This window comes from Hetaerina americana, unplaced genomic scaffold (genome assembly GCF_022747635.1).
Source record: "Hetaerina americana unplaced genomic scaffold, ioHetAmer1.1.p SCAF_51, whole genome shotgun sequence".
In the NCBI taxonomy this organism is placed as follows: domain Eukaryota; kingdom Metazoa; phylum Arthropoda; class Insecta; order Odonata; family Calopterygidae; genus Hetaerina; species Hetaerina americana.
The window spans coordinates 3,548,004-3,620,092 of record NW_027287107.1 but is presented as its reverse complement, the minus strand read 5'-3'; the positions used below and the strand labels follow the sequence as shown (position 1 = coordinate 3,620,092).

The following is a 72,089-nucleotide window of genomic DNA, read 5'->3' as shown; positions in this document are numbered from 1 at the left end:
ATGGTTGTTTGGGAGACAGAGGTATTATGATAAAGGTGCATCACAAGTGCTGATAGTGACACTTTTGAGTCATTTTTGGAATATTTCCGACCACTGATGACTGAACGTGATTTTCAGTAATCTTAGATATATAATACAGATGCAGTTCTTGCAATGCAGCACACTGAAATTAGTTGCTATGAAATTTGATGAATAATATCTTCTTGACAATGAGGTGTACCCCTGATGACTTGGATGTTCTTAGTGAAACTAGACGTCCCTGATGAGAGTTCAAATATGCCATTTGAAAAATATGGTTTTATGATACTAGGCATTTAGGTATATGACTAAGGATGACTTTTTGTAATAGAGCTTAATTCTAATGCGACATATCAAACTCATAATTTGAAAGTGATTTCCTATGATAATTTTTTTAATCTGCTGTATTCAGTATTACAGTATACCTTACTAGATTATTTTTTTAATTCTTCTAGTATAATGACCAGTTTTTGATTCATTAAGACTTCACATGATTGTTAAATTTTTATTGACCACTTATTCATATATACGTGTATCTTTGAATTTTCAATATATAACATAAAAAATATGTGTTCAAATTTAATAAATCAAATCAAATGATATTTGTAATTTGCTATCAAAATTACTCCTTGGGAAACTATAGAACTTTAGAAGAAGATTATCAAACAAATCATTAGATGAATGTCGAGATAAGAGTCTTACCAGCAAAGAAACTACTTGGCATACCTCCAACTACAAAGCAAATAAATTCACCGAAATAGTCTATTAAATGTGAAGAGAGTTTGGTGGGTTATTTTAGGGTGGTTTAGTGTAATTAAATTCATTGTAAAAACCTAATGGTCATGTAGTTCTTCTAGAGTTATGGTTGTTAAATTATCAATTAATGATCACATGCATTATTTATTAATATGACATGATATTATGCTTATATTCAATAAAAAAGGGAAAATGCAGTAAAAGTTCACTAAATGTAATTTTATCATCTTATCTTCTATCACAAAAAATGAAGTACAGCTTTTAATTTATATATACAATTTTACAGGCTCCATAGACCTTCTGTTTAATGCAATTTGTTAATTAATTAACATCAATACTGATAGTTAAATCGTTAATAAAGAATAAATTGCCATTTGGGTGGGTGATATTTGGGGGAATCGATGCTGGATACAATTGGTCTCATGGGAAAATTTTCTTTATCTATTTTGGGAACACAGTATAGTCTTGGTAGGTTGTCTAACACTCAGAGTTTTTGCTCTTCCATCCGGAAAATCGGTTAACTTCTACTTTTCCTGAGAGCAATAACAATTTTAAATGGAAGCGAACTCCAGATTATTCCTTAGTAAACGCAACCTTAAGTACATAAATGTATGGCGGGTCAAAGGTAACTACGGGGCCAAGTCATAAAGCGACCCACAATGATGCTGGGCGTGTTCAAAGCTGCGTGTCTAACGATGATTAGAAATACTCAGAGCTCATGGGTGCATTCCTCTGCCTTTCGAAAGAAACTTTCTAGGGACCTAAAATTTACAATAGATCTATTTTCAGCTACAAACGCTACCGAATATAGAAGAACGGGGTTTCTCAATATTTTAGTAGCGTAAGAGAGATTTTGGAGGCAGAAATTTCCAATGGTGAATTGCTTGCATTTAATTAAAAAAAAATAATTTGGGGAAGTAGCTCAACATATTATTTTTTAGGATAGTTAAATCATATTTCCGTTGCTCAAATACTTGTTCTTGCTGTCCTTAAAACGATTCTTGGCTCTTTGAAGCTGCTTTGAATGATTATAAAAGTTTTAATCTATTGCTATGCATATATTTTCAAACAAAACATTGTGTTAGTTAAATACAGCCTCAAACGTTTACATGGTTCATGTTGTTCAATAGTAGAATGTGTTCGTTAAATGCTCAATTTGACCCTTTTGTTATTAACTTTCCGTAAGTTACGGGTTTAATTTTCTATGATATTTCAGTCATCAGATTGTATAATTTAAAATATCACGTTTCTCACCAATTTTATGTTGTACATTAAGATCTAGGGTAAAGCTGGTGTGTGAAAGTTTTAAGTGTTTCTTTATTGTCCACATATTCAATTTCAACCTTATACAACTTTAAGAAAATTGAAAATTTAAAGCATTACCATGCATCAAATTGCCTAGATACAGAGCTATAGGTCGGCATAACTGGAAATATATATTGCATTTTGTAACAATAGACTACAGCCTTAAAATAAAGCGCATTTCACATGAAACAACAAACGTGACACCTTATAAAAACAGAAATATCACCCACATCCTAATAAACTAAACTGTCATAGTCTAGTCTAACAAGTGCTAATAGAAAGCCCCAACTAGGTTGCTATCAAAAGTTACATGCGTTATACATGACTCCTGGTACAGCGGTGATTATGGGATAGGATGTAACCCACGTTGATCGAAGTATCAAGTTGTCTGCCATTTTTATTTGGTATGTTACATAATCTATTATTGATGAATAGATTGATTGTTAAGAGAGAATCAAAATCCAGGGACAATTTTTAATGCCATTCAAGAAAAAGTACAGTTTGTGACTCTTACTACTTTTATAACAAATCACCATGAGAACAAACTACCCTCGTATCACGAGTAGTACCTGAAATGATAATAGTATAGACGTTTAATATATCATCGTTTTCATTAGACTGATCATTTCAAAAAACATTTCCTGAAGAATGTTGGGCGTCATTATGGAAAAAGCACGGTATTTTGAAAAATTAGGGATCTTTTAAAGAACCGGCCATATCTCAAAGTAAAGCAGAATCCCTTAAATAAGCCTATTTAGCAATTTAAGTCCGCCTTAAACGACTGCCCGGACCTTATTGGTGAGAAAATTAAGTTCACTTTCCAATTTTTAAAAATTACCCAACCGAGACTATTCTGTTTTTCCAAAATATATGAAGAACATTTTCCAATGAGACCAATTGTATCCGGTATCGATTTTCCCACTAATCACCCATCCAAATGGCTCGTTTCTGGGCTCGTATCCTTCGATGTTACTAAACTATTTCCCAGTGTGCCAGTAAATATTACGGTAGAAGTTCTTAAAGATTGGTTGTCATCAATTGCCGTAAATTCTTAACATATCGATGAATATATGAGACTCAGCAATTCAGTGATGAGCCAAATTTCTTTAGTTTTTTAGGTAAATATTATAAAAAAGATTTCGGTATCGCTATGAGTTACTCCCTTTCACCCTTTTTGGCTAACGTATTCATAACCCATTTTGAGAGCACTCAAAAAGAAATTAATTTTTTCCTCTCCATATATTTACAATATGTTGAAAACATCTTGGCCATTTTTGTCGCTAAGAAATTAAAACATTAGTTGAAAAAATCTTATTAGCCTTTTCGATTCAATTAAATTCACACACGGAATAGAGAAAAACAATAATCTTGATTTCTTAGATATTTCCCTGAAAAGTGTTAACAAGAAAATTCACTTTGATATCCAACGCAAACCTACTCTAACAATTACATAGATTCGACCACAACAGCCACAAGCTTGCAGCATTCCACTTTTTCGTCCATAGGTTGATAAACCGTTCTCAGAACGACAAAGTCTGCAACAAAAACTTAGCAAATTCAAAGGTATTGCTAAGAAAGATGGGTTCAAATAATAACAATAGACAACATTATCAAGAAACATAAAAACTAAGAAACTCATCCTTGTCTTCACGACTCGCAAGAAGTCTCTTTCCGGTATATTAAATTGCCTTTCCATCCACGGTAAAATAGAGGACTAAACGAAATATTTAAGACAATGAACGCTAAGATCAGTTTTTTAAATAACCATAAATTGAAGTAATTTTTAGGTAACAATGAAGATAGAGTACCCCAAGCCGAGAAAAAGTGTATTTACCAAGTCAAATATGGCTCATGCGATAAGTTTTATATTGGACAGACTCGTAGAAACATTATAACACGATGCAAAGGACACATCGCCCACTACAATTACAATAGACTCGAGAAATCCAGTATTGCAGAGCACTTAATCAAAACATCACACAAGATAATTTAAAATTACTCAAACACACACCTAATCAACTATTGCACGCGTACGAAAGTGCTCTAATAATTAATCAAAAACACCATCTCATAAATAGCGATTCATCACCTATATCATTCTCCCCTCTCTTTAGCTTCACCTAGATCGTATATTGTAAACGTTATCCTACATTCCATAATGGACATGCAGTTGCCACTCACTTTCGCCCCTCCTACCATCCCCCCTCTCCACCTCCCCTCTCATTACCCCCGAACTACCGTTTGTTTCTTCTCTTCAACGGTCATTTTTTGTGTACCCTTCACTTTTCCTTCCCCTCTCTCCCTTCACCTATATACTCAAATACCCCGGGCTTCCTCTATCCGATTCACTTGATTCCCAGCCGACCAAGTCGTCCAACTAAAAACAGCTCGTCCTTACCGGATCCAACAGGCGGAAAGAAACGCCATCCGTGAACTTAACCCGGAGTGTGAGCTCCCTGCCATTCCTCCAAGAAATTTACCGCTCTTCCAAGTTCGTCTCGAAGACAACACTAGGTTAGACGAATTTCTGAAAACCTTCTCCCTTCTCCACCTGTAAACAAATGTTGAGCCCTTTCGGCAACCAACTAGCCATTTTCAGTGTATGTCCTGCCAGAGGTACGGTCACACCCATAAAACATGTGGACTAAGTTCAAGATGCGTTAAATATGCAGGCGATCACCACTGTAAAGATTTCACGAAATCAAAAGACTTGCCGGCAAAGTGCGTGAACTGTGGATGCCCTCACACAGCCAATTACATAGGTTACGTTGTTCAAGGGGAACTAATGTTCAAAATCCAAGCTAAAAGAGAGGCCATAAATAACGGCGTCCACCCTTCTGCTGCTCCTAATTTCCAACAGTCATCCTTTCCACCCCTCCATAACGCATTATTCCCGACATAACCCTCTCCTATCGAACTATCAGCCTCAAGTCAATCCTACTCCGCTTCCTGCCACTCCTACCACACCCGCTCAGAACAACCCAGATACCAGCTCTCAACCTACTCCTAAATCTTCCGTCCCATCCAACCTTAAAACCTCCCTCTTAAACATCATCTCAAAGCTGCTAACACAAGAGGATGACGCATCACTTATATCGACCCTTAAACCGTATATAATCCCCTACCTTTTACAAATTCTAAATGTCCTGAAACCCTGTTTCCTCCCCTCACCATCTAAGTTTTCTACAGTGGAATTGTAGCAGTATTCACTCAAAAATCCTTGAGCTGCAGCACCTAACGGCTACCTTCTCTCCGGGCATAATACTGCTGCAGGAGGCAAAACACACCCCCAACCACTTACTCTACATCCCAAATTATAAAGTTTTCCGCCAAGACCGACCAAATAACATGGGCAGTGGTGTTGCTATCCTCATAACAAGGCACATTCCTTGCACCCAAATAGGCCCTACTAACACCAACTTGATGAAATTAGTCGGCATAAACATAAAAACCAGAGAAGGCAACCTTAACTTATGGTCTGCCTAATTCCCTCCGAGCCGCTCCAAATATCCAAAAGTTGACCTAGAAGCCCTTTCCATCATTCTTACCCCTCGATTAATTTTTGGAGGTGACCTGAACGCTAGACATATGGCCTAGGGATGCCGCACCAACTCAAGCCGTGGCATCTCATTGCGCCGCCTCCAATTGACTGTAAACTCTCCTGTTTTAGCTCCTGCCTCCCCCACTCATTTCCCTCCCAACCTGATTCCACCTGATATCCTCAACCTAGTACTGACTTCCCTTCCTCCTAACTTTAATATCTTTAATGTCGACGACCCGGCTTCTGACCACTGTCCACTTTCCTTCACCGTTCCCCTCAATCCCTCCATTCCTCCTCTTTCAAATATCAAAATTAACTGGAAAAAAATTCATTTAACATGCTGCGCAACGGTTTTACGTTCACTCGATATTTCCACAACCCACTCAGTCGACTTGGCAATAAGTCAGTTCACGACCAAAATTAACTCAATTGCAAATCACTCCCCCCTCCGTCCAGATCCAGCGAGCCTCACTGGTTCCCCTCTCCCGGCAGATATACTTCGGCTCATGAAGCTCAGGAACCAAGCTAGAAAACTTTGGCAAAGATCTCACCACCCTATGGATCGACGGAAATTCAGAGCACTCCGTAATCTGGCCACCTTCTCCCTATGGAGACACAAGCGACTTCTCTGGGAGAGAAAGATCAGTGGCGTGTCCCATAGGGACAATTCCATATGGAAACTCGCCCGATCCCTTAGGAAAAGGTCCACCCCAGAAGCGCCGCTTTCCTATAGAGGGCAGCTGGCTTATTCTTACATAGAAAAAGCTTAAATATTTGCTGACGTCTTAGAGTCGGTTTTTCATAACCCTAATCCCTTCCAACTCGACTCTCTTGTAAACTCCAACTACGAATCCATCTCATGTACCCCTTTTCCTTTTATCCCTCCGATAACCTTTCAAAATCCTTCTTCCAGCATCTGTTAACCATAATAAACTCATGTCTCTCCCTTTGCTACTTCCCCACAGCATGGAAAATAGCAAAAATTATTTCAATAGCGAAGCCTGGGAAAGACCCCTCCAACAACCGACCCATCAGCCTCCTACCTTGCCTGGGTAAAATTCTTGAGCGGGTAATACATATGAGGGTCATCCGGAAAGTAGTACCCGTTCGTGCCGCATGAAGTGCTGACGACGCGAGTAGCCGCTGGACGAGGTCAGATAGCTTCAGTGGCTTGTCTGCCTTCTCTGAGCCAAGTTGCGTGACGCTAGCATTGCCTGTGTTGTTTCTGTGATTGTTTACAATGTTTAAAAAAATTGAGAACGCCGCCAGTTGTGAAGTGAGGGCAGTGATTAAATTCCTCAATGCAAGAAACGTTCGCCCATGTGATATTCATCGCCAATTAAAGGAGGTGTATGGAGACAATGTAATGGACGAGTCGTCTGTTCGGCGGTGGTGTCGCAACTTCAACATGGGGAGGGGGAACACACACGACGATGAGCGTTCGGAGAGACCGTCTGTCATTACAGACCAACTGGTGAGCTCAGTTGACGAATTCGTCAGGAACGATCGGCGCGTCACAATTGATGACATCTGTGAGCATTTTCCCAATGTTTCTCGAACAATTGTTCATGAAATTGTTAAACACCATCTGCATTATGCAAAAATTTGTGCAAGATGGGTCCCTCGCGTATCTCAATGAGCTGGCGGCGAAGGACTATGCAGCAGGAATACAGAAACTTGTCACACGTTATGACAAATGCCTTAATTTGCTTGGAGATTATGTTGAGAAGTAGTTTAAAGTATCCTCTTTCAAATAAAATTTTTTATGTTTGTTAATATTTACTTTTGTGTCTTTATTTCACGAACGGGTACTACTTTCCGGATGACCCTCGTATTACTTCAATTAAAATTTTTAGTCACAATTACCACACCAACTTTATCCTCATTATATTCTGCGTAAAGTTATGGAAATTTGATTTCAAATATTATCAATTAGGATATCAATATCTATTTGCGTGGTTTTTAGCGTTCCATTATCTAAACATCCAAAGTGTAGATAATATTTTGATAGAACTATCCAAACGTCTAAGCTAACGGTTCAACGAATAAAATAAAGGAAAATCAAATCATACATATTTATATTTTTCTCAGCGTAACTTTTGTCGTTTAGTGTACGCGTAATTATGATATTGAGTAAGAGAATTAAATTTAATTCATTTCAATTTACCAGTGTCAGATGGGAACGTGCGTGCAGTGTGATCGCCTGAAAAATTGACTTCGTGTTTTCAGCGGATATATGTACATGTTTACAGGCACTCTAAACAAAATGTGACCCTCTTTCAGGTGCAATCATGTTTATTCCGTTTCATTTATAGTACTTATTTTCCACAGATTATAAAATAATTGCTACTGCCCGTAATCATTGAGATAAAAATATTTTGTCAAACATCTTTGCACAACCATAAGTCATTTCTGCCACAAAAAGAGTATTCGATGTACGTGGCTATCGGTGGTGAATACGCAAGTGTGGTTTGCATCGAATATCTAAATTATAATCCAAAGTTAAAGCATTCGAGAGTTTACATGCAAAAATTAATGCTTTACATATTTATGGAAAAAATATTTAGCAAGTCGAACAAACAGACAAAAACCTTTCTCTTCATTCAAATTATCGGATATACAAATCGGCATCCATGGTTGCCATGTGTCATTTTCAGTTTTATCAAAAACATCTGGCCATCCAGTATTTTATTCACTTTATTTTATTCACGAGTGTTGTCGTGGCTTTACTGTAATACCTAAGTGCCTTCTTCCAAAGTAATTTGAATTATGGTTTTGAGATATGGGGTCATTCCCCACATGTTAAACAAATTTTGTTACAGTAAATGAGAGCTATTTGCTCTCTTGCTAACATACCACTACGTGATACCCTCAAACCTTTTTTTATTAGGTATGGAATCATGACTGCATTTAGTTTATATATGTTAAAGCTCTGATTCATGTGAAATTTAATATAGAAACTCACCAGTTAAGATCTCACATCCATAACTACACTACAAGAGGTAAAGCGAATCTAAATACTACTTATTGTAGATTGCCATCAACTTACAACACATATCATAATACGAACATACGACTGTATAACTATCTGCCTACTCAGTTGAAATTGGACTGTATTCAGAGTTTCAAGAATAGGGTATGTATACCTGGTTACTTGCTCATCCACTTTACTCATTGGATGAATTTTTTGTGACAATCTTCATCACATTGAATAACTTATGTTTATATATATATATATATATATATACACGAGTATTAAGTAATATTTATTTATATTGACGACATTCAATACGGTTGCACCATTTTTCAAAAAGGAATAAAGTATTATTATTATTGGGTGAATGGGGCAGCGTTGCCACCTTGTGATTTGTGGCCTTGTGCGTCCTTGATCACTAGGAAGGCTATCAGGGACGGCAGGTAGTCGTGGGGCAACCTCTAGTTAGTAAAGATATTCTTGACTCGCTGCACTCTTTTCTGCAGCTTTTCGAGAACTCCCGCGCAAAACGTAAGGTACACTGTTTATCCCTGAGGCACGAACTTGTAGATAACGCCTTTTAGTCGAAAAAGACGACAAAGAAACGGTACTCCTCTTTTTGGGACAGACCCTGTGCAAGTTGATAAGATGTTAGTAAGGATGTAGTAGGGGAAAACTTCATCCGCTATAAGAGATAATACGAATCGAACACGATTAATAGAGTGATGAGATTAGATGAGATAGTTGAGAATTGGGGAAGGTTGGAAGGGGATACATTGGAAAGATTTACGGGGAATATATTAGATCATCTAATTTAAAAAAAGAAAGAGAATGATACATAGATTAGGATAGTTTTAGACCAGGAATACTAGATGGTGAGATGGAAAAATCGTTGCAAGTGATGAAGTGGACCAAGTTAGAAGTAGCATTAGATAATATCCCTGCATGAAAAAACCTGGAAAAGTTTAGGGAAAAATAGAGGGAAATGACTTCTTGCACATATAAGCAACATTTGAAATTGGCCGTAGGATTCCATTTAATCGATTTCGACCATCCCGAAAAAGAGCAAGCGGACAATATGTGACGATTCTACGACTGTAATTTCAATTTCAGATGCAGCAAAGGTAGTTTTGAAAATCATATATAAAAGGTTACAAAATAATGTAAGTAACTCTCAAGAAGAGCATCAGTTTGAGTTTAGAAAGGTGAAACGAACACACGAAGCCATTGCAGCGATGAGAACACTAGTAGAAAGAATTGTCGAATATGATTATGTCTTTGGGTGCTTCGTAGGATTTGAAAAGGCATACGGCTGAGCAGAATCGACAAAGTTAATAGCAATTGAAATTAAATTTAAAATACTTCGCCTTTCCACATAAACCACTTTTATTACGACCTAGGTTTCGTTATGGTATAACATCATCAGGTATAACATCATCATCAGGTCACCTGATGATGTTATACCATAACGAAACCTAGGTCGCAATAAAAGTGGTTTATGTGGAAAAGCGAAGTATTTTAAATTTAATTTCAATATGAAGAATTTCCACCAAGTGACGCCAGAAACTGTTTCGTTAATAGAAATGTTGCCAAGTATACAAATAAACTGTAGAGACGATTTTTTCGAAACCTGTATATTAATCAGACGGCATAGATAATGTTATCAGGAAGAGAATCGGATTTGATGGTGATTGGCGAGTAATGCAGGTGTATCCGTTATTGCTGGTATTATACAATATATATTCTGACGAAATTTAAATAGAGTATGGGAAGGTCTTCTTCTGAAATAAGAATGGGCGTCAAGATGATTACGTCAGGTTTTAAGATGATGAGGCAATGGTTTTCCAGAGTGAGCCAATAGATAGCATTTATCGTTGCGTGTTTTACAGGAGCAAATCGGAAAAATAATGAAAGACGCATTTACAAGACGAAGAGAATGGATGACAGGGACATTAAGCAAAGATGTGAAGAAAGGATTAGTAATGACCTTAATATGGATGGTAGTGCGAATGATCAAAAATTTTATTTTTGAGGCAAGGAGTTAAATATAGATTGGAGGCCTTTGAAATGTGGATGTGACGAATAATAGAGAGAATATGTTGGGTAGAGAGATGGATTTGGAATAAAGGTTGAGCAGACAGGCGTTGAAGTTGGTGGGCGAAGGGAGGAAATTATTAAGTGAAATTCGAAGAAGGCAGCAAAAGTGGATGAAGATATTTCTGCAAGGTGAGGCTTTACAGGTCGTGAAAGAAGGAAGATTTTTATGTAAAGAAAGGAAAATATTCGATAGATGTGGTACAGAAAGGAAAAGAATAGACTTTTTGAATACCATGAAGGCAGGCAGAAGACCCCAAGAAATGGAGAGGGAAATAATATGCGGATAACAAAAGGAAGCTCTTTTGGAGAAAATTCATAGTTCTCACAATTAAGAAGCAGTTATTACATTGATTGATTAATGGCTCTAGCGTTTCATTTCTGCCAAGTAGTTTGAATACCGTATTTTTGTGGGGGTTTTTATTTTTTAATATTAATTTTTTTACATTAGCATTACAAAGAACGGATATTTGTAAATCGCCTAGTTAGTGCCATGTTAAATATAAAAATCTGTAATAGCGGTAACATTCATCGTAATAGCAAAAATAGTTACATTCATAAGACAGCTGAATCATTTCAAAATTGGGCCTCACAAATCTATACATGTTTTTACAGGATCTTTTAATTGAAAGACATCTCATTTTTTGTAGGTAGCTCAAATTTTCCAAAGATACTGCCATATCTTCTAGGCACTGGGTCTTCAAGAAAGGAAGGAAATCATATTTGAATTTTAACGATGCACTTTCAAGTAATGCTACCTGTATAATGATAAATGGATATAATTTCACCTGGTGTAAATGCAGTCAATTCACAAACTTCCCCATCATGCTTTTAATAACAAATAAATGATTATTCCTGCTGCAATCGCAGTGAAAATGGCTAAATGCAACTCTCTGACAAAGATATTTTTAAAAATTTTGTTCTGGTAATATGTAACTTTGTGGGCCAACTAATCCTCTACCACCTATTAGGTTATCAGCTTAGTAACGTTTCTCTTATTTCATTCAAAAAACCCGCGAATAAAGAAATATCTAGTAGGTATACGAAAATGAATAAAAATTAGCCTTTAAATTGTGCATAGCTTGTTTGTAGTAAAGTGTATTTCAAAATCTAAATAAAAACTCAACGCTGTAGGAAAATATTGGCCTGTTATCTCATCCTGATCAGTCTTTAGAATTTTATAAGTTAACTTTTAGTGTATGTTGATATGGACATCATCGAATAAAGTTGGGGATCGGGATGGTACTATGGGTTCTCACCCAGAATGTTTTCGAAACCTGGAGGTGGCAGATATTTTTCAGGGGTATCTCGATCCCTACTTGAGGTGCTTTATGGAGAGCACTTAGAGTGAGTACGCCGTCCTTCGGACGGGACGTTAAGCTGGGGACCCCTTGGCGTCTTTCATTAAAAATAGGCTAATGCCGACGCCGGGTTTCTCTCCACTCTTCATCCTTTCCTCTCCATCCCTCAGCTGTCGGTCGCCTCCCCCATAAAACTACAAAAATAACCGAATAAAGTTATCTTGATAGGACAGGAAAATTAAACAAATATCAGAAAAAATAAGAATGTGAATGGAAAAATAATGTCAATAAAACAATGCCACCACTAAGTTAAAATACACTAAGGTAACACAAAAATGAATTAAAAGAGCATAGCTTAAATCAGTGTCTGCAGTATTATGAGTGTAAAATTATGTAAAAAATCAAAAGGGAAACTGAATAAATAAAGCTAATTGGGTGATAATGGTACTCCATAAATTACATATAAAATGAATAAATGATTGCCCATTTTAAATTAATGTCGACAGAGTATATGAAAAAACTAAAATTCAAGTCATAGCATACTTATGCACGTAGAACAACTTATACAATACGAAATTAGCATTAGAGCCAATCTCAAAGCTTGAGTAAAAAAATAATACAGTGACTGCAGGGTTTATGTGAAATTCAACAACTTGAACAGGATCTTAAGTATAAAGAAAATATTTCAGGAAACTATTTTGATGATATGTGCCTGACATACTGACATTCGATTGCACTCTTAACTATTGAGTTTATTAAATGGGATACGTTTATCTTTTTTTGTCTTAGCCCGGAAAAATAGCTGCTGCGATTCCTTGGTCCATGGTAGAAAAATATGTAATTGATTCAGAATGAGAGGTTACATTTTATGCCACATCATCTAAAAGATAATATAAAAAGCCATCCTGTAGTAAAATTGGTTCAGTTGTGTTGCTCTAAATGGCCACAAGGATGAGCCTGGAGGAATATCCGCACCAAACCAACTACCACAGAAACAAATTATCCAATTTTCTTGTTACTTAGAGTCAATAGTTTTGGTTTTACTCATCAGATTTTTCTCTGCTGGATTCAATATCCTGATCTTAAATAAGAGAGGATAAGGCAGCCGAAAGATTGCAAAACTCTTCCATAGTATTTCTTTGAGCGTAATAATTACTCAGTTTTTAATCTTTAGGATCACAGTTTTCCTTAAAATCATTGACAAATTTTAAATTTGATACGGTCTTGATTAAACTCTCTCGTGTTTGAGAGCCAGAACTGCGTAGCTTTTAGTTCATCCCGCAGCAGCATTCCCGATTTTATGGAAGTTGCAACTAGCTGGCATAGAATGCGATTTCTCTGATAACAGTTTCAAATAAATATTATTTCTTGTTTATCATAGTTTAAATTTAAGATTTTTATTGTTTTTATATAAGGAGAGTTTAAAGAAAATATTTCCGCACCAACGATTTGCGAGCTGCAGTCCAAATTAAGTAAAGGAGAGAAATCATTATGGTTATTCGAACTCGGGAAGTATACGATTATTCCCATAGTTTATAATCTAAGAATTAACATTTCTACCCAAATTCCAAATTTCTTGATACCTTAAATTTTATAAAACCTAATTTTGACTTTTTTCAAGAAATGTCCCATATTCGTGCAAGAAAAAATATTTAGTTAGGTATGAGAACATTATTACATATTTCATTTTTTGATGTCATGCACCATTGAGAGCATGGATTGGCAGACGATCATGTGAAGAATAGCGCAAATATTAATCCTTTAATTTCATTCCAATCCTTTGGTTGATATATTGGCTTCGAGGAATATATTCATTGGTAAATAAACTTTTCTTAATATATTGTTCTATAAAAATGAAAATGGTTTACTCATTTAAAATATATATTGTATGTTAGGTAGATTGCAGGTAGATATTTGCTAGTAAAGCAATAGTACATCCTACCCGGAAAAATCATTAGAGCATTGGAGCAGCATACCATAAACCCAAAAGATAATTTGATCTGACAATATTTATTCAAAAACGTATGAAAAACAAAACTCTTAAAATCTAAAGACTGTCTCTATTCACAGTGGAAATTGTTTAACAAATTGAGTAGTTATCATGAACAGAAATTAGATGATTTACTTGGGATAAACCTTGCTTATCTTTGTTCTGCCGGTTTGGTAGGCCGTATAGAATTAATTTTCATTCGGAATACTCATGTCTTAAATGCAAATCTAGCCTATCTACGACATTATTCTCTACATTATTCACACCAGAGGCTGAGAGATACATAAAACATTTAATTTCAACTGCGTTGGCTCGATAACTTTCGTCTTTTGAATATTCCAGTTCTAATTCTATCAATTAATGGGTTTAGACAAACCAGGGTTTCGTTTACGTTTAGCGTCATTTGGATTTAAAAGAATGGACCGAAGGAACTTACAATTTGAAAAGTGGGAAATTCATTAAAAAACCCGAGTAGAAATAAAAAATAAATTCAACAAACGGCGAAACAGTAAAAATGAGTGCAAGATACATCATATTGATGCTGAGTCACCTTGAATATAAACCGTGCTAAAACTAAAGAAGTAAAATGACCTGCAGACGATTTTTTCGCCAGTAGAAAATGTTGTAAGCTTCTACAATAGTTCTGTAGCCAAAGAGAAGCAAGGAGAGATCCAGGCTCGACCCCCACTGCGTGAAAGTTGACCCCCACTGCGATTTACCGAGAAACACTAGCTGGGAGCAGAAAGGACTGGATTTGAGTGTCCTCTCATCATATCTGAAAGATTGGGCCAAATCCTTAAGAGCAAGTTATTGAGCCGATTTAGAATATCTTATCTAAAATTCTTATCTAAATATCTTATCTAGAAAATCTTATCTAAAATCTTCACTTTCCACCTCATTTTGTGGGAAGATCAACGTGGTGTGGTGGCTAATGTACTGGTCCTCACTCACTATGGCCCGGATTCGGATTCCAGGAGTTACAGAATATGTCAGTGGTATCTCGATTCCTGTTGGGAATGCTATATCGAGAGCATTTCCATTGGAATAGGCCGTCAGACAAACGGGACGTGAAATTATGGGCCCATATGCACCTTTCATTAAGAGTAGGCTAATGCGACGCCGAGTTTTCCTCCATGCATTTACCATTACCTGTACATCTTGCCTTTACTAAATCACCCACCAATCTCTAAAGATATAAATGATATTAGCTGTCGGTCGGCCTTCTTTGATAACTATCATTTCTCAGTTTATAGATCAGTTGAAGCTCCGAGTGGGCGGGCACGGTTGTCGGATCTTGCAAATAAAAGGACGTTGGAATAATGGGGGTTTGGACATGTACTGATTATGCAGTAGACCTGACAACACTGTTGGGAAGATACCGCAGTAAATATCACGGCAGTCATATAAAGACTGACTATCCTCGCTCAATGCAACACTTGACAAATTTATTGATTGCCTGGAGGATGAAAACTAGACTCGTCAGTTGAGATCAGCCCCCATAAATAGGGAAAAATGGCACGAACTTGGTGGTGAGTACTCTCTTGGTGTACCACTTGATCACTAAATTTCACTTCGACCATCCTCGTAGTTAAACTTCAATTTCATGTGCCTCTTTCGCTTCGATTCTTTCCACCTCTTTTTCCGGTCACTAATGTGTCTGACATGTTAAAAACGCTGGGCTGGGAACCTCTACATAGTAGAAGAAAAGCAGACTTTGTGGAATGTTCCGCATTCTGAAGGGGGAGAAAGCTTGGGCAGACCTTAGGAAAGAGGCGGGGAACCTAGGGAGTTTATAGGAGTTTAAAGGGAGAAATTACCACAAATTCCGGGTAAAATGCCGGGCACAAAGAACGAATAAAAACAATTTTCTTTTTTAAATTAAACAATTGTTGATTGGAATACCTTACCTGCAATACTATTCGAGCCCTTTCCTAACAGAATGCTTACTTTTAAGAAAAAGGAATATTAATAATTTGATTGATGTGTGGTGTAAAAATATATGTGACAGCTTAATTTTTTTAAATTTATCTTTTTTTTTCTTGCTGATTGATTGATGTTAATGAGATGGGGATTTTCTTGTTTGTGAAAGAGATTTGTGTTTTGAAGTTTCCTTTTGGTGTAGTTTTGTTTTACTGACTGATTTTACCTATTATCTTGTGATTACTTGGGACTTGTGTGCCACCTGAAACTGTCTATCAGCACATGTGGATTTTAATAAATAAATAAATAATTGTTACTCCCTTCCATCTGTCCACTTTATGAACCGATTGCCTGAAAAAATTCATAAATTATCAGAATGAAAATCGTTGTTTCCTCAATTGTCACAATGAAAACTGCAAGTAGACTGCTACGTGCTCGTGCGAAGGCATTCATGGAGCTGAGTCGGCTCCGGCCGATCATTCGTCCACCTGTATGGATGCGGATCGTCAACTGTACCGTACGTGCGTGTTGCCCGTCATCACGTTAGCAGCGCAGGTATGGTCGGGAGTGATGAATCCCACTAAAATTTAAGTGGTGCATAACTCTACTCTTCGCTGCAGCTTGGGACGCGGTCGTTACGACCGCGTCTCAAAAATGCACGAAGATGGGAAGCTGGAACCCCTGGGCATCCTTCTGCCGATGATCTCGGGTAAATTCTTCGAGAAATAGGCGGAATCGGACGCGCCCCTCATACTAAAGATCGCTGATATCCAAGTCTGGCCGTAGGACCGTCATAAGCGCCCCATTGCATAAACACAGCAGAAGCTCAAACATGCGAAAAAGAGACCAAGGCTCCTCTGAGTAGGGAGGAATTAGATCGCAACGTAGAAGAATCCACCCCGCCTTAGTAGCTTTGGCGGCTTGAAAGGGGAAAGTCCGCGGTCACGCAATGAACCTTGGCTAAACACTACGGCAAATAACAAGCAATATTATATCACACTCGATCAATAGAACACGTACTCCAGCTCAAGCATGAAAAATCCTTGAAATAACAAGTAATACTCTTTAACTCCTTCCTCCCATCGTACCTCTGACCGCATGCAACCATTCACCACAAGTCGTCTTGAAGATGTGTTTCAAACCAGCAAACTGTATATTTAAGTGCATTTTTTGTCTCAGTGTTCCCGCTGCCAAAAGAATTTGCATACGAAAAACACCACAGCAAACAGAAACACATAAAAAAGAAAACTCAAAAAATTATTTCTTTAATATTTCGAAGGTCATGTCGTCATTGGAAGATTAAGAATATTTTTATTGGAAATCGGATATTGAAACATTGATGAAGAGGAGAAACTTAGAAAGTCGAGGAAGGGGTAAAAAAGGATAATCATGTTGAGGGAAATGATGAGAGGAAGGAAATATGCGACATTAAAGAGAACCAATGACCAAGGCTATGCCAATTATTATGTGTTGTACAAATTTTTAGGACCTTCTAGAATGACCAGGGGGCAGTTTTTGTCAAAAGATAATTTGTGGATCCATATTTTTTTACAATGGTGAACAGTTCTTTAAGAATCTTTCAAATTTTGTGAGTGCCGGGAAAATAGATGATTATGTGACTAAGTCTATCCGAGTGGTGTGCCCAGCAGGAACTTGCCTGGCGTAAAAATTAAGAGAAGCATGAGAAAAAGTTCAGTTTATTGCATCAAGTGTGTGATACCCGTATTTTATGCCTACCAGTATGGGTAATACTGTCTTCTATATCAGTTTGGTCGTTTCACTCCCAATCACTACCGCTTTCAGTAAAGGAATTACACGTTAATTTTGAGATGCAATAAACAGAAATAATTAAAAAATTTTTTTTTCATGATTTCCATTATATTATAAATTCATATATGGCCCACATAGAGCTACGGGAATTTACACAGATATTTTCCATGTAACCTATCCTTACCTGCCATATTCAATAGCCTTAGTACAAGGTCTGGAAAAAAAGACAAGACTTCGAATAAATTCTTGATTTTATCAGTTACCATTTTATCATGCTTTTCGCCCTTAAACTACAGCCTTTGGCTGCCAATAGAACATTTCTATCGTTTTTTCCAACTTTCGAATGTCACCTGGAACGCTTCTTTCGGAATAGCCTTTAAGTCTGCGGTACAAATATCTTCAAGATTTTTAAATCGGCATCTTTTCAAGGTGGATTTCTGCTTATGAAATAGGAAAAAAATCTGCTATGTTAAGATCCGGGAAGGAGAGTGGCTGGGGGATCACCGGTGTGCTTTTTTGGTCAAAAACTCGGTAACAATAAATGATGTGTTCACCGATTTGTTTTTGAGATGAAAGCACCAAGACTTGTTTTTCCACAATGTGGCCTCTTCCACAACATTGAGTTTCTAAGCCTTCTCATAATCTGTATGCAGTGCTGTCAATTCAATGTTTGTTCTTTGGAGGCATATTCATTATGAATAATCGCTTCCCAATAGAAGCAAGCGATCAACATCACCCTCACGCTCGATCGCGACATCCGGTTTCTTTTCGCAGTAAAAATGGCCCAATTCACTGTGAAGACTGGGCTTTGGTTTCTGTATTATATCCATAAACCCAGTTTTCGTCGTCTGTGGCGATTGTTTCAATGAGTTTTCGGTCATTTGAACAATCAAGTAGTTCTTCGTTGATTTCAAGACGCTTTTGCCTCTGCTCATCCATTGACACTTGCGGGACAGATTTGGATGTGACGCACTGCATGCCCAAAATGTCCCTGACAGTTAATCTACATACACGTATGTATGTAGATGCATGCACTCAAGCATCCTCACTGCTAACGTGGGCGTCGTTTGTTGACATTAATTGTCTTCCACTTCTTACTTTTTCACCGGTCGATGTTTATCCAGATTGGAAGCGGTTGTACAAACGAAAAAACTGTGCCAAACTCATACATTCAATTCCGAACGCCCCTTGAATCATTGCGTAAGTTTCAGTTGCACTTTTTTCGAGGTTAAAACAAAATTCAACGTATACACGCTGCTTCTCTAACACCTTCATTCTCACCGACACAATATATTGCACAGCAAGTGTGTGCAAGCTCAGACAACAATCGATGTTGTGCGGAGACATGTTGAGATAGGGCCACGAGAAAAGCGGTGTATTACTTCTCACAGACACCTCTAGAAGACGGCAACTCACTTATTCCGATTTGTCAAGTAGTTGGCGCGTAGAAAGACCATTGTTATCTTTTATTCTACAGATTTTGTGCATTGTATTAGAAGATAAAATATAATTTCACCACATTGCCCATCAATTACTTTTAACACTTCTTTAATTTTATCCCTAAATTACATTTAAATGGCTATAATTATTTGTTTACGTCAAACTACTTTCGTAAACCAATTAAAGGCATCATTGATGAGTTACCATGCATAGTAGAAAAATCTATATCATTAGGTATCACTTCATTGTATTGTGCATCAATAATCTTCATGAGGGAATGAGTAGTTACTGAATGTGAGGTATTACTGAATGAGTCAGAGGTAAGTGCCCAGAAGGGCGTTGATGTGCTTTCAAATAAAGGAGTTTTAGGAGAAGGATGGGAGAGGTGGTAGGATTAAAATTTGAAATTTCCATAAGAAGAGGGCAGGATAAGAGTATAAATGGTCGCCTTTAATCAATTTGAGCCCCGTCATTTTGGATATTTTGGTAAGTGGCACCAGAGAAGATAAGATTTCAGGGTTTTTCTGGTTTTGTAGGAATATTTGGCTTTCAAATTCCATCATTGCAAAAGAAATGATTATATATTTAATGTATCTTGGTTCAACATCGCGTAATATGTGATCACTTTTTATGAAAGAAATGTGCACATCAATCTTAAAAAAAACGCAAAAGTATGGTTGAAGCTGAAGTTGGCGTAGGGATTTTGTATATTTTCATCTTTCCATTAACAGAAGCTAGGGCGAAATTGATATATGTATAAGTATTAGCTACCAACAATTACATTTTTCTAACGTACATAATATTATTGATTAGTGCATGGAAAATCTATGCGAACCAATTTTAACGCATAATTTGAACTGATGGGATCATTATATATTTTTTAAATGGGGTACTGTTTTTCATCCTAATTTCCTCGGTAATTACTAGATGTTCATCCGCGTCTCGTTCCTGGATCCACCACGCAGCTTCATTCTCAGATATGTACCAAATATCGGCATTTCTTCCACTTTGCCTAAAATTTCGGTGTCAAATTGTATATTTCTTTACTTGTAAGCTGTCACAGGACAAATATAACTCTAGGAAGATATTTGATTTTATTTGAAGACAATTTCCTCCAGAATCCTGTCCTTTTCGACCTATGCCCTGCGAAATTTAGACGCGCTGCTTTTTGAGCGTTAGTAATTATATGAAAACACACCAAATGTTGCATTAATGCCGTAAGGCTGGGTACAGCCATGATGCTACCGTCGGCTATGGGAATTCATAAACGTGCAGTTCACCCGAAAATACCTGGGATTGACGGACAAATTAACAATTTAATGGTTAAATATTGTGAAATAAAAACTTAACGTGATTTTTGTAGCTCTATGCCAAATATTTCCGTGACAACGTGTCTCAGGCACATCCATCTGCTCTTTTTCCTGAGAAAGCGTTTGAATGCATTCGATCAGCTCTCGTCTTAAGCATGGCATGTTTATTCGAAAAGTACAATAAATATACTGTAACTCTGCTAACTGCCCGTCATGGGGCAGAGAATTTTGCGAGAACAGTCACCCAAAATTCCTCGATGTGTAGTTTAAATCTTAAATGTATATGACCTGCATTTTCATGAGATCAATTTTATCTAAAAGTAGCTTCATCATTTCCATTTCCCCGTTGTATATTACCCGTGATACATTTTCGCGCTTGGCTGTGTGGTCGCGTCACCCACGCATTCATTTGAACAATGCCGATGCACGCAAATGAAATTATTAATAGGGAATCAATACGTTAAGTTAATGTATCTCGGGTCCATATAATTTCCGTAAACCCTCGATAGTACGGAGATATCACAAACACGGAAGTGGTGGCAAATACGTCCAACCCTAAAGCGGAGAGAGCGGGAAGCCGGGTCTCGTGGAGGGTCGGCATCGTGCGCGTGTGCTCTCGCGTTCAGCGAGACAGATCGATAAATACCACCGACAGAAGGTAACTGGTGTGAGTGGTGTGAGTTCTTTCGCAAGGCTCATAGCGGTGGGGCCCAGGGATGAGGGTTTATTTCGTATTTTTGTGTTCAACATAGAAGTCTTTCAACCAAATTGCTGGGATTTTATTGAGTGCCTCGTTCCTCCATATTCAGCATGAAGGGATGCGGACAGCCTGCTAGCGTGTTATTTCTATCTCTCTTGACTTCTTATGTCACCACCTCTGGTAGTAGCAGTTATGACGACTTGGAGCCTTGCAAGGAGGTGGGTGTCAACTGATAATTCCGCAGCTTATCCCACTGACCTTGATATATGAGGCTTATTCTTTTGCTTCTCGTAAATCACAGTAGTTACGCGATTTTTCATATTTTTCGTATTAAGCAGTTTCACAGCTGTTTTTTGTTTATCATTACCATTATCAGCCGTTAACTTGCATTACATGCGATATGTTGTGCAGAGTACACCACGCAGTGGTTAGTTTTTTAGTCACGAGAAGAGCCATAATAAAGATTTAGAATTTTTCCTTTTATTAGGTCATGCAGGAGAAAAGTGCATTTATTTAAACTCTGTGAGGATAATTTTAAGTTAGCACAAACATTGAGGGTTAAAGCATATGATTTCAGCGAACCATATGGTAGTCTGGGAATACGTCTGTTCACTATCTCAGGTCGAATAGTAAAACTGTTTTGGCAGTTTTTTCCCCCGGGGCTCCTCCTTTTGTTGTAACTCTTTCCTCTAATAGTGATATGTTAACAAAGTATTGATTCTTTTTCAAGTAGCCTGAAACGAATTATTTTCCATTTTTCTCCTAATCATTGAATTATTCTTTTACAAAGAAAATAAACACAGGAGTATGAACTCCACTCGGTCAGTGTGGTAGCCAATAAGAAGGCCAGCTAACCTAAGGTTAGGATTTCGATTCCCGCCTCAGGCAGTGTTTGTGTGGTGAAGTAGGGGAATTTCCAAATCAAATTTTTGACGAGATATGATCCCAAGCTATTAAGAGCTAGATAAATGCAGATAAGACATAGATATGATATACATGTCAAGAAATCACTCCACATACGTTTATGCACAGATATTCCGAGTTAACCATGCATCGAAATGTTTGCCTATTGTAAAATTTCGAAATGCTATTCAATCACTTGTGCAAAATATCATCGCCAGTAGACGTTTATTACTTCTATTAATCCATCTAAATTTAAATATTCAGTATTTCAGGGCATCATTTTTTTCCATATATCCCTATTCAAAATGGACGTGAATAATAAACATATAACGCTAGAGATGTCTGGATCTTTCTACTCGTTGATTTTGGATATACTTTCAGCATTGAAGACCGAATATTAGTGGTTTACAATTGAGATGTATTTCCGTTGATGTTTCTCTTATGTTCTGCCTTCTGATGCTAAGCGTATCGGACGCAATGTGCCCTTTATAGTCCCTCATACTAACCATCGGTTTTTTCTTAATGTTATTTAGCGATATCTTTAGTTATCTTTAGTTATTTAGTGATATCAGTTTTCCCTGCTATGGCAGATGGCAGAGGATTAAGGATTCAAGTTCCAATGCCAAGGATTGCTGCCTTTCGTTTGCCACGAGTGCAATAAATCACAACCTGAGTACCTAGATTTTTACGTATATCCCCTCGGAAATGAACGTTTCTTGCAATGTGGCAGATCTTCTTGGAGTGTATAAATGGCTCCGAATAGCATTAGGAATCAGTGTATCCCAATTTTACTGACCAGTCATAATGGGTGTATTTCCAAATATCAATTCAATGTACGTGAGAAAAAGCCAGTGCATTTTGACAAGCGTAGCAGCTGGCAGCGTGACAACGCCGGGGCTTTCAGTCGAGGATATCTAATCAGGTTTCTCCAAAACTAATCTCATTTCCGGCAGAATAAAGATTATTTTCTTCATTTGTATAATTTAGTTGGGTCGGCGCTTTTATCTGCAGCCGTTGGTTGCCCATTTACATTTAAAAATGCCATGTTATGGCCTAAAAGTCGAATTTCATGGAAGTTATGCCGCGTGTTCTGCAGAGGTGGGCAAATATCCACAACTTAGCACGTTTCCACTAAATTCACTTCTTTAAAGGGAACAAGAAAGATGAGAAACATAATTTTTGTAATCCTGTTCAGTGTACTTAACCTACTCCTCCAAGTGCCACCCAAGCGAATATTTCGTGTTTTTTTGCGAATGAGACTATTTTCCCATTGGGTATCAAGTGACATTCGTAATTAATAAAAATCTACTCCGGTGTCATTGACGGAGAGAATAATGAGTGAACAAGTATCTATAAAGGAGGAGAAATGACAAGGTAAATGGGCAGTTCAACTGGTACTTTCTGCTCGTTGCTTTGAGAATATCACTCAAGCCTTTCTAAAAGTAATTTAAAAATTCCCACTCCAATGCCTGTCTTATAATTGCCAAAAATATTTGGAACACATTCACGCTGTATTAATTTCTCGGTCCTGATGTTTGAATCAAGACAGATAGTGAATGCACTTGCACACATTAATTTTGTGGTATTACCTTGGAATTTAAGTCGGATTGGTAATATAACAAGGCGATAGAGAATTTTTGTGTATGACAATGAGAATAATTGGATTATAAGAAAAGAAAAGAGTAACATAGAGGGCAAAGGTTAGAGAAGAGCTCTGAACCAACTTCAATGAATTATGTATTTAGTTAACATCCATATTTTACTTCACCCTCAAAGGTTGAGTTCAGAAGTTCTTGACGTGGAGCGAAGGATGACGCCAAAGGGAGTTACAGCGAGTATGACGTCTGTATGGTAGCATTAGGAGGAAGTTGAAAATGAATGGCAAAATATTGCATGGGGGATAAAGGCTCAAGCGAATATACAAGGAAATATGACGTGACGCATAGAGAGATTCTAAAAAGATTGTAGTGGTTCATAGTTGAGCTTCACACCCTACGGATGGCATATTGTACGGAAACGGTTATACGTACGCGACACGGCCACTGGCATGCCACAGTAAAATCCGCCTTCGCTAAAGATATAAGCCTGACCCTGGGCGAAAGAAGTCGTTACCTTAGGCACCTCATTAATTCAATTCATCTCAATATCTCGCATTCAACGCCGACTATTGCACATCAGTTACCACTACATTTCATTATGGCGGCACTAACAAATAGGATCTCGTTAACTGAGCCTATGGTGCTGGCTTCAAATACTATTCGTATACATGATTGTGATGGTGCGGTGATTTGACCTTAATAATTGGGCCAGCCTTTAAATTGACTTAATTTAAGCAGATGAAAAATTGCGACCCTGGTTATGTCTGCATTTTAATGTATGGGTCTGCGATGAATTAAACGGAAATCATATTGTTTGCCCTCTTTTCAACTGATTGAGAATATAATGTGAAAATTAGCATGAGTGAATACATTATCTCTACTACTGTCATAGTTAATCTGCATATAGCAAAACAACAGGAAATGATTTGCACAAAGAAACTAAAAATATGGTTCATTATTTCTTGAAAGACTTTCTTAAAAGTATAACGGCTTATCTTATCTCAATAGGTTGGGTGCGAAGCGAAATTTTAAAACCATGGAGGCTCAAACTGCCTCAAATATCTTGGTCTCTGTTTGAAAATTTCTGACTACACTTTTTTTCTTGCTCCTGTATTTTACAAACGATATCAAATAAAATTTGAAGTACTTTAGAGTTTAACTATTGTACCTGCACTAATATTTGTCATTTCCTCGTTACGTTTTCACCGCAGTGCAAACATAAATGCCTACATTTATCATGAGCCCTATAATTCATATTCAGCCGAGAAATTTGATTGCCATGCTCAACATTATGTATAAGTCATTTTCTTTGGCAAGAATGTCCACGCAAATTGGGACTCATTGAAATTGACAACTAAACGGTCAAATGTTCATCCGATTTCTGCCACGGTCATTCTTCAATAAAGCAGCTTACTGGACGTCGGAGGACGGATAAGCTGAAGGTCATTAACATTTTCTTAAAGAGGCTAAATTTAGCTCCCTTAATTGTTTATTCAACGTGTCCTATCACGCTTTTCTCCGTTATTTCAAATTAAACTGGCTATGTCTATCGACTGATTGTTTGAAATGGTAATGTTTAAGCTCATTCATCATAAAGAAATGTTAATTTTCTTTTCCTGATATGAGTCTGGGTATTGTGGAAGGTCGCTCGTATCTCAATAATTTTCTTTACCTAAAGGTTACTATCTGGTTGTAGATTTGCGATGGCATCCTAAGGTCATCCGTCGTTCTCAGGTTGCCTATTTGCCCCAACTGCCAATCAACCCCGAGAAAAATTAATGGTGCTCACCTTATGTTCACTTAAAAGCCATATTAATTGCCAGGCGTATGCATTTCCGATCCACAACATTTTTGTGGAGAAAAGTGTTATATTGGACGGTTGCCTACCCACAAGGAACTTGTATTCTGATATACCTATCGTATAAACCATGAACCCAATAGTCAACCCGAAGGTCGGTTTGGTAGGTAAGGGTAGAGTTCACCCAGTACCAAGCCCGATGCCGTGTGAAATTCACACATCAGGGTAAGGGGGCCAGTTCCTTTTCCTGTGTAGGCTATGGTTTTCCAGGAAGATCTGGTAGCCAAAAAATCACAGCTTGGCTGGAGCTGAGCATGCCCAGAAAGGACCTCTCTTATATAAAAGCATTTATTTCTAATTTCCTAAGTATTATAACATGCTCTTTAATCTAATAGTTTAAAAAATTAAGAAATAGTTTTTCATATAAATTATGGTTCCCAGCGTAAGCTGTTGACATTCCAAGGAGCCAGCCCCCTTAAACAGTGTCATTAATTTCAAGAAAGATTTTTAAGTTTGATTGAGGAATTTTTAAAAGAGTATAATTCTAGCATATTATTGATGAGGGGGTTTTTGTCTTTAAAGGGTTGCATCACATTGCTTTGATTAACCCCCAAACCCTACTATCACCCTCCGCCACTGCTTTACCCCATTGGATATATTGAAGAGGGTTTCAGTTCATGTTAATCACAGTGGAATGTTACAAATGAAAATGAAGAAAAATTCTATAGCACAAAATAAACTGATGCTTGGTTTAAAACTTTTGAAACACTGCACCTATCTCAATAACTTAATGACTGGATGCTAATTTAGTTAAAGGTGATCATTTTGTTTAGCAATACAATGGGGTCAACTAAAAACGCATTATTTGTTAATCCCTTGTTACAGGTAAATTTAAAGCTTGCTTAACACGATGAAAGAAGACACTTTGGTTTTCCACTTGGAATTTTTTTGTTATGACCTAGGTTTCATAACAATGTAAAATCATCAGTGGAGACGTTATGCGGTAATGAAACCTAGGTTGTAATAAAAAAAAATTCTAAGGGGAAAAGCAAAGGGTCTTCTTTCATCATGAAGGATTTTCACCATGTTATGCCTGAAACTGTATCATTTATTACCTGCTTAACATAGCATAAGAAAATTATCTCTAATGATCTGTACATTCAAAAATAAGATACATCAAGATAATAAGTACATATTATCATAGAAAAATAGAGAAGTATACATGACGATATCAAATATATAAAATTAGTACGCAAAGTATATTTATCATTGTATCATGCATACTTTTACTTAGCATTACAATTTTTCTATGAAATAGGTCTGGAGTTTTACTTTAATTAAACTCTTGCATTTCCTTTTAAAAACCAGGTAACTCACTGATAAAAAATCTGATGCTAGTGGCCATTGAGCTGTTTAGTGCCAGTGCAGTTAAGATGGCGTTAAATGTCAATATCATTTGGACTGCTAGTGAGATGATTTTGAATATATTCAACCATCAATATGTCCATTTGGTTCAACTAAATGCATAATCTGTGGTACAAATAGTTTCACACATTAAATTTAGGTACAAAGGATTTTTCAAATTTATGAATTAGATGGCATTATAAATGTTCTTTATGTTCGGTTTCCATTTTAGGCCATTATCATCCCGCACAGTCAGGATCTCAAAGCTACTATCAGTAACACCTGAAACAACATTGTAAACTGCAGACATCTTGATGTGTATTCTTTGCAGAAAATTTTGTGTCAACATCGTCAAATGCTTTGATAAGTTTTGTTCTAATGTTGATAGCTGTGGACAGAAGTGTTTCTCATTATATCCTAGACAATTAATATTATCTAGGAAAACCAAACCATTTTCATAACTGAGACTGCCTTAAATTAAAATTTGCCTTATTAAATTAAAATTTGCCTTATTATCAACAATATCCAGATATTGGGCAAGAAACAAACTTGTCATGGTTCCTTAATTACTGCCCTAAACTGAGCTCAAAAAATGTTGATAGCAATTTTCGACAGTGTTGCAATTATCAATTGCATAATTTTCAATAGAGGGTAATGGCAATGGAGACTGCCATTACCCTGCTATGCCTTTTAAAATAAATTTTTTAATATCCAAAACAAATGCATTTTTAAAATCCCAGTATGCACGTAAAATACAAAATATCCAGAAAACCATATTTTTAATACAACATTATTATAGTTACATTATTTATGATATGAAGCAATAGCTTTCAGGTTCAGGGGAACCACAAGTGGCAAAAGAAATGAACTGACCTTCCCACCCTGATGTGTGACTTTCGCATTCCATTAGGTATTGTGTTAGATAAGCTCTCCCCTCACCCATTAAAGCAACTGTCAAGTTGATTGCTCTGTTTGGATATGTGCATACTTTTTATCTCTCGGTGGGAAAAATTATAATCACATACATGTCTGCACGCCAGTGGAAATGCTTATATAAGGTGTGACAATTGGCTATGCATCTTGCGTAGGCAGCTAAATAGGCTGTGTATATGACGTAAGCAGTGTTGTCCCTTCCTTTTGAGTAAACATAATATTTCTGCCATTCTCTTTTGGCATAACCATACTCAAGAAAGTCTTATTCACTGTTACTTCAGGAAACTTACTCTTTTTCACTAATATCTTCCATTATATTCTATCATCGAGTACTTATTTCGTCTCTTTCAGATCCATGCAATATTTAAAATATGATTAATGGTTTTTGAGACTATTGACATTCTTCATCTTAATATCTTCTTCAGTCATATTCAATTATGACTTAATCAGTCTACCCCTTCCTCTCATATCATTTACTCTTCTCTCATATATCTGCATCATAAATTATTTCTTGTCTATGTTCTCAGCATGACCAAAACTATGTACCATAATTCTACCATAGCTCTTTTCTCTCATTGTGCATTCAATCCACATTCTTTCATGGCTTTATCCTGACATACACTAGTTACAATTTCATATAAAACAGTGGGATTTAATACCCTTCCATGCACTATAATTTTTTCTCACAAACTTTGACAAACAACCATTTTTGTATACACTCCACATTATACCAATTACTTTTCTGCTGGTATTCATGTCTTTTGATCTCATCTTGTGGTCAAGCTGTGCAAAGTCATCCACTTATTCGTTTAGTTAGTGGTTTACACTCAAGATGCAATAATTCTTCTTATACTCCATTTCAGACACAACCATGCTCATTTTGGATTTTTTCCTCCACTTTGATAACCTCTATGACTGCATTAAAGCTATCAAAGGCTCCTTGTAAATTTATTTGGTTCTCAGTCAATAATGCTTCAAGTGAGCAAAAAGTGGATGCCTCTATTCCACTTACTATTATCCATGTAGCCAACTCTCAAAAAGGTATCTATAAACACCCTGAATTTATTCAGTAACAAATACAAATTTCACACTTTTCTTTGCTTATGGCCAGCCAATGAATATCCTAATCACAAATTGGTAGGTAAGTACACCTGCATACTCCTTTATACTCTTTTCACAAGTGAAAACTCATGCTTTATACTTTACTCTAAAAATTGTACACCTGGCCCATATAAACCTATCCTTCACCTGTTAGGTGAGGGTTATGTGATATATTTCGTATTTACTCTTTTGTTTCAGTCTGACTGCCACTATGAGCTTACAGAGTGTGATGCAGATAAGGGTAGATGGAGAGTAAAAGTTCCTCTTGTACCTGGGTCTTGTGCTGGTCAATGTTCAGGACAAGTGACTAGAGTTGACAGTTGTCGTGAGTATGCAGTAATGCAAGTTACTTTATGAAATGTATACCAAACTAGGTACTTAATTTTAGAAATAAATTAATTGAAAAATTTTAACTACATTAGATTTAATTGTATTTAAACTTAAGAAGGATTCATGTAGATAGTGAGAGTAAGCAGTTTTTTTCTAGTTTATTTACAATATACTCAAAGATTCAGTATTCCTGAAACTTTGTTTTTTATGCTCCACCTAACTTTTTTTCTCTTTTCATGTTTTTTCTAATTTACCTTTCCATTACTTTAACAGGGATATCATGTGAGCCTGGCAGCTATTTTAATTTAGCAGGTTTAACATGCCGAAAATGTCGGCCTGGTACATATTCATTGGGTGGTGGAGCATTATTTGATACATGGGACACACTACCTGAAGGATTTTATTCTCAAGTGGAGTCATTCAGATCTTCATTTAGTTCCATGGGAAGGTTAGGGGGTGATGTCAATTGTAGTAGGTAAGGCTTTTTCATAAGGCTACATCACTGATAATTTAAATGACCAGCTGAAGTGTTATGTACTCCATTAAGCAAAATTATGGGATATTATTCCCCATTTATTCATGTGAGATACTTTTCATCAATATTTATATTATATATGAAATATCATAGCTAAGATAATATTTAGTTATATCTCTTGCATGCACCATTAAAAATAATCAATTCTTAACATTTAGGATCTATTTCATGGATGTATTTGAAAAAAGAAACCTATTCTAGGTATGGATGGGAGCCAAGAGGGGATTTTATTGCTTCTCTTGGAGGACCATGTGCTGCAACATTAACCTACACAGTTCATTTAGTGAAGCCTGGCAATCTAACATATATCTATCAATACTCTGATAAGGATGTAATAGTGTTTGATTTTGAGGTATGTATGGCAGTGCTCTCATTTTTTCATTTCTATTCCAATATTAAAAAAATATAAATTCTTGTCATTTGAGTAAATAATTGAGTACACCATTGTGAAGGATTAGAGTAATAATTACCAATAGGATAAATCTTGGCAGCTATCTTTTAATACTGTGGGAAATTCTATACCGATGCATACAAAAGACTTGTTCAGAGGCAGGAGAGAGACTGCCACCAAGATGTTGGGGGTCAAATTTATTCTCATAAACAAATGAAAATCATGGACACAAGTCCATCCACTGCAATGGCATATGCATTTAGTATGTGAAGTAATGCACACCTTATCATCCACCTGAAAGGTCCTCAGTTGAGTGGACCTACCCTGTGACTCCTCCTTCATCACAATGCCACACATTGGCCAACACTCAGTTTAACAAGAGAGGTGCAACCTCAGAATTCAACCAAATTGGAGCTTACTTAGTGATTCTCATGTGGTGGCATGGGTACTTATGCTATAATCAAACAAACACCATTGTAAGGCATAATGTAATGAAACTGGAAGTTAGGTGTAACATAGTTTTAATTTTGTTTTCGAAACATTTTACAGGGTTTTTTGCAGCTCTTTTAGTGGCAGAACAATATGAAAGAGAAAATATGTACATAATTCCATTTCAATCGTAGAATCTTTTAAATTCAGCTGAGGTAAAAGGTGTTCCATCATCACTCACTATTAATTTGTTTGAGTAGCCCAAGAAGGGAGGATAAAGCCCTTAAATGATCCATTATTTCCTTAGCTCCAGTATTATTTAGGTGTTTTATTTGAGTCCATTATATTGAATTATCAACTATTACTCAAAATACCTTATTTTATAATGAACCAGCCAAATCATTATGTAAATGTGCCCACAACCATGCTTGCCAATCCCGGAATTTTATAAGGGCCCTATATAGTAGGAGTTTTGTCAATGAGCCTGGTGTTCAAAACCCTCCTAAAGCTCTCAAGTCTCCCTGCAATATGGACCATCAGGCATATTATCAAGGGAATTCAATTTAACAATACCATTGTGACTAGCATGTCCTTCCCTCAGAATCTTCAGCCTATTTTTCTGGTTTTACAATCATATTTCCCCTCTTAAAACAGCCCTGCTCCATGCTCAATTAATTTTTTCTTATTCAGATATGATTTTAACTCATATTCAACTGGCAATTTGAACATGTAAAAATCTAAAACTTTAGCCAACATGGCATCTCTCCTATACTTCTGAAAATGCACTATACAGTTACAGGAAAGCACTTCCTTTACTTTGTTAATATTCCAAGAGTACATAGAAAGAGCCAATGCAGGGAGATCTGTTTGTTAAATCTTTAATACTCTCATATTTCATGTGCATTATTATTCGTATGAATTTGTATATATGTTGAGGAACCTATAAATGTAATTGAATCTTAACAAAGCCCATACAATTATGTATTCTTCTATGGCAAATAAATCTATCTATCTATCATATATGAAAAATCTTGTACCGCTTCCTTTGCTAAAAATAACCTTTAAAGACCATCAGCAGCTTTAATGTGAACAACTTTGATGCATTTCATTTGTACATCATAGTCTTGTAGTATTACAGGGTCCATACAATAAGTATCGGGACTGGTTCCAGATATCAAAATTTACTGTAGTGATTTGTATATGTATTTCCTCTGGCTGAATTATGCTGGATAACATTAGAGAAATGCCACCTTTCTCTTCAACCAAAATCTGCCAAAGGTCCGTTCTCCAAATGGATTTTCTCCCAAAAATATTTTGCATAAACTTTTTAACACCAGTTATGATTTCCTGGTATTCACAATCAATCTGTTAGTAATTCCCTCCTATATTTTTGGTGACGTCGATTCAAGGGCAATTGGTCCCTCTGGCTCATTCTCAAATTTATTAATTCATATTGTCCCAAGAACATAGCAGAAAGCATTGCTATCGAAAATCACAGACAAATAGGGATTGATAGTAATGAATTAAAAATCTTGCTGAAACAATAGATGCTTCTAAATGTCTCCTTGCAGTCTTGAGGCCACAAACATTTGGACTTCTTATTAGGCTTTGACTTCTTATTCTTATTCTAGTACAGAAAGAACAATATGGATAATAAACTAGGAAAAAACTTAGTAGTAATCAATCCTCAAGAAATTCTGTAAACTGAGACATATTTTTGGGATTGTGGACTTGGAGATGATTAAAGCTTTAAAATTTTAAATGGATGCCATGAATAAGAATATCTAGTTATCTCAAATCATTAGGTGTGAATTAAGTGGAAAATATTACTGAAATTTTCAATATAATATTACATGTGTTCTTTAATCTCTGATAAACACAATAACATTGGTACTATTTCCTCCTAAAGAAATACACTGTGCCATCCCCTTGATCCTCCATTTGTTTCAGGCAAATTAAAGTTTTACTTATGACATTATTGTTTAGGCCCAAAATGAGCAATGCCAGTCCGTTGGTGATACTAAGATAGACAGATGGCCATCTGCAACAAAGGAAGGTGAATGGAAGAAACAGGTGATTCACCTAAAAGCTGGCCAAAATGTTCTCCAATGGAAGACAATAGGGATGGACTGCCATAAAGGAAAACCAGTTTTAATTAAGTCTGTAGAAATAACTGGTAGGTGGTTACTTCATTGATGTTAATTTTAATGATCATTTTCTAATTGACAAATTGTAAGTAATCATATGGTGCTAAATAGTTTAAAAATACAATGCCATAATTCTTCAATAATGAAAGCAAGGCATATGCATCATAAAAAAGATATTGATATCATGAAATAAATGCCCTTACAAGAAATATATTAGGGTAGGTTAAATTGATTTTTACAATAATTAGAATATATACTTTTCATAGATGATGGAAGGCTTTTGTAAATTATAATAATTAGTATTGATTCCTGTCATTTAATTCAATCTTCTATGTAAGGGAAGAATATCCTTTTACTTTTCAAATCTTGTCATTGTCTCGCCAGTCCGATGCTCTAAGTCGAAGATCCATGGCTCGAGTCCCGGTCAAGGAAGCTTTTTTGCACTTGTAATCTGCTTGATTCCCCTTACCCAACCATTCCTGTATTTGTCTTTTATATGTGTTCCTATCCCTTTTCCTTATATCTGTATCCATGGAAATGAATATATACACACACATATGTGTCTGTGTGTGTGTATATATATATATATATACATATATGTGTGTTGTGGGTGTGTATGTGTGTGTATGTGTGTGTATATATATATATATATATATATATATATATATATATATATATATATATATATATATGTGTGTGTGTGTGTGTGTGTGTGTGTGTGTGTGTGTGTGTGTGGGTGTGTGTGTATGTGTGTGTGTGTGTATACACACACACACACACACACACACACACACACACACACACACACACACACATATATATATATATATATATATATATATATATATATATATATATATATATATATATATATATATATATATATATATATATATATATATATATATATATATATATATATACACATACATACACACACACAGTGTATGTATGAATGTATATATAGATGTATACATTCATACATATATATATATATATATATAAACCATAAACACAGTAATCAACCCGAAGGTTGGTTTAATAAGTGATGGTAGAGTTCACCTAGCATTAAGCCCGACGGCGTGTGAAATTCAAACATCAGGGTTGGTGGGCCAGTTCCTTTCCCTGTGCTGGTTATGGTTTCCCAGGAAGACCGGGTACCTGAAAAATCACATAGCTTGGGTGGAGCTGCAGGTGCCCAGAGTGCCTTGCCCGGGAATCAAACCCGGGACCCTCCGGTCAATAGTCCAACGCTCTACCCCCTGGACTACCGCGACCCATATATATACATATATATATATATATATATATATATATATATATATATATATATATATATATATATATATATATATATATGTTTTTTAAAGACATTTTTAAATTGCATCCTCCGCATCAACTACAACCTTGGCTGGTGTGGATTGGGTGATTTGATGGCCCCTTAAGCTCTGCTGGTGGGAGGTAGTCGTGGGGATAATTGATCCTTAAATGGTCAACTGTGCTAGATAGATGGAAAGGTAGGGACCAGATGATAGGTAATCCATTCATCTCTTCGTCAGTAAGGCATCTGGCCCAATGGGGTGACTATACATTTGCCAACAAATGAAAAATAATTAAATACTCGAAAGTATGCCCTAATGAGTAAGGTTAATCTGTGATGATCTAACCTTTTCTCAAAAATATGAACTGTCAGCAGACAGAACCCTAAATTATTATAAAGAAGTTTCATTATTTTCATAGCGGCTTTAAAAGATAGTTTAAAATGCACCATCTCACCACCACATATTCTTGGAATGCATCCCAAATGAATTGATAAGGCAAAAATGTATGGTGGTGGAAAATATTTTTCAATATTGAAAGTACCATAGTATCTGTTACCCTTTGTTAAATGAGTACAAATTTAATTACAGGTGTTGCATTTGCATCCTCCTGTGCTCCTTGTAGACCAGGAACTTACAGTTTCAGTGGGTCACGAACATGTACAGAGTGTCCAAAGAATCATTATTCATCCAAAGAAGCTAGCTCATGCTCACCATGTGATAGCCAGACAGAATATTCACCAAAGGGATCCTCCAAATGTTTAACAAGACCTCTATGCACTGTTAAAGACTACTATGAGACTCGCACACCATGTGATACCAATAATCAGGTAAATAGAATTTTTATGACTTTAGTACAACTTATGATAGTGAAAATAGTGTCCACTTTTTCAGACTAATTGCAAATATTTGCATGTTTTTAATCAATATGACTAGACCCAGAAGCTATATGAATGGATTCAACCAAAGATATGTCGGGATGATGATCCAGAATCAGCACACCTTCCTCCACCAAGTGAAAGGCATGCATGCCCACCTTGTAATCCAGGGATGGAGTACAAAAATGGATCAACTTGCAAATTTTGCCCACTGGACCACTTTTCAGATGGAAAATCTGGTTGTTTGAAATGTCCTCCAAACACAACTCCAAATTATGGCTATCAGTTTGAAAGGTGGTCAGAAATGCCCAATATAATGAGCACAGCATGCATTGAGCCTGATGGTAATTTTTGATTTTTGTGTGACAATTAGCTTATTGATATAATTTACTATAGGTTAGGTACAGCCTAGTGTTAGCAATGTCTGAATGATTATTAATCATAATAAAATATTGCTATTGTTTTTTTAAGTTCAAAATATTCTGAAGTTCCAATACTTTTGAATGTAACTTATTGGTTATGCAACAAAATAACATGTTAATTTACTGATTAACGAACACTTGAGTGTCTGCTACCTAGGGTCAGCTTGTAGCACTGCAGTTGGTTGGCAGCCTGCTGGTTCTTACATTCATTCAGGCCACAGACATACAGATGGAGCATATCTTTTACTTTCCTTGACTGTTCCTGGATTTCGAAATAAAGGAGGCATAAGTGCTGGACATCGACTGGAGGCTGGTAGAATATCCTTCACATTTCAGCTGGACTGTAAAGGAAAATGTGAATTTGTTTTCATGCAGGTAATTTATTAATGATATTAAATTTTACAGCAGTCTCTCTCAAATCATATTTGTTCTTAACATAACTTAAAATGCATTAAAATGGAGCATAATATCTTTAGCACCTATGTTTATAATCCCTTAAAGTTAACTATTTTCAGACTATTGGCATATATTTTACCTTTTATTTTTCACTGAAATTTTATAAGTATTCTAATTTTTTTCTAGATAAATATAATGCTAGTTTCGACAAGTAATAATGTATATATAACTTTAAAAATAGTTGTACATTTTATACAATTTAGCAAGGTACTCCCAATTTCAATGCATAGACATTTTCTTGAGTTAAATTTATACACCTTTATGTCCATTTAAATAAAAGGAGGAAGGGGTTGTAGATGGGCAAAAGGCTATTTTTAGTTGGGCAGGGTTCACCTTGTTTTGGAGATGGTAATAAGTGGGGGGATTTTGACTTACTGTGGAGTGTGGAGATTTATTGGCTTAAGCCCTATAACTTGAAATTGAATTTGAAATAAGCACTCTAGTTAACATGGAGACAGACTTATTATCAAGTTGGTCTAGCGTTTGGTTATTTACTGGAAGATCTCATGTTCAAATCCAGTCGAAGACCTTGGTAGATTAGCTAAATCCAGGGTATTTGATTTTCTGGGAACCTGGGCTATCTTGAAAACTATTGTCAGCATCTGGAAAGGAACTGTATTTACAACCTAAAGTTGTGATGTTCATATGAATGCTACCTTCATATTTAAAAGTACATGTCATGTTTATAATTTGATGCAAGTGGAAGTTCTATCAAAGATTTTGGCTTACCATTCAAATCAAAATATAATATTACATATGATGTGAAAATGTAAAATATATACTTGACGGTCAAATGTGCCTCTGGGCATTTTTTGATAGTAAATTGATGTTTACTTACAATTATTTTTACTCGTTAAGAATTTTATTTATACTTCCCTCACTTGTTGAGTAAGGATATGCTACAGTTGTTTCATATTCTGAATTGTGAAATAATTTGTTTCCTCTTCAGAATCACCAAAATGAAGGCAAGCCTACCAAGTATTTTACCTACTCCGTGAGATTTAAATTAGGTGGCACCTTTTTTTTTATGAAGTGGAAAAATGGCTGACCTCACGATAAGTCTGTCATGATACTTGAGGCCCTTGGGAATGATTAAGAAATAGCCCATTAAATGAAATTGCCAAGGAGAATAAACATATAAATTAAGAAAGAAGGATGAAAACAGTAGGATGTCAAGGATAGTGAAATTGAAAAGCATGCTAGGCAGAAAATGAGTTTCAGTCATGGTGAAGGGCTACCACCAAAATTTGGGCTTGATTCTCTGATTGATTTTATATCTTCCCTTCTAAAGTAAAGTGCAGAGCTTCTTTTTTTTAAGTATATGCCCCCTTCTTAACTCTCAAGGAAGATCCTGTTCACAGGCCTTGGAATTTGAACCAGTATATTAAAACTTTGTTGAGTATATAGAGCTTTAAGGAACTGTAAAGATGATTAAGAACATTGTTGAGTTGGACATGACTGAGTGGAGAAAACATCTAAGGATCATTTAACCAATGCTATTACTTTGTAACACAGTGTCATTAAATATGTATGATCTGACAGCAAGGAAGAATAATAACTGTGCAGTGCGATCACAAAGACTAAATTGGAAATTTTACCATGAGTGGGTGAAAAAATACAAGTATGCACAAATTAAATATGTAAAATATAGCATATAATAGTAGAAAAAATTGATTATTAATCATAATTTTCAGTACAGTGATGCAGTCAATTGTGGTAGTGGTAGTAGTAGATTCAGGGGAGGTGACTGACTGAGGTCATTTGTACCATTTGGGATGGAAGGGAAAGAAGGACGGGTGGAGAGAAACCCAACATAGGAATTGGCCCACTTTTAATGAAAGGCACCAAGGGGTCTGCAGTTTAAGGCCCCATCTGACGGATGGCATAGTCACTTAAAGTCCTCTCCACAAAGCACCTCAAGTAGGGATCAGGATACCTACCACTAAAAAAGATTTTCCATCTCCAAAATTTGAACCCGGGCCCTCAAGGTGGGAAGCCAATACGTTAGCCTCTCCACCAACCTTCTACTCTTCCTCTCCATAAATCCTTTAACAGTGAAATACAGATGATGATTCAGTATTCAAATATCTTCTACAATGCATGCCATAAAAATTTTTGTTTTTATGCCAAAACTATTTTCATCTATTAAATTTAAGATATCAGACTTCATCCTATATGTTAAGATTCTATAGGTCATTTAAAAAAAATTATAATAATATTGAGGGACTGCTGATATATTAATTGATCCAATGAATTATATTGTTTGAACGGCTTACATGTATGTATATACCATTATCTTTTTATAAAGGGCTCAGAAACCAAGGGAGTAACTTCAGTTCAAAGCTGGATGGATTCACAACCTAGGCAGGAGTTCAGTCATGCTATACTCCAAAATGACTCCTATACTTTTAGTTGGGTCTTTCAAAATTTGCAATATGATCAAGGCTATTATGATAGGAATACAATGGATTCAACAAGTACCACTAAGTTTGAAGATGATATTGCCAAAATATTTACAGTAAATATTACAAATACTATAGATGGAGGAGCTGCTTCTTGTCTACCATGTCACCAGGTAAATAACTAACTATATGAATCTCATTATTCCCCTGAAAATGATTGCAAATGAAAAAATGGCATCCAGCTATTGCTAAAATAATTTATGAAATGCAGATCACTTCAAGTTTTTCTTCCCAGACAAAGTTTAAAAGACACTAATGTACCTATAGATATTTTATTAGCTGGAGTCATGCTTTTTTCCACAAGATTTATGTAAGAAGATGCTTGGAATAATATTTGAATGCTCACTAATTGTGATGAAAGTTTTATTTTTTCATGAAATAAGTATCCAAATTAATTTATATTGATGACTCCTGAGTTATCCAAAATGTCCATTTCAGTTGAGTTTACAAAATAGCAAGGTTAAGGATGGCATCTGTTATAAATAGATTCAAATCAGACCTGATTGTTTTAGATTAATCACTATCCAAACTTGAAAAGAGATGAGTGTTCTTCTCAGGTTTATTCTTAAGATGGAATACTCCATTTCACTACACCTGAGCAAGCATATTTCACCACACTATGGTGCTCTGTACTTTGTGAGAAGGTGTGGGTGTCAAGAGGGAAGTGAGAGCTATTTTGGGAAATTGGTGGGAGGTGGTGATGGTGACGTAAAGTGTCATGGTGCCTGAAATGGTAATGCAATTGTATGATCCCCTCCAGCTCCAGAGTGCCATATGGACCGGGTAAAGGTATACACATATAACTTTGACCTATGAGTGCAAGTTGATTTGCCAGAAAAATACTTACTCTTAAGTATTTCTCACCACATCTGGCATCTAATATACTTGGCTTGTGACTTGATTACAAATTTTGGTTATATCACTGTTTTGAGTCAGCAGTAAGCAATGGAGTTTTCATATTTCATAGAAATTACTTCCCAAAAAATTCCCAAACAAATCATTAATATATTCAATGTAGCGCATTTAGTTTCATCTCACATGAGCTGCTGCTGCAAAATTTAATATATATTGACTAATGGCTATATATCTTCTGCTAATATATACATGCATTGTATCTTTCCTGATAAACTCAAAGTCTACAGGCTTTCAACCTTAAATAGTATGAGCATGTTGTAGAGGCATAAAAATAGTTGCTCTTTATACACATTTCAATAATATCAAAACAATAACAGAAACTAAGCGTCACAAAAGAGGGAAGATAATGTAAGAATAGAGGGAGCAGGATTAATTAATAAATGCAGATAAATAAAAAAAACTTGGTTCGTGTGCATTTAATGGTGATAACTGAAACTGCCTCTTGAATAGGAAAGAAAGGTTATAAGGTACCTACTTATGAGGGAACACTAATGAGACGACTAAAATGGCTGTCAATTGCTACTCTTTTTGATTGCAAAAGTCCTGGCGGAAATTTAAAAGCGAGACTATCATATTGTCTTTTTAAAATTTGAAATTAGGAATGGGCTACATGGAAGTAAATATGACATTTTGTAAGAAAAAATTGTAACTCCCGCAAAAATAACCTAGAAGTGATTTAGCAGCAGTGATGACACTATTTTTTAAATAGAGCTTTGCTATTTCCGTTGCATAAAGTGTTAACATTAAAATAATTAGCTCCTTTTCTGCATGATCCAACTATAAATTCTAACCTGAAAAATCGGGGTGCGTCATATGGACAAGGAACTTTATTGAAATAATACATTATATATATAATTAAACCCAAAAGTGCAACAAAAATAAAAATTATTGCTCATAATTAATAATCAATTACTTGATTTATCATTATCAGTTTTGTACATCATTAGGGTTAATTAATCTAGAGTAAAGCAGAAACTTGATTATTCATTTGACCTATATGCATTACATATTTCTTCTATAAGTCGATTCTAAAGACTGATTTTGAAAAAAAATAATTTTCTTTATTTCATGACATATGAAGGATATCAATGAAAGAGGTTGTATTCCATGCCCACTTGGCGAGTATATTGACCCCAATACAACAGAGTGCGTACCGTGTCCACCTGATACCACAGTATCAGATCCACTGGCATATGGAATTGAATCCTGCCAACCGTGTGGCCCTGGATTAAGAAGTATTGATGGAGTGACTTGCACAACAAAATGTATTTTCAATGTGAACAACATGGTATATGACTTAAGATCCCTGGCAAGGTAACAATTTTAATAAAATTTGCATGTGTATTAGAATTTTTATATTCATGGACATCAGAAGTTATAATGTACAAAAGATACATGAACATATTTATTGTATATAATGACTAAATCTTTAGCTATGACTTTTATTAAAATACATCTCAACATATTTTAATTTTGTGCCATGATAATTCTTATAATTAAAATTTATGCAACTGCTATTTGTGCTTAATTTACTTCTGAATATCCAATAAAGTAAATCATAATTTGCATATTTACTCTCACCTTTTCTTTATTTCCAGCCCATATCTTGTGAAAGGCAGCCGTCTATTTACAGCTTCTGGAGCTCAATATTTTCACTTATTTAATGTAAGCTTATGTGGACTTTCAGCTGCTCAGTGTAGTAACAATGTGTCTTACCAAGCTGAAGGGCAAATTTCACAGGTAGGCTTGTATGACACAAAATTTAAGATAAATATATGGTTTAACTTTAAGAATCTGTTGTTAATTTACATGAATTTATTCATTAATGGTATTTTAATTATTTTATTTAAACCCTAAATGCTAAATACAAAGCACAGAATTGCGTATGCTGTTGAACTTAGGCTTAAATTAACTATTACATGACTCTTTGATGTGTATGTACAGAGGTTTTTCAAGAATAGAATATTCTCTCACAGAATTTAGAAAAAGTTGAAAGGAAATATCCTGGTGTCTGCCTCTCAATCATTTTCAACAATCTAACTGAACGGATATTTAACTCTTTTGCTCATTTCTATCAAGTGGGAAAGTGTGAGAAAAGTAAAATGTGAGAAAACTAAACTACTTCCACAACAAAGCCTCATCCCATTTAGCATAATTATTTTCTTTAATCAGCTCTGATGACAAACATATCTTTGCAGTCTATGACTGTAGTAAGAGTCTTGTTGTCTAATGCATCAATTAATAATGTTTTAGATTACATAAATAGCATTTATATGTTTGGTTTTTCATTTGGTAGGTTGATTTATAACAAATAGTAGAAGTTGAGGGGGCAGAGAAAGTATTTTTGCTGGGGTTCATGGTTATAATTTCTTTTAAAGCTAATACTGTATTTGCAATAAAATATATACCATCGGTATATGAAATTTATTTTAAAAATTTTATGCGGCATGGCCTGCCCTTATTAAGGTAATGTTATTATTTAGCAATGAATCGCTTTGATATTTTTGGTTCCTGTGCCAGTTTGGTTCTTTGCTTCAGTAAGCTGCTTTCATTTTGATTCCAAGATTTTTACTAAATGGACAGGTAATGAGCTATCCTAGAGTAACCGAAAGATCGAACAACTTCAAAAATATTTTCAACTGCTGAGAAGTTATATGGATAGTTAATGAGGAGTTTCACACTATTGTAAAATTCTGAATGCAATATTCATGATTTTTTGAGCTTCAAGACTAAAAGATGATTCTACCAAAATAATAGATATGCATATACTGCTTAAAACATGTTTTCAAAATGTTTTTCCAAAATATGCTTATGTAATTGCCAGTTTCGAAGTCAATGTGTGACATGTTGTTCCAGATTCCTTTTAGATGCATAACAAATTGTTTAGAGGGATAATATGTGTGAAATTTTTATGGGAGAGAAACCATTAACATCACTAATTTCTACATTGATAAACTGAAACGTATGAATTTTACAGGTTGTTAATTCCAGCTAATTTCATGTTTGAATTTAAATATTTTGTTCAAAAGTTATGGAGTTTGAAGTATGTAAATCTTCATTCATTAAAACTCTAAGGCAAAGAATATGCCTAATTATTTTTAAGTAGCATTACTTCATGTTGTAAGAAGCCAGTATCCCTACTATGACACAGAGAGGTTATTATATCTCTGCTTAGTTATTGAATATGGATTTCGGCATAACAGACTGTGACACAATCTGATATAGATGACGTGAAATCTCAATTATCTGGGATGAAAGGCAAATAATTATCTTTGATAATGAAAATATCAGTTATTCTACTCTCTAGACAGAAAAATGTGCGTATTGTGGCAATTACTTTTTTACTGCCCGTAGAATGTATTGTTTTTCATTGTAATTCTAAGCAATGCACTCTGACATAACAATATAGAGGTTTTGAATTATAATAAAAAATAAACCAAACAAACTTTGGGAGATGGACATATTTATCAGACATTACTGATGTAATAAATTAAGAAAAGCCATAATCTCAGGTTACCCAAAATGCAAAGAAATGTTTTTCCCTATAACTATCCATCTATTTGGAATAGGGTTGCATTGAATTTGCAGTTAACTTTTTAACTTACAATCAGACTTCAATCCCTATTAAATGTAAGTGTAAGATAACATGTATACCTACATTTGTTGTGATGAATAACTTGATGAACCAGAAGATACAGCACCATTAGCTCTTGCACATTGTTTTTCAGTGGCTACCTTATTTGATAAAAATTTTGGTTCCATGCAGTAAATGAGATGCTTTTATACATGAAGGACATGCAAATTGGAGCAGTAGTGTATAATTTACCTAGCACAGGATAAACAAAATTTATGTATGCATGACTAGGTTTTGTGAATTGTTGCCTAGTGACTACATTCTTTCACTTAAAATCATTATGCTGTTTGCAAATTAAGCTCTTTTGGGGCATCCCAGGTAGTAGAAAGTCTACTGTACATATCATGAATAATGCATTATAACAATAATTTAATCTAAAAATAGTTTAGTTGAGACACTGCTGAAGATATTACAATCTCAATCAAGATTTCATTTTGTGAAAACATCCTAACTCACAAGCACGTGTAAATGTTGGTTCCACAACCAATGCTTTTTTTCAGTTCTGGTTTCAGTATAGCCTTAAGAACTGTTGGAACTAAGAATTAAAGACCTGAATGATCCATAAATAGTTTTAATTAATAAAATCTATACACCTTCCTGCTGCTCTAAGGGCATAAGTTGGTTAAGATATGGCATAAGTTTCTATCCACCTATTTTCTGTGCTTTAAGAATGTACCATTCTTGGAAATTCAATCTTTATATAAATATCATTTTTCAATATTGTTTCTAAATTGCCTTAATCAATGGATAAAATTGATTCCTAAAGTTTTGATGTATTCACTGCTTGTAAGTTTTTTATTGATAGAAATATTACACCTAAGTATTGTTCGAGTTTTGAAATTTTGCTAAAATATAAATGTTTGTTAATAGGTCAAATCCTTCATTTGCCGCACAACAATTGTTCCTAGTCCTTGGGCTGAAGAGGGACTTATTCTTTCAACACAGTCAGTTACACTAGGTGATGAGTTAATTAGCATATCAAGAGACCATACTTTTATGAATATGGAAGTGATTGAGGAGTTCATAAACCCTGATTTTCCTAATGACCTACATTTTTACTACTCAACACCTTTGTAAGTTACAAATATGTCATTCTATGGGATTTAGCATGATTTAATTCCACATTTTCACCAATTATAAGGAATAATAATCGCCTAATTTTAGATGAATAAATTAATGCATGATATTTATTGTTCTTAGCACTATTTTTTGCTAAAAAATTAATTTAAAAATTTTTATTTTATGTTATTATTTTCACAATTTATAACAACATTTTATAAAAATGGATTTCATACCAAGTAGTGCCATAATGCATCCAATGTGGATGTGCATCAACTATGTGTTCAGAATATTTATTTAATGGAATGTGCCAATGTGCATTATAACTGCATTTTTGTCTCACATTTTATGCACACTTTATGTACATCATAATCCACTTTTTTCTACATTTCAGTTGCACTGTAGATTAAACCACTTTCAGTAGCTCAAACAGCACCGTTTTGCATGCAATGTGCATTAAATGCCCATTCAGAAGTGTTTTAAATATGCTTTGTCAATATGCATTATAAATGTATTTTTCTCTCACATTTTAGTTATGCTTCAAATATATTTAAGTACATTTTATTCATATTATCAATTCATTTTATCCTGCATTTCATGTGTGCTTTCCCCACATTGAATAGAAAGAAGTATTTAGTGAGGGAGGAAGAAATTTCCACTTGAACCTTTGGTCATAATCAGTTTTTGTCATTTTGGGATTAATATTTAATAAACAGGACATCATTTATATTCCACAATCCGTCAGTTTTCAGTCATATAGTCACCCTGCCAACTGATTTTCAGCCTCACCTTGGGTTACCTTGCTGCCAAGTTTATGTCAATCTGAGTAAAGGTTCCCAAGGTGGTATGGTTCCCAATCTTAAAAAAGTAACATGTGCATTTATTACACATATTAATGGGTAACTACTAATCAGCCAAATCAGTCAATGTATTTGAAGAATTTTGTGATGTCCTTGAATACAGAACAGTCGCTCAAAGTCAGGTGATTCTTGGGGCATGAATATTAACTTATCATTGATAATGGTTAATGGAGCTAAGGAAATGACAAAATCTAAAAAAATTAGTCCTCAAAACTTCAAAAGTGTTCTAGCATTAGGCGGAAGACCAGAAATGACAGTATTTGAATTATGCTTCTGGCAAAAATGCTTCATTTGATTTAGTGACTGACACAACAAGTATAGCACCTCGGGGACATAAAGAGACTTGGGATTTTTATCTTCCAGTCCAGCATTAAAGCTTAAACAAAAGAAGAGACATGGTTTTTTTTCTCCCTCCTATTAGGCCTATGTGTAAGCCCTGAAAGGTTCATTTGGATAACTATGTAAGTTAGTTTCAGAGATATATGCGAAATCATTTCCATAGATATAAATTAGACTTCATAAAATTTTTAATGTCAAAGCTATGACACATTCTTTTCCACCACAGAAGAGCCTGAAATTTCTAAATCTATTTAATTTTTTTTCAAACCAGCCTATTTATTATTTTGATGCAGCATTACCTGCCTACATGTTTATCATTATGAGTATCTTACAAGGTAGATGTGTTATTTAGATAAATACTCTTAGATAAAATATTTTCTTTATACATTTTTAGTTTACTGAATATAGTTTTAGTTAAAACTGAAAACAGTTGAATTTGAATGTGATGACCATCTTTCAGCAAAATAATAGGAGCTCAAAACAAAGGTTTTGACTTTGAGCATATCAATCCAATGAAATAAGGAGTATTTGTTAAATCAAGCAAAATAATGATGCATTTTACTATCTACCCTTCCTAGTTGTAGGAAAGTATAAACTATAGTTATCAACCCGAAGAGCAGTTTGATAGGTGAAGCAGAGCTTCACCCAGTACTAAACCTTATACAGCATATGAAATGCACACCCGAGGGTAAGGGGATCAGTTCCTTTTTCTGAACTACCTTTAGTTTCCCAGGAAGACCTGGATCCCCCAAAAATTACAAAGCTTGGATGAAGCTGAGAAAACCCAGATGCATCCCTAGGAATCAAACCCGGGCCCTCCAATCAATATTCCAATGCCCTACCCACTGAACTACTAGGATATAGGCCATGCAAAAAATTATCTTTTCAAATGCATCATTATGTGGATTTTGAGGACCTTTATGGTGAGTCATAATCGTAAGTCACCACCACATCACTATGATGCCCGAATCATAGGTGTCTTAGGCGTCTCTTAGTGATATATCTATGATTACTTTACCACACTGGTCCCCAATATCTGCAACGGTAATTTTTTTGCAGGGAGTGTACCACTTGGGGAGAAAGAATTATGCTGGAGATGATATTGATAAATTTAAATATCAGCTTACTACCGTGAGAAAAAATTTGGTTGATACTAGTGGTTACCTCCTTGTTAAAGTAATTTAGATTAGTGAAGCAGATTTCAAAAGTTATCCTGGCGTATAGGCAACAACATTGGGAGATCTCCTAAAATGTAGGCAATGGAGCAAGACTTTAGAGAGCCTCTTGTACAGGACCTGTCCAATAATTAGTAATAATCGGTTTTTATTTGCATAATTCAGAGTGAACATTTTGATTTCAAACGTTATTGTTTGCCTAATGAGTAATATATATGCGGCACACGTTTTAATGAGCTGCCTCGTGTATGTTATCAGCAGCAAACACTGTAAGTTGAAACACATCCAGTTGGCCTATGCATGCTTCTGGAGATGAAAAAAGTTTTCCGCGCAGTGTTTACCTCAATTGGGACACAGGAAACCTATTGGGGTTAGGTCTACACTATAGAGAGGATGAGGAATGCACTTTACATTGGTATTTGATGATATTCAGCAACAACTATTGAAGTGTGTAGCCGTGAATTAGAGGGGTGCAGTTTGTTGCCTTGAAATGTAACCTTTTGTTTTCCATAAAGCCCTGGAAAATTTTCAATATATTCCTATATAATGCTTCATTTACAGTTGTGCATGCTGGAGTACCATTCTGATACACTATTCTCTGAATATCTAAAAATGAAATAACCATAATTTTCCTGATAGAAGCCACTGAATGGGATGTTTTTTTTACATTTCTTACATTGGAGATTTACACGTTGAGCTTTACTGTTTGCTCTCAGGATCAAAATGATGTAGTCAAATTTCATCTTCATGTCCACCTTCAAAAGAAACTATATCTTCCCAAAATATCAACTTAAACTGCTAATAGGCCTTCACATGAATGCCCCATTTTTTTAAGTATGAGTAGTCTTGGAGTTCACTGTGAACAATCAAGTCTCATGGGCAATTTTTCTTTCCAACATCTGAGGAGCACCCATTTTCAATAAAACACTTTGTTATGTGTCACTCACATTTTATTTCTTCCTTTCAGTTCCAATATTACAGAATTGTTCAATCTAAATACAAATTAATTCATTTTGAAAATAATTATGTGACCCTAATATTGACTGGAAAAAGGCAAATTTGTGTATCAATACTAAGAATATTTTACTACTCAAAATCGTACTATTAGACCATGAAGTAATGTCTGAATAAATCAGTCATCCCTTCAAATCATTAAGGTGTGTTATTAAATTCAAACCTGCAGATAAGAACTAAGAAAGTAAATAAAGAAAGTTAATCTTTTTAAAATGATTACGGTGGACCTAGAGACATTTATTACATCTAGCAAAGGAGAAAACTATGTATCTCTGGAGCTCAATCCAAACTTTCAGTGGATAATACATGACCAATGTTTTCATTTTTATGTAAAAATTAGATGAAATTGAAGAAATAGTTAGGCATATTTATAGAAGGCCCTGGTGGCGATGGGTACACGTCCCTGTCTCTCAACCCAAGGGTTGCGGGCTCGATTTCCGCCTGGGTGGGTATTCCTCTGCCGAGGGCTTTGGTGTTCGTAATTGTGTCTGTTGCTATTCGATTAATAGTCTGATGTAAAAGGCCAAAAAGTGCTGTTTTCGGACTAAAATATAAGAATAAATAAATAAAGAAAAATAGTCAAACAGCTTGTATGACTTACCATGTTTAATGGCATGTCTCTCTATAGGAGAGATTTTGAAAAAGCATGCGTGAATTTGCATGTCTATGAGTGAGAGCAAATATTTTTAATTCCATTTGATGTATCAGGTTATGGAAGTTAAGAAATAGGCAAAGGTGTTTCCATATTTACTGCCCTTTTTATTAAGGTTAAATTTGTGATGAACCCAACTACTGAACCATTGAGAATTTTAATCGACCCATATAGATACATGTGGCTTTTATTCTGATGAATTTCCAGAGCTACAAGATCATGCCCACAAGGGAGAACAACAATCATTACCTTACACTGTAATCCAACTCAGGTTGGAAATGGAACCATTTCATTACCCACAAAATGTCCTGATGGCACTTGTGATGGATGCAACTTCAATTTTAAATGGGAAAGCGACTCAGCATGCCCTCTTTGTGCCGAAGAAGACTATAAGTGAGTAAAAGTCTGCTTTTATGTTTTGTTAACACATATGCTTAGGTATTTACTTTCATTGGAATACATTAGGTGGTGGAAATATGGGGATTTCTGGGGTAATCAGTTCAAATCAGCAGAGATAACTTCTGGCAAAAAATTACTAACAGAAAAAATGATACCTCTCCCCAGACAAAATATCATCATGTGCCAATTGCCTCATTGCATTTTTACTTTAGAATGCTATGATAAGTCTCCTAATATATACAGTGGGGAAAAAGAATAATTAAAATCTGGTTGAGAGATATTATCTGAATCTGAGAGGAGTGTGTCAGTCCAAACAAAGTGTACTGGATGATTTTTTAATTGCATGGTATAAGAATGGCACCCAGGAATCAGCAGTTAAATACTCTTCCACATGTTGCGACTTCAATACTGTCTGCAGGTAAATGTTTGTCCTGTTGGAATGCTGTACCTTAAACTACAATGTTATAATGAAAATGAAACCTAGAATCTATCACATTAGGCTTCAAAGAAAAAAATAATCTAACATAAGAAAATTATATATGAGCATTTATCTTCATTGTGGCAACTTAGCTCATTATTTTGATGTTTTACAATTCCTTATTGGCTTATAAAATGCAACCAAAGATTTAAATGAAAACTAGAGCTGCATTGAAGTTCAGCGTAAGGATCTCCATCTAGCTCAACAGCTCTAAACATATGTATCAGGTGCATTTGAAAAACTATCCAGATCTTTGGAATAGTTTTATTAATACTCTAAGATGAGTCATTGATTAACTGATTTATATTATAGTTTTGTTGAAGAAAAAATCCTTTTTATTTTAGACTGGTTAAAGGAGAATGCATCGATGGAGTTCAGTCTGTTCATTATCTCACCCCTAGCCACTGCATAATGCCACCTTCGATGCCATCCTCGGAAAAGGTTTCATGTACTGCCCATATTCCAATGGAACTACAGGTAACTAAAAAATTTATAAATCTTCTTTTGGATAGTAGTTTGATATTGAGGGTTAAGGAAATCACAAGTTCCTTCCAACGTTCAGTTTATTTTACAGAGTGGTTCTTTGAAAAATATTTTCCATCAAACCAATACAATGGAAATTCTCAGAGGCAAATGTTAACTTTTGCCATACAACAAGTTACCTTTGTTGTGGAAGCCAAAATGATCTAATGGATCTCATGGAAGTTTTTAGTTTATTTTTGAGAAAATACAAACATTTTAATGCTTTTGTTCCTGAAGTAATGTTGTCATAAGTTGTGGGGTTGTTTGCTCGATACAATGGAACAGTGAAGTTGTAGAAAGTGGGTGGTGCAAAGTTATATGGCAATGTGCGTGGAAAATTTGGCACCTGGAATATAATGTGTAGGAAGGAATTTGGGGAAAAAATAGGGATTTCTTTGCAATAATTTCCATTAAATAATGTGATTTATGCTTCTTTAGACCAATTACATGATAACCATACCATTTTCTTAAGGCAATATGTACTTACATTTTTACATGGTTTTTTATTATTTGCAATATCAGCATCAATGATGTAAAGAATGAAATTTGTTACGTGCATAAATTACACTTGGTGTAAATTTGATCCTTTTTACTGATTTTGGCCTAAATTTTCACTTTTCTCTCAACACAATCATACTATCACATTACTGAATGACAGCTTAGTATCTCAGGTGTGGATTTGTGGAAATTCATAGTAAAAAGAAAACAAAGGAGTTGGATGGGATTCACACCTTGGTGGTTCCTTAATAGTGTAATGGCTATGAAATTAACCATTTTGTGTAGATTATATCAAGTCCATTTCTTTCTTTGTAAAATAATATACTGATCAAACCCATGCATCATGTGTCCCAATATCAGAGAATCACCACATTTAAAAAAAAACCTAAAAATGCTAAAATTTGACAGCATTGTTAACATATTATAAAAGTAAAAGCATTTATTTTAAATTTTGTGGAGAAAAATCAGGTTTACTGAGAAAGTTTGAATTAGTCGCCTCATCATCATTAAAAAAGCTACTATATAGTGAAATTTTTGCTTTTACCAATGTTTCAAGTCATAGCCATTTCTGTCTATACCAACTGCCTATCCAAAATTTCATTGAATCCATCACACTTAGCTATCCAGTGTTTATCAATGAGATGACCAGCAGATTTTCCTCTTGAAGGGGTTTTTGCTCTTATTGGTACCATCAAAAAATGACTCAGACTTCGGTACCAAGAAGTGCAAGCAAGTCTATTACTCCAATTCCTTAGGCACATACCTCTGTCCTGCAGAATGATATCCTACTTTTTTGGTATCTTAAACTACATTTAATTTTTCAAATGTTGTATAAGTCTACTATTTTTGCACCAATTCATTTTTGAAAAAAATGTTGAACAATATGCAATGATTGCATTGTGTATTCAAACTTTGTTAGTTAAGGAATTTAAATGCATGAAGCTAACCTGGTAAATTTACTAAAGAATGTTAGAAAGACCTGTTCCTTGCCTTTTAAGGCCATCAAACAAATAAACACCTACCTCTTTGATCTCATGCTGCATGTAAGGGTCCATGATGCAAGGGAGGTATTAACTCCTCTACACCAGGGAGTTTTGAGAAAGGGCAAAGAGATGAGCAAAAAACTTGAACTTATGTAATATACCCACCCACTTCTGGTGCCTATATCTGGAAAAGTTTTGTGACTGGTACATGGGTCTTATTCAATTTCATTGAATTAGTAAAATGGCTAAATATAAATTAGCATGATGACAGATATGCTCCCTAATATTTGTCATACCATCACCAAAGTTGAATAGTGCACCAGGTAGGAGATTCAGCATTTCAGGGTCCATTTTGATTCAATATAGGCCATAAAGAAATCTAATTTATAAAAAAAATAGATTGAAATACCACATTGGAGAAATTAGAGCGGAGAGCATTCCACCATCTCACCATTCCACCATCTTATCATCATTCCACCAAGCACCACACAAATCTTAACACATGGGCATCAGCAGATGACTGGGATAAATGTAGAAGTTTATAGTTGGACGATATGGACTAAAACCTTTGGTTGATCTCAAGCATTATGGAGTTAGTGTTGCCTAAAATTGCTTTCTCATGGAAATGGACTGAAGAATTATGATAGATTCTGAAAATCTTGTACCTTATTTTATTTTTTCTCTTTACTTATGTAATTGCTTTTTTTACAGATTTTGATTTCTGTGATCGTAGCATTAGCCATATTTTTGTGTGCATTAATGGTCTATTTCTGGAAGAAAACACAAAGTTTGGAATATAAATACATGAAATTAGTGCAGTCTTCAAGCAACCGTGATGGAGGTGAAACTGAGAATAACTTGGCACCAGCTGAGAGTTGTGCTTTGGATGATGGGGAAGAGGAAGAAATTCAGTTCACTCAACCAAGATCTCAAGGGATACTGAACCGAATCAAAGCAATGACAGGAAAGGTGGGTAAAATAAAAGCTAACCAAATGTAGATAATTTAATGAATTCTATCAATTTTATAGAGTGATTTAGCAACTTACAAATCATCCTTCCTCTTCAAGTACTCATACTTACAATCAATCAACAACTTGCAAATGGAATAGCAAACATGGGAGTACCTACTGTTTGTGTACAATTTCATTTTGGCGAACTAATTCTTGCATTGTCTTGCTGGCTTGAGTTCACTAATAAACAAAACTGTTTCTTCTAAATGTTTATAAAATGGTTTATATACGGTATCATATGACAGTGGCTATTGTATACAGGTAACCTGTATTTGAATGGTTTTTAGAAGAGTGATAACATTTTATAACCTTGACCCCATATTTGCAAGCTATGCAGCATATCTGTTCAGGCTGGCCTTAGTAATTGACTCCTGTGGACTGCTCTCTCTTAAGAAAGCTTAGACACACACAGTTTAGTGATGGTAATTATTGAAAATAATAGTAATAAATATATAAATAAATCATTAACTGAGTAGTTAAACGAATAATGAAGCAACAGTATTACCTTAGGCTGCTGGTTGACTGGATGATGAGTTTACTCATAAAATAGGGCTTCGGAAATGCCATCGGGAGAATATTAATTGAAACTTCACCAGTACCACTATGAGCTTTATGAAAACTATTGACAATAATACTGGAAAATAAAAAAATTATAGGAAGGGAATGTTATTCCATTCCTGCTCTCTCACCACTTTCTTACCACCACTGAGACCCATTGGGGAAGTTAAATACATTTTAGACGTCATACTGTGTAATACTTGCGTGGAATTCCAATTACCTGTGTGCAAGGAATGAGATGTCCTCGTTTGTGTGCGACCTCATTGAGTTTGTGCTGGCAGTCCTGGGCAGTAGTAGCAATAATTATATGGGAGGCGACCGTCAGTTGAGGTTATTTGCACTATTAAGGATTGGTGGAAAATATGGTAGGGTTGGATTTTGCGGGAATGGGAGGAGGGTGGACAGGATCCAACTTCGGCTTTAGTCTACGCCTAACAAAACACGCTAAAGGGTCCGCAAATAAACGCCACATCCAATAGATGGTGTAAAAACACGCACGTGGATTCGAAGTTCTCACCAAGGAGCATTGAGTAAGGGTGGGACATCTCGAAAAAATGCCTTCATCAGCGGGATTCGAACATAGACCCCCGTCGTAGAGAAGTAAGTCTATTATCCTCGATCGCCTTAATCCCTTGATTAAGATACGATTTCATGCATTCAGTTTTGAGTTGTGTTTTCACATTAGCGTATATCTCCGAGGAACCCCGTTTTAATTTCTGCGGTAGTGGCAGAAGGAAACAGAAGACGATGACACAGGCGCTGCGTTGTGATGGGAAATTAACAAATTACAGGCGGAAAGTCTCAGATTTCGGTCATTGCTGCAACTGCACCTAGCTGCAAAGAAACTAGAGAAATGTAAAACTCCCGCGGTGTCACAGCCTGCGACGATGATCTGAGGCAACCGTGCGTGTCCGTGAAGTCTGAGGCAACGCACAATCTGGTATACGAAAGTGGAGCTTTACAGACTTACGGGGTTAATTACTTTAAAAAAGACTCTCAAGACTCCTCACGAAGGCCAATTATAAATAAATAATTTAATTAAAAATTCAGGAAGTAATATCTTTCGAGTACATCGATAAAGTAGTAAGGGATGAGGTCCATGGACGCCGTATATCTACTCTCCTACTGATCTCAGATTGTATGTAGTCGCTTAAGTACAGCATCGCTTGTATCTTAAATTATGAATTTCGTTTTGTGGGCCTTTTATGATGATGCATTGATTAGCCCATATGTTCAATTAGAGTACAATGGATTCTCGCTTAAAATGAGGTCATATAACGATAAGCTCGCTTGTATATTATTTACAAGGAAGTTCTTAGCTGACTTCATGATTGAATATATGTACAAAAAATAATAGTGTGCGCTCCTCTGCGCATCCAAAAATTTATCTCATTACGGGATGCGAGTGTCCCCATAACTGTTTTTCTTGAAGTTCATCCAGGCAAAAAATATCTCTAAAATGATGTGACTCCCTTATTTTTTGATTTTCTGCGATTTGCGAACCCTGGCTAAAATACTTAGCATTACCTTATAGCGGATTTGAGCTTGGGGTGCATAACTATCTCTTCGTTCTCTGAGTGATAATTATTCTGCCGAACAGAGTTTAAAAAAAATAACATGAGACTCCGGGTACACCAGTAAGTAATTACGCCCTTTCCTACTCTGCTGGTAGATTTAGATAGAATGAAATGTGGCAAACTTACCGAATAAAGCAACTCCTGGAGACTACTGAGATGGCTCTGAGTGCCCAAAGTCAGAAAATGCCTCGAATCTTTTCGTTCAAAATCCTTCGCATGGTAATATTCCACCAGATGATTACATAAAAAAGCAGTAGGATTTGCCCACTGCTAATACAACTGCTATTTCACAAAGTCAGCTATTCTTGACTTGGATAAGAGTATGGGAAGAGCCTAATGAGGTAAAAGGTTCTCGTAAATTGGGCAGGTAGTCCCATGTCGCATTTGTGGCAGTATTATATCGCATATGTCAAGTTATATTCACGAAAAAAATGCATTCCTCCATTCCCTATTTTGGCATTTTTTTCCTTATTACCTTTGGGTACTTCTCTCTCTTCCGATAAACAAAAATTCTATTTTGCTAGTATTGATGATCTCGAGTTCCCGGTTAGCCGGTTCTCATTTTAAGTGTCCTCTAGCCGGTGTTAATTTCACAAGGTAATACTTTCTCTGGATTGCGGAAGATAGCAGATGGCCTAATACGGAAGGACAATCATTAGCGTTTTGACTCTTACAAATAAACAATTAGAAATTTACAGCCTATATTTGTTAAAATCTGTTTTTATTTTAGCAGATATTTTAAATGAGTAACAAGATGGATGCCACTATAACGTCCTTGTAAGTAATTGTTTCTGTTGCCGCCTAAGATTTCGTTTCTTGGCATTTTAGCAACATTGATATTTTAATTCAGTGGAGTTAAAGGTAGATGTCGGTCACTGCCATCCGGACAATCGCCAGAACCGCGATAACAATGGCGGTTATTCTTCGCTACGCTGGGGAGGCAGTTTTCCGGTAGCCTAAGGGCGATACGAAATTACGCGCAACCCGTTATAAAAAGTCGAAATATATTCAGCAGAGGTGAGAATGGGGATATGTATTGCTCGGGGAATGAATTCCTGAATATTAAAACTGATAAATAACTTTTATTCATTTAATATCCATCACTGGTTACCATTCACTCTTGAATATTAATGGCACATACATTTAAACTTATTTGTTATTTTAGTTTTTCCTCTCTAATGTGTATAACAAATGCATTAAATTTAAGTCTGCATGACGCAGTAGATTTTCCTAAGCTAGTTATCACAAAGGCTTCATTATTTGGTTCATGTACCATTGTTTTCAAAATACGATGTTCTCTTTGGAACTGATTCAAATCGTAAAGCGGGGACCCAATGAATCATTTATAATAATATATTTATTACTGCCGGATACACATGCGATATTTCTCAGGGGATCAAGTAACATGCAAATTCGACACTATGAATTTCTCAGGAAAGCAATTTGTTCGTAATCCAAGGATTTAGTTGTATTTAGCTGTTCGCTCCATCCTATTAGAAAAATCATGTCTTTATTATTTAAGATAGGTATTCTTTTCTAATTTTCTCTCCATGATAACAGGATGTCACATTTGAACTAAGTACTTTCCTAACTCTAATATTTTCTCTTCCAGAATGAAAAGGGAAATCCATTTGAAACAATTCACTTGACAAAATGAAATTTAACAGTTCATATTGAAGGGACCATGGATATTTGTTAACAGATGTGTGAAAGCTGATTCGCATAAGCAGCTCAGCAAACGAGGAATGGCAGTGAGGCCTACGTCCCAGAAAAAGTATTAATTGTGTATATTGTTGTTTGCCCACATATTTTAATGGGTTTGTGTGAGTTGTGTTGTCCCAGACTTTGATGTAAGTATTATAAGTAAAAAAAGTCAATTTGTTTTGACGCTTTATGATACATATATATATTTCCATTACATAAATATTTCAAAAGTTTCATTTATTCGGCTGAAACTTTTGTCGCCTTTTTTGTTTAAAGAATCCGTTTAATGAAAATTTATTAGCATCATAGACATATCATATTGAAATATGTAATTTATTATACTTCTGGAATTTTATTTCATCCATTTAAGTTACAAAATATTTCCTTTGGTTTAGCTTAATTGAATCGCTTCCTGCTTCACATTTTTGATTCTTTCCAACAGAGGGAAAGAATTGATGTCTGAGTAAACAATCAAATTTTCTAATTGAGAGCCAAATCGAAAAGGACAAAAAAATGAAATTACATAAAGTGATATTTTATGTGGTAATTTCTCTTCCTCATGTTGCTAAATCAGATTTATTGTAAATATCAGAACACGAAAATATACATATAAAAACAAATGTAACAACATTTTATTCAGCATGAATTTGCTTATTTATTTTATTGTTTGGTAGAATACCCTTTTAGGCAGGCTGTGGATGGGAAGGGAAGAAAAAATAGATGCGCTATTGAGGGAGATGAAAACACTCTAAGGGAGTAAAGAGTGTAAATCCGTAGGAACTATCAAAATATGCAGGGAAAATAATTAATTTGGACCTGAAAAGATTCAAGAGTTGCATCAAGAATTCATAGAAGATGTATATGTTTTAGTTATTAAGCCATCAACCTTATAGATTTGATGAGAATATGACGGAGATGGGCATATGATAGCTCCAGACATATATAAAGCAGGTGGAACAGTTTACCTATCCCGGAAGTGTTCTGGACCGAAATGGTCAAAGTAATGGGGACGTTAAAAGAAGAATTTCGTTTGGCAAAGAAGTAATCACAAGGAGAAGGGAGTCAATGACAGAGACTTTGAGCAAAGATGTTGAGAAAAAAATACTGAAAACTCTGATACAGTGCGTGCTTTCTTACGGTCCGGAAACAAGATGGTATACGTCGATTGGAGACTTTTGAGGTGTGTCGGCCCCGGCCGACGCGCCCCGGCACACTCCAAGCACGCTCGACAATGGCTGATAAATTAAATTGTTTCTTTTCCATCACCGTGCGATATTCTTTAATTCATGTTGTGAGTGATCCACAGGTTTCCCCGATGTAAGATATGCCATAGGAGCATGGAACTGCGTATACGCCTTCTGATAACTCTTTAGGGATGCTGTATTTTGGTCCATGCAAGAGGCTGTTTATTTTGGTCACGGTGTTGAACCTTGTTAGCACATCGTGTTTGTTGAGGATTCTGGCTATCCTTTCGGAAGTCCCCGCGACTTATGGAATTATTGTTCGGGCCCTTGGTTGTTCTGCTTCTTCCTCTCCAGTGTCATGGGTGGTCAGCAGACATAATTTATATTCCACTTTCGTGGTCCTTTTTAGGATCATATCGGTCATGTATCCATTCCTGCATAGTGCAGTCGTCAGGTGTTTTGATTCCGTCTCTATGGAGTTAGTTTCGGATAAGGTGTACGCCCGCCTTTTGAGATGGATGGATGGATGGTAATGAGAGTTGGCATTGAGGTACCGGTCCGTGTGGGTGAAATTCCAAAAGACGGCATGTCCCAAGTTCCCGTTGCTTTTTCTCTTTTCGATTACGTCAAGAAATAGCAATTGTCCTCCTTTTTCCCTCACCATCGTAACTGGATGTTTCTGTGCTATGCCTTTAGATGCTCCAGGAACCTGTGTAATGCATCTTCACCGTGAGGCCAGATGACGAAGATGTCGTCTACTTATCGAAGCCAAATCATTGGTTTCATGTGATAGGTGTTCATCCCGTTCATCTGAAATCGCTCCATGTACAAGTTGTCTACCACTGGTGACAGTGGCAATCCCATTGCTGCTCCTCCTGTCTGTTTGTAGTAATCAACATTCCACAGGGAGAAAGTATTCCTTAGAAAATGTTCCGCCAATTCTGGTATGTCTCCAGGTTTGCCCGATGTGGTGAGTCCTTTGACGATCTCCAAGGAGTCTTGGATAGGCACGTTGGTGAATACACCAACACGCCACCACGGTTGGACACCACGTCGAAACTGACGATGATCTCTTCCTTTTGTACTGAGATGTCCTTTAATTTCGACGAAGTGGGCTGAGTTCTTTACGCATGAGGAATTTTTTTCCGACGTAGAATTGTAGTAACGGGGCCAGACCAGGTAATAGGTCAGCGAGTCGATCTGGCTTACTATGGGCCTCAACGGTATACCCTCCTTATGTACTTTGGGTAGACTGTAGAATCTCGGAGGTTTGGGTGCCGAGGATAGTAGCTCTTTGTTCTTCCCGAGGAATTACCGAGTTCTTGATGATGGATCTGGTGTCTCGGTCAGCTTTCGTCATCGGGTTCTTGACCAATTTCTTGTCGTAGGTCTTGTTGCTGAGGATGTCCGAAATATTCTCACCGTATTCCCTTAAGGCGTTGAGAACCGTTGAGTTTCCTTTGTTCGCGGGAAGGATTGCGATACCGTCGTTGTCCCGAAAGTTCCGCAGGGCTTCGACCTGAAGACACAAACAGGATGGCCAGCGAAACTGCCGTCACCCGAAGACAGCTAACGTGGATTGAGAACCCGGAAATGCAGAGACAAGCAATTCAATGCCGCGGAAACCTTCGTACGAATCTTATTCTGTTTTATTGAAAGAAACATATTTGTGGTGCAAACCTTTGCTCCCCTTGATCTCTCAACGTTTAGGATGCTCAAGGTAAGATTACGAAGTTAATATTCCGAGGTGGTGCGATTGCTATAACACGTACACTTTCTTTAACTTCAAATAAATGGACCATGCTTCTATTTATTTGGAGTTAAAAAAATTGAGAAATTTGGTTTTGTCTCACAAGGTATAATTTCATCAATTTCTATGAATTTTATCTTGCCGAAGAAATGAAAACGCTCCACGGAGAAAAACCAACTGTTTTAAAACTTACGGAAATTTATATCCCGATTAAATGAAACATTCTACTTAAAATTAATGGCAGAAAATGATACTTTTTTGTAGAAGCTAAATACCTTGGGCGTCCATATCGGAATTTCTCCAGCAAAGGTTTTAGAGCGATAAACGATCATACAGGGTGGCACCCAAAAGTGGTAGGACTGATTTTTTTTAGAAGAATTTTATTGACGATATAGTTACATCGACTTAATAATCTTCAAAGTATGCTCCTTGAGCTGTTGCACACTTAGTATAACGTTGCTCTCATTCCCCGTACGCCCGCTGGAAATTTTCTTTGGGGATGCCGTTAATGACCCTCGTCGAAGCCTCTTGAACGGCCTTTATCGAGTCAAAACGTCGTCCCTTGAGCTGTCTTTTCATCAGGGGGAAGAAGAAGAAGTCCGGTGGCGTCAGATCGGGAGAATAGGGCGGGTGCGGCAATGTGGCAACGCCGTATTTGGCCAAGAGCTGTCGGTCGACACTCAGAATTTTCGGCACTATCTTGGCGCACACCTTGCGCATGGCCAAATCCTGTGAAATAATGCGTTGGACGTTGGATGCAGACAGACCCAACTGGTCTACAATTTCTTCACTGGTTAAGCGTCGGTCTGTGTTCAGCAGTGTCCTCACTCTGTCCACATTCGTGTCGGTTCTTGCCGTCGACGGCCGTCCGGAGCGATGGTCGTCTTCAACCAGCTCCCTACCCTCTTTAAACAACTTGTGCCACTCAAATACTGCGAAACGGCTTAATGCAGTGTCCCCATAAGCCTGCTTGATCATATCGAGGGTCTCAGTGGCCGTCTTCCCGAGTTTCGCACAAAACTTCACGGAATAACGTTGCTCTAAATTCAGATTCATTTTGTTTTTCGACGCGGACTTCACTACAAACGGTGTCCTCACTCAACGACAGCCTGCAGGCGACTGAGGTTGGTGTCGGTCTGTTGCTAAGAGCCTCCTCCACCTTACCCTGCCAGGCAGACCCCCCTCCACCGCTCCGTTCGCGCCAGAGAAAATCAGTCCTACCACTTTTGGGTGCGACCCTGTATAATTCGGTAACTCATGGCGTTTGGGTGGAGTGACCTAGTGGACTTAGCAACTGAGGACGTGATTTCACTAAATACATACATACCTGATTGGAAATCTTATAGTGGTGCGTTTTTCTGCAGTTTATTCTGGCAATTATCTAAAGAGATTTTTTCGGACCACTCCGATTATTTCAATTCTTTTTAGATAATATTGCAAATTTTTTAAATCGATAATTTTCGGTAAAAACTTCATGAAATACTTTTTGACTTGAATAAGACCTAAAAATGTATATGGAGTTATAATGTAAAAACTAAGCAGACTATGCCTTTGAATTTCTACTTAAGTAAAGCAAATAAAAGGTGTGAAAGGAGTCAAGCCTAAGATGTCCGTTCAAGGCAAGTCATGATAAACCCCCAGAGGGCACTGTGATTCCACCATTGGTTTCTTAGGTACCTGCTGTTATCACTGCAGAAACATTACCATTGAACTGAAAATGAGGAAAGGATTTGTTCGCAGTAATCTTGAACTACGCAATCTGCCGACTTTTTTACTGTGTGAAGGGGTAGCATTATTTATTCGAAAATGTAAAAAGCTTGTTGGGGTCTCACATCCACCTTCAACTTAGCTATAGTTTAGCATCGATTCCTGTTGCCGGGAATTGTCATTAGAAAATAGCTGCAAGGGTTTAGTACTGTATGAGTAATAATAGTTAGTAAATAGTAGAGCTGTACTCGTATTAATTTCGTGTCTAGCGTTTCTAATTCTTAATTAAATATTTAAAATTCCTTAAAAATCAAATATGTACCAAACCCACGATTGATGGAACATTTCTTTTCTCCAATCAAATTAGTGCATTACCTGCTCTCTGATATCCTCGCTTGTGTAACCGTCTAGGGTTTTGGACGTCCACCTTGCCCTTAAAGTTGTGAGAGGTCTGGAATTAAGAATATGCTGAATGCCGAAGGTGAACGCTCAGGAATCCTCATAGGCATAAGCTCACTTCAATTCTGGCCAATATTACGGTGTGCCGGTGACTTATTCCTTAAGACGCAGAGATATGCCCTCTTTGTGAAAGTAGGAATTTTTTAATTAAATCCAGCCATGCTCCCGTCCTGAACGAGGTAAGACGTGGTAAGTAGAAGGATGGAATGCGAGAGTCATTTACGTCACTCACTAGAGGAATGGTTGCCAATTTGAAGTTATTTTAATACACCTGTTATTAAAAACTATTTTAAATTATGTCGAAATGAAATCAGTCTCCAGTAATACCAAAGACTGGTAAGATTTATACGGATAGCATTTCATTATCTTTTAAAATGTTAGCTTTAACTTAGGAGCCTATGGCTCCGTGATTCGAGCTCTATATTGTGTGACCTCGTAGAGAATAGGAAGATGGCTTTTTCTTACCACCCTTATTCAAATTGGAATTATGGCATCGAATGTGTAAATTGCTTTGAGGAGAAAAGTTATTTTCAGAAAGGATTTCCAATGGCAACAGGACAGTATATGACCACTTTTAATAACAACATTGAAGTTTGAAAGGATTTCATTGGATACGGGGAACTTAAAAAATTGTTATTGTTCAATGTTTCGTCCTCTAGTGGCTGAAGTGTACAAATGCTGAACTGCCGGGATTAGTAATAGATACAAACATTTTCCTTTTTTTACTCTTCAAATCAATTCCGTCCCTTTACGCAGAGGGGATGAACATATTTTGTTCAATATTGACCCGACAGAAATCGCCTGATTTGAATTTTTAAATGAGGCAATAAATATGAACGGATGAATGAATAGTAATGAAAAAAATTGGAGATCAATTCATCGTATTTTATATTTTTCTCACATTGAGAACACTCCATGAGACGAAGCCAGAAATCACTTGTCCGGATTTCAGTCCCTGATTGCTGTATCGTCAAATTGTAGCAACACTTTCAGGAGTTTGTGACACCGGGATTTTCATCCCACCATCCAATTCCGACTGCGCGAACATACATTAGGGCACTCTGGCCTGCGAGTAATAATTTTGCGGGTTTGTATCCTCCTCTCCGTTTAACCTAAATCATCAAAATGATGTCCTACTCTTGAAATGTTTGAAGGAACATTGTCCAAAGAAAAACCCAAAAAATCAGATTAAGTGCTGTAATTTTCCATCAACGTTGTATTTTAAACGTTGCCAGAAACATTAGTTTACCGGAAGTCAGTGGTAGACAACAGGAGGGTAGGGCATTACGTTCGACCACACCCTGAATCTCACACCCGATATCAGATGAACGGCGCGAAATTAACCGAAACATTTCATAAAATGGCCAATCATAAATATTTATCACAAGCCGTGCGTTTCGGTGTTTTCCCGTCGAATTATATCTGCGGCGAGCCCAAAAAATCTCTTGATCATAATCCCTGCGTCTGTAGAATTATCAAATCACCAGTCCCCGCGTCTGTATCACTGACCATCCTTGAATACCACGAAGCATGAATAGAATGTAGTTCCGCCTATGGAATTGTGTGATTACATAAGGTTACAACGGATGACTATCCGCTCAGAAGATATCACAGCTATGTTTTTTACAGTTCCATGTGAAATGCAGAATGGTCTGTGTTTCTGGGACTGCATATTGGTTGTCCGATGTGGGACAGAAATCGAAATCCTAACCTTGTGAATAATTGTAGCCTCATGAACAAGTGAAACAGTTTTATGAGCAATGAAGTAGCATTTCAATCTCTGACTATAAGTAATATAGAGCTAAATTTTGGTTGTTTGGATTGCTTTGGTGACTTTGGTTTTAGTGTCCCGGCTTCAACCTTTGCAGATCCTAAATCTAGCTCGGGAAACTAAAGAATCTGTCCCACTTTGGATGTCGCTGTGAAATAAATCCTCCGAAAAGTTAGAATATAGATGTTTTGCTTTAAGTTGTTAAATAATTGACGAGTTTTGATTTTTTAATGTTAATTTATTTAGTATTAATACGAAAATAGCATTTACGGCCGTTTTAGTCTACCTAGTCTAGTTTTAGTCAGCCTACTTCTAACGAAAGACACCAAGGGATCCACAATTTAACGTCCCATCTGACGTGTGGTGAACTCATTTGAGGTGCTCTCCAAACCCAAACCCAAATAGAAGGTGGGATACCACTTAAATATTCCATTAATCATTCATGATTTCAAACTAAATCAAGGTAATACTTAAGAACATGGAGATATTTCTATGAAAATTAAACTTGTTTCATGTAGTTATTCACTAAAATCCGAAATAAGGTTCTGCGGATAATAGGGATTATATTTGCCTTAAACTTGTGAGCCTTATCAGTCTTAATTTTCTGATAATATTGATACACAACATTAAAACTGTACCTCTCCGATCTAGAAAAGTTTAACATATATATATATATATATATATATATATATATATATATATATATATATATATATATACATATATATACAGACATTCCCTTAGTACTGTTCACTACTACTCCCATTTTTTATATTCACTCAAAATTTCACCTGACTATATCGTAATGGAATAAATGATTTTGTTCTTCTCAGGTCATCCACCACATCTTGGCACTCAAATTCTTTGTAGATTTAAAAAAATAAATTATTTGAGGAGAAACATTTTAATTTACTGAAATCTGGCAAAAAATATGATTAAGTTAACACAGGTACAAATACCTCCATTTTGAAGAGTGACGGCTAAACCATTACTGTAATCTTGATGCTGAATACTACAATCCGTCCTGTCTAAAAACATACATTTTACAGTCCATCTGGAACAGAAAATGCTAATTATGAATAAACGGAGGTTACTGTGCTGTGGACACAAGTCTAAAAAACGATTTTACATTTATGATTTTTTGTATCAGAAATATAGTATGTCTAAAATTGAGATCACTATTTTCAATATGTAAGAGAATAGCTTTTTAAGCTATTGCTCTTAACTCTTGTTATTCATGTGAAGCGATTTCGGGAAACATTTTGTTTTCCGTAGTGTTTTTTATTGGTAAAGTTGCTTCAATTGCTAACACCTGTCGTATATATCTTGCAACTTTACGCGTGAGAGGGATTAAATCGATTTAGCATGGAGGTTGAGGTGAATATGTTATTTTGTCAAAGGCGCATGATTTCTAATAGAGAGAACTGGTATCATCACGGAAGTTGAAATTTCTAATGACGACGAGCAGAGTTCTAAACCTCGCGGTTTGTGCCCCCTGAATTACACATATCTGCTCATTATTTGGTTAGTGCGATATAACTTGCTTCGGGAAAAATATATCTCCGAATAATTACGAGCGTTAGTTCACACTTCACCTTTGAAGTCGAGTATGGCACTATTAAATTTTAATAATATTAATAAGCAAACTTAGTCCACGGGTTAGAGCGTTGGACTGCTGAGCGGAGGGGCCCGGGTTCGATTCCCGGCACTCTGGGCATATATATATATATATATATATATATATATATGTATATATTTATTTATATATATATGTATATATATATATGTATATATATATATATATATATATATATATATATATATATATATATATATATATAAATAAATATATACAAAATATTCTTACATACAATGACAATTTCACATCACATACAAACAAACTTCCACATCACATACAAAATGCCGTCCACATTAAAACAAATAATATTTTAATAACTACGATGAAGTTTATCACCCAGTGGCTGCTTTACGTTTATACTTCTAAAAAATGGGATACCGAAAGCTGTAAAAGAAACTATAGGAACTCTTAATGGGAGAAATACATGGAAAATATGGATAACGGATGAGATGATTAGAAAGAATGATGAGAGGAGGAAATGGCAGAAGGTAAGCATAGAGCTTTGCAGAATTAAATCATAAATTTAGACGAGGAAAAAATAAAGCCAAATAGTGAAAGACGCAGTGCGAGGATATTGGAAAGTTTGCAGAGGAAGGGTGAAAATGGTGCGCTATACAGGAAGGTAAAATCACTATCGGGGAGTGAGAAGGAAAGATCTATGTTAACAATTAGAGATAAAGCGAGTAAGATAATAGTGGATACGGAAAATATCCAAGTGAGATGGAAGGAATATATACAAGACCTGTATGGTAAAGAACTTAGACCAACAAAGTCAGACATAGAAAAAGAATGTGACGTAGAAGAAGATAGCTTAGGTCCAGGCATACTCAAATATGAGATAGAAAGGGCAATATGGGAGTTGAAACTAAATAAGGCCATGGGGGTGGGTAATATTCCTGCAAAACAAAGCCAAACATTGAAATAGGAGGGCAAAAATTAGAGCAGGTAGAACAGTATACGTATCTAAGAATTGTTTTGGACCAATACGGTCAATGTAGTAGGGACGAAAGGAGAAGAATTGCGCCTGGCCAAGAGGCTTTCACAAGGATGAGGGAGTTGGCGACAGGGACGTTGAGTAAGGATTTTAAGAAAAGACTCGTGAAAACGTTGATATGGCGCGTAATTATGTACGGCGCGGAAATGTGGTCACTGAAGCAGGATAATAGAAGTAGATTGGAGGCTTTTGAAATGTGGGTGTAGAGAAGGACGGAGAAGGTGAATTGGACCAAAAGGAAAACAAATGAAGAAGTACTAGGCATGGTGGGCGAAGAGAGGGGATTGTTCGGAGAAATCCTATGGAGGATGGAAAAACGGATGATGGGCGTATTGATCGGCAGTGGGATGCTGAAAACTGTAATAGAGGGGAGAATGTTGGACAAACGAGGAAAGGGAAGGAACAGGATAGGAATATTGGACGATATAAAGGGAGAAAAGATGCACTCAGAGATGAAGAGGGACTTGATGTAGAGTAGGTGGCTGGATTTTGTGTTTTGTTAAGAGTTACCAAATATTTATTTGGCAGTTGTGTCATCAAAAACTTACCTTAACTGGTAATTACTTACTATATATTTATGTATTTATTTATATGTAGCAACATTAGGGAGTTTTGAGTAGGCCTTAGTTCAAGCACAATACGTTTGTCCGGGAAATATCAGGGGTTAAAAACTCAACGTTATCCTGTTCTACGGCTTATTTCGGCTGGGGTTGCATGGATTTTTAGCATATCTTTTTCCTAAATGCAAGGTGGTATCATCTTGATAATACGTGAAACGTGATAATTCATCCTTATATTATGCGGTACTTCATATTTGATATATTCATATTGACCCCTGGTAAGCAGTGGTCCAAGCCCAGCGTTGCTTTAATAATACGAGGGGAGGGGTGGTTAGAGAGTAAGGGTAGAGGGCATTGTTTGGTGGTGGATCAGTGAGGCATTGTCTTTTGAAGGAAAGGGTAGAAAGCCCCGCACAGTGAACAATCCTGTCAAATGGTGAAGGGACCCTAGGGAAGGGGATAGCTATGCATTGACAATAATTACAAAACTCTTTACATACTTCAGAGATCACAGGGAAGGGTGGAGGGAAAGGAGGTGTATTTCTGATGTGGAGCGTAGGTGTTGGGGAGTGGGAGGTGTAAAAAAATCGTTTACATTATTCTCTTTTGAACGTACAATTTAAAATTTCCAACTCTTGTAAATGTTCTCTTTTCTGTCCTTTGTTTTCCCTACCCGGACCCTCAACCCACCCCTCCCCCCTGCCTGAGTGTAATATGCATAACGATGTTTCTACATCTACACAGTGCCCCAAAGTCGCTGCAAGGGCGTTTGGTAGGGGGTGTTAGATCACCAGCCATGCAAACACAATCCCAATCATGACACATATGATTAAATATTAGATTGATCATGCACTGGAGGGAAGTAAATCACACGAAAGTGTGCGCTTACATGCAGAAATGTTCAATAACAGGATACGTATATTGAAAACATATGGGAGGACTGTTAAAATAATGGGTCTACTAAATAAAAAAATTCAGGATCTTAAGAATGTATATACACTGGTAATACTAATTATCTCCTAAATGATTTCTGTCATATCTATTTTGATATCCAACGGTACGAAAAATAACAACATTTTAAATCCATCCGCTCAACTATCTATCCACAGATAAATAACCTGATATAAATTTGCGCAGTAAATGCAATGTGTTTGAACCTTCGGTCAACTAGTGGCTCCCATCCTAATTTTTCCAATAGTTTCTTGACACTGCTACTTTGTTCATAAGTAGAATTAAAATGGGAGCCACTAGTTGACCGTAGGTTGAAATACAGGTTACATTTACTGCGTCAATTTGAAGCAGGTTACTTATCTGAGGATGTTATAGACATGTTAATGCTTCAAAATACTACATACATATGGGATTACTACGGTAGATCAGATCACGTACCTAAAATTAGGGAGATAGATAATGGGACGGATGGATTTAAAATGTTGTTTTTCCTCATACCGTTAGAGATCAAAATAAAATATGAAAGTAATCACGTAGGAGATAATTACAATGGGCAGAGTATATATTTTGTCGATATTCTACATGGCTTTTAAAATTTAATAGCCTCATATTTTTTAAATTTCTCTCGCATTTTTTTAATATACATATCCTGTCATTGAATATTGTCGAATATAAGTACCTTTTTTCGTGAGATTAACTTTGTTCCAGTGCATGATCAAACTAATACTTTTGTAAAGATATCATGATTGGGATTGTGCATGCATGTCTGGTGACCTAACGCTCGCCGTCACATCCCCTTGCGGCAAATTACGAAGGGGGTTTAAATGAGATGGGTCGGTAATTAATCGGAGCTGCTCTGTTCTCTTTTATAAATATTGACGTGTTATTGGTTACTTTCCAGTCTTTGGGTACCGCGCGATCTTTCAGGCATTTATCAAATATTATTTCCAAATAAGGAGCTACTTATGAGGACATATTTTTGCACACGCAAGCAGGGATTTGATCAGGGCCTGACGATTTGTTTGGACTGATGTCTTTGAGTTTGTGTGCCAAGAGAAGAGACTACGATTTCAGACATAAGGTAATGGGAGCAATTTGGCAACTACTCGAATTGTTCCTGCGGACGATTATTAAAAACGCTATTAAAATTATAATTTAGGGTACTAACTTTTTCTAAACTGGGGTTAAGTTTTGGTCCTTTGCTATTTAGGAATAGAACTGTCGACCTATTTTCCCAGAATCTTCCCTACGCAGACCAAAATGATATTCACCAAATCTTTTACTTTTGAATTCTGTTAACGCTTGGCGACATGCTTTCCTTTCTAGCGCTTTAGTTGTTAAATGGTTATGTGTTATTTTATTTTGTTTTTTTGCAGGACTCGCCCTAGCGTGTTCTCCTAATTTTTAAATACCGTGCTCTTTGGTCTTTTAACGCTTTGCGTACTTCTGCATTTAGTTTCCGTCAGGTCACTTTTCAATGAATTCGGTATGTATCAGTTTATTGCAGCCTGCATGACGTCGGAAAAAGCACTCCACAAACTCTCACTGTCTCTGTTGCCACTACTTTCATTAAATGAATCTGAAGACTGCTGCATCTCACGACTTAATCCATCGTAATCGACCAGGTCAAATAAGTTAATCTTTCTTTTGGGTTCCTAATTTTTCTCAGTGATCAAATTAATTTTAACTTGCATTGCTCTGATTTCACCAAGTCCTTCAAGTATTGCTGTACTTAGGACGTTTTCAGATAAAATTTTAGCTAATAGTGCAAGTATATTATTTCCAATGAGTGTTAGTGCTAAATAGTTTAACAAGTGTAATGTAAAAACACGAAGCAGTGACTTGCATGATTCCTTGACCTTACCTTCTACTACAAAACTAATGTTTTTCCAGCCTAAGGGTGGAAGATAGATATCTGTAAAAGTCAGTACCTGATGATGAAGTTGAGTTTAGAAACCCATGCCGTGTCTAAATAAAATACTTTGGAACAATAGAGTTAAAGTTTTCCATTGTAAAATTAATCGATTCCAAACAGTACCACTTCAACCAACCAATTATTCGCATATTAGTTTTAATGAACTACTTTCTCATGCTAACACTTCCACTTTGGCTATTTGTAATTAGTAGTTGATTTTCATCGCAGAAAGCCTTTTTCATCATCTCTATTTTTATATGTATAGGATACCTTCCGAAAGTAATGGAATTTAAAAAAAGTAATATATTGAACAGTTGCATAAACACTTAAAATCCTGTAAAGTACTGTCCTTGGGTCTCTACGAATTTTTTCCAGTGACTCTGCCATGACCGGTACGCGCCCTGGAAGGCGTCTTCAGGGACCTCTAGCAAGGTATTCGTCAGGGCTGATTGGATCTCTTCTATGGACAAAAAATGGGTTCCTTTTAGGGCTGCCTTAATCCGAGGGAACAAAGAGAAGTCTCCTGGGGCGACGTGAGGACTATAGGGGGGAGGGTGGGGCAGCGTTGGCACCTGGTGTTTGGTAGAGGAACTAGCGGCTCGTAACGCGTATTGGCAAACACCCTGGGCACGAGCTTGGTGCACACTTTCCTAGTCGCTATATCTTCATTAACAATGCGAAACACAACAGTAGGCGACAAATTCAGTTCATTGGCAACCACATTGATACCAATTGACGGTCAGAGTTCAACAATTGTCGAGCATGAGTCACATTGTTGTCGATTTTGCTGGTTGATGGCCGCCCAGAGCGTTGCTCGCCGTAAACCTCTTCCCGGCCCTCCTAAAAGGTTTTTAACCTCCTTGAAACTTGTGAGTAGGCAGAGCAGAGTCCCTGTAAGCCCCACGAATCATTTTTTTAGTCTTCTCAAGAGATTTTTTCAGTTTAGGACATAACTTGATGATCGTGTAACGTTGCTCGGCCGTCGATTACACTTTTTGCGTGGCACGATCGGCGCGTAGAGGTTTACAATAACCGCTTCCACAGCTTGGGGAGCACTGAGACCGGTTTGGTGACAAAGCTTGGCGCCTCCGCCACTTACTTTATTTACTCGTCCATCACTTTCCCTTCCGGAATTACTTTTCGTACCCAAAAATATCGTTTGCCTTTATACAGGCAAATACTGTTTGTATGCGTCTGAATTTAGGTCTTTAATTAACCGTTAATCATTATGCAAGGATTCCAATATATTTTAACTAATCCAAGGTAATTTGCTCTCTTCGTCAGTGTGGGGAAAGTTGAGCTAACCACTGCATGGGAAGAATGAAAATGCTCAGGTACGTCCCACCTGAACGCTAAAATATTAATTCTCTTCCATGCCATGATAACGGAAGATTTTACACCTGCCCTTGTGAGTTTTATCGGCTGGTTCAGCGTGTTGCAAGATTCAGCGGAGCGGAGTTAAGGTTTCCGATAAGCGGCGAGATGCCCCGGCACATTGCGGAAGCGACGGGCGAAGCACCAAAGCAATGCAAAGGCGTGAAAAATGTATACACTTTCCGGAAACTTATTCCAGGAGCGTCACATCTTTAATGTCTCATGCCGGATCGATAATGATCCCCGCGACTTCGAAGTAGAACGCTAAAATCAACACATATTTCAGCGGAGGCGCGAAAGATGGAGCAATGAGTAGATAAGTTTAGATGGTTCCTCACCTCGCCCTGAAAATGGTGAGGAGTTGGAAATATCCCTCTATCACAGCGCACAAGTTTGCATTATTCACGTGCGTTCATTAAAAGATATTTCTACTCTTAATGAGTTTAATTTTATTACAGTCTCGTGGTAAAAAGTTTCCTCGCCAACAAGCTTTCATTTTATGGCTAAAATTTCACTTTACAAAAGGAAATATTATGAAAAAGTTCCAAATAAAAATTTTAAAATAACTGATTCAGTCAAAAGTAAGAAAATTTGATAAATGAGAAACTTAATTATTTTAAGGAAATATTAATATAATTCATTACATGAAAATAAGTTGTAGCCTTTTTGCCCGTTGGCCTTTATTGTGCTTGTTTACTCTTGGACATCACATTGATTGTATCCCAGTAGATACCGATTTATTTACACATCATTCATATTCATCTTACTGTTATTTACAACAACGATGGTCTCTTAAAAAGTCATCACAGTCCTTTTTTCGTTTAAACTTGTTCCCGCAAGACAAAATTAAAATAGAACGCTAAGAGCGAGTAATAGCTGGTACCTGTGGAGGCTAATAGATGGGGCGTGAGCGCAGCTTGAAATCGCGCGCAAGCATTAACGTTGCTGCCACCTCCGTGGGAAATGGACGTCCATCGAACGAGGGTTAGTGAAGTTGGACCACGGCGAAGCAGTTACCTACAAGTATATAGTACGCTGCTTTCGTAATGGCCAGGAGCGGGTGCGTACTTTATCAACACGGAGATTACATGGAAAAGTTTTCATCTTTCTGGGAAAAATTGCTTTGACGGCATATGACCATTAATTTTTCAATTATTCCGTGATTAAACAAAAAACCGGACTTTCTTACTTTACTAACGCGTATGTAAAGCGTGTAAAGGCTCGGTAAGTATGAATGTGTTAAAGAGCATCAAAGAATGTTTTAATTTACGAGTTACGCGCTGGTCACTTGATCCTATTGTCACCATAAACATTCTATAAACAATGACAGCGTCATTGATATAAGTTTTTGCGTACTCGCAGATTTACACCTTGAATTATAGTTGTGAGGTATAGACCGATATGTCGGTACATCGGCTATATTTTTACTGATGTATCAGTATCTACCCGTATATTAATGAGTTCGATATATTGGTTGGTATAACTGATGCTATTTTCCAATAAATGAACCAGATATACATTCCATATGACCATTTCTAATATACTGCTGTAACTCATATTATAAAAATTACATTAGGGTACGCAGTTTACACGTTTAATGGAATTTATGAAGCAAACGTGTAAACGTTTATTTACTTGCTGGTGCAGTAGATCAGATGTAGATAATAGGAAAACTACCTCCCACCTCTAGCATGAGTCACGATCCGCGTAAGGTGGCTTCCAGCCTAATGTGTTCGCGTGTCACTGGAAATCATGACATCTTTTGATATCCATTTTTACTACTTAAGAAATTATCTAATGATATCACCTAATGTAGATGGCCTAAAGGCCCAGTCTTTTTTTCCCACATTGCCAGAAATGTGCATGCTTAGGCATAGTTTCATTCAGCCTTCTAACTTACTTAAGAAGTCCTACACAATTTTTAAACTTTATGATTAACCCAAATGTATTCGAAATGATAATTAGTACATTCATAATTTATTGGTCGGTATATATGAACATACTACCTTGATCAAAAATTTCCCGGAATTTATTCAGAAAATTAAAAATACAAGTTTATTCATCTAAATCTATATTGTCCCCTTCAAAGTAATCCCCATCGACTGCAACACACTTATGCCAGCGCTTGATCCAATCCTCGAAACATTTTTTATATTCGGTTTTCGGTATGTCCATCAGTGCT

The 72,089-nt window shown here is 36.3% G+C and overlaps 1 protein-coding gene across 1 annotated transcript; it reads left to right on the top strand.

The window, feature by feature from the left end:
* Positions 1 to 21,102: 21,102 nt before the first annotated feature.
* LOC139694647 (endosome/lysosome-associated apoptosis and autophagy regulator family member 2-like) lies at positions 21,103 to 55,798 on the top strand. The gene is made up of 16 exons (XM_071593137.1): positions 21,103 to 21,337; positions 29,055 to 29,181; positions 29,460 to 29,661; positions 29,923 to 30,073; positions 32,528 to 32,717; positions 34,599 to 34,837; positions 34,944 to 35,229; positions 35,465 to 35,682; positions 38,072 to 38,338; positions 40,222 to 40,454; positions 40,739 to 40,880; positions 43,645 to 43,847; positions 48,081 to 48,266; positions 49,095 to 49,227; positions 51,465 to 51,722; positions 55,512 to 55,798. Exons 1-16 carry the CDS (start codon positions 21,230 to 21,232, stop codon positions 55,554 to 55,556), a joined length of 2,988 nt encoding a protein of 995 aa, XP_071449238.1. The 5' UTR covers positions 21,103 to 21,229; the 3' UTR covers positions 55,557 to 55,798.
* The last annotated feature ends 16,291 nt before the right edge of the window (positions 55,799 to 72,089 follow it).

Excerpts from the sequence above, each read along its gene's own strand:
- LOC139694647 (XM_071593137.1), top strand. The coding sequence starts at position 21,230 with ATGAAGGGATGCGGACAGCCTGCTAGCGTGTTATTTCTATCTCTCTTG. Across the intron at positions 32,718-34,598 it reads TAAGTCTGTAGAAATAACTG|GTGTTGCATTTGCATCCTCC; the intron begins GTAGGTGGTTAC and ends ATTTAATTACAG. Across the intron at positions 49,228-51,464 it reads ATATTCCAATGGAACTACAG|ATTTTGATTTCTGTGATCGT; the intron begins GTAACTAAAAAA and ends CTTTTTTTACAG.